General features: G+C 38.8%; 1 protein-coding gene across 1 annotated transcript; it reads left to right on the top strand.

The window, feature by feature from the left end:
* Nucleotides 1-1552: 1552 nt before the first annotated feature.
* On the top strand, nt 1553-28018 carry LOC124615516 (ciliogenesis and planar polarity effector 2-like). Its single transcript, XM_047143476.1, has 4 exons — nt 1553-1805; nt 15672-15937; nt 25786-25922; nt 26040-28018. Exons 1-4 carry the CDS (start codon nt 1694-1696, stop codon nt 26245-26247), a joined length of 723 nt encoding a protein of 240 aa, XP_046999432.1. The 5' UTR covers nt 1553-1693; the 3' UTR covers nt 26248-28018.
* Nucleotides 28019-60948: the final 32930 nt, after the last annotated feature.

The following is a 60948-nucleotide window of genomic DNA, read 5'->3' as shown; positions in this document are numbered from 1 at the left end:
AGAAACTCTAATAATTGGTACAGTGGGACACACCCTCAGACAAGCACCTCACGTTAGTTTGCGGAGTATAGATGTAGATGATGATCCTTAACAGTGTTTCATCAATTAACACCAGTAGGATATAATTAAGTTTATTTTCATTAAACTTACTTTCATTATTTGATCTTCATAATAATTACAACTAACTTACAATGTTACTGGAGGTAGTGAGCACTTATTTAGTGGGTGGTGGTGCGGGCATCATCACTTATACACAATGATAATTTGTAAATTTGCATCTAATTTATTATTAACAGAAATTAAATAAATTAACCCTTTCGTGGTTGATGGGTCATATAAGTCCCACTAACTTTGAGCGCCAGTTCGAGTGTCGGGATATATGTTACCCAACTCTGCATGGTGCTGCCATCTAGGGACAACTGTACTGAACCTGAGAAAAAATCGGGACTGCACTGCAAAGGCAGGAGTGCTAGTTCTGCAAGCTTCACAGAAGAGCTTCTGTAAAGTTTGGATGGTAGGAGACGGGATACTGGCAGAAGTAACGCTGTGGGGATGGGGCGTGAGTCGTGCTTGGGTAGCTCAGTTGGTAGAGGACTTGCCCGCGAAAGGCAAAGGTCCTGAGTTCGAGTCTCGGTCCAGCACACAGTTTTAATCTGCCAGGAAGTTTCATATCAGCGCACACTCCGCTGCAGAGTGAAAATCTCATTCTGAGAACAAAAGTTGTTTGCACTGCTTGTGTTGTATCACTTTTTGCCACACCATGTTTTTCCAAGTTTCATGGAATGTAAAGTTTTGTAAGTATTTCTCATGTATCACGAAAACTGAAATGTAATGAATATTTTTTACACTGGCTCTACATGCGTGTATAATTTGTAGTTATTTTATTCTCCACAAAATCCAGTTTCTGGCTAAAAAAAATAATATTACAAAATCAGTCAGTCAGCAGAAAAGGTATCTCGCGTTGGTTCTTGGGACATATGTGTCCCACTTCCTGTTGTGAAAAAATGGAGAACTTAAAAAATATTTTGGTGGTGAAAATATAATAATGGGACTGAAAAGAAAACGTTTTCACCATAATATTTTTAAAATCTGTAAAAAATGAATTTTGTCCATGAAAGGGTTAAAATTACTTATTTTCATTTGTTTACCCTGAAGTTACAGCGAGTCTTCCTTCAAGTGGAACAAATAATTTCGTGTTCGTATTTCTTGTGAGTTAATGAAGGTACAAAGCGAAGTAGTTCATCGAAACTTTCAACGTTCATTCTAAAATATTGAAAAAAATATCTTTCGACTTTGTTGAAGTTGTAAAACTTTTTACTCATGATTTTGTCACACCAAAGGGCGTGACCTCAGTATTCTTTCTTAAGACATTTTCTTTTACGTTCCCTCAGTTCCCAAATATCGACCCTCTTTCCACAAGCCTGGACGACAAATGACCCTCGCCGTTATTTATGTGACAAAAAAGTATCGACTATCGCAGTAAATGTAGATACTAGATTACGACTTTACGAGCTACATTGAAATATTGGTGTCCTCACTGTGCTCACTGCTCACTCGACACAGTCAGTGTTGTGTTTACGAGTGCGTCAGTGGCTCAGTGCGCGACTGAAGAAGCGTTGTGTGCTGTATGCTCGAGTAGCTGTTGCGCATGTGTCAAGTGGTTTGCTAAACGAAAAATTTTTACTTTTAAGAAATGAATCTCAGCGTTGGAAATATTATATCACTAGACTGGCACAGCTCGGCAGAAGGAGAGACAATGCTTCAACATTTTTACAACCCGCAAACCACGGGCAGGAAAACATTTGGTAATAATTTTCGTTACCGCACCTGTCTAGTGAATGAATCATACACGTATTCTTATTACAATGCTGTTTCCGAAGAGCTCGTCTGTAACTCTTAATTTAGAGTAATAGCTTGCGAATTGCGTTCTTGCTTGTAAATTATACGAAATCTTATTTTGTAAGTAGCGGTCAGGACTCGTATAACGGAGTGTTTTTTTAATCAAGATAATGGTATGCTCATGAATAAAAGAGGTAAAATGATTCTCAGTAAATTAATTAAAAATGAAATCAGACAAAAGTTTACACAAAGTGTCGTAAATAATTGCGTTGCCTTGGAATGGTAAAACCCATCCAAACACGATCTGCCACACAAACAGCCACTGTAGGCAAGCCAGGAAACTTGTAAAGCTTGCTAGACAGCCTGTAACCCCGAAACCAGCTGTAGAAACTTGACACTAATATCATACAGAGGAATTTTCACAGCCTTAAGAACAAACCATCCAGTAGAGTGACACCTGCAGCCAGTGTTTACCAATCCAAACTTACATTCAAATTAATTCAACAGAACTTTCAAAGTGTCGGAAATAAGCCCACTGAATTGGATATAACTGCAGGGATTGATAATCCTGATGGTTTTTGTTGTAAATGAACATTCATACTCAGATTAACTTATTAGTGTATGTCAGCCACTCTTCGTGATCTTCTGCTCCGCCTTCAGCAGAAAACTGAAATGTGGTGGTGGTGTAACTAACCTTTTAGTTACAAATAGTAACTAAACATAACAGATGTATGTACTTCCAGCATGGAGGGTATAATAGAGCAACAAGCAATTGACTATAAGTGGCTGAAAAGAGAACTTCATTATTACAGGATTTTACGTGCCTTGCTGTGGTAGCCTAGATATTTTCTTTGTTTTTCTTAATGACCTGCTTTTTGACACACATGAACACTGCAATAAAAATGGCTGTATTAACATAATACAAACTTAAGATATAAACATTGACTTGCTGTCTAATGACACTGGGTCGAAATAAGTAGTGATAATACTAGATCAATTTAACCTTATCCACTACAGGTGGTCTTGCATTGACAATGTGTATCATTTTGTGTGCAGTGCATCAGTTGTGGGGCTTGCCATTTCTGATCGTGATGCTGTACAGGTACTGATAGAAGCTGAAAATCTCCATCCCAGTAACAAAAACAGACAATACGTGACAAAAAGAACCATTCATGGTGACAGTCTTAAAAGATCTCGACAGTATGCTACAAAGTTTACTATGGTGTGAAAAGAACTGCATTACTTTCAGTGAATTTGCATCAGCTTTATATTATTGCTTCTATGTCTCATGTCAAGAAATGACCTTGCCAGTAAATAATAGCAAAAAATAATCAAAATAATGATTGCGTAAGTCGTGGAGTGTAAACGGAAAGAAAAGAAATCAGACGTTTCCAATGTGCAATGCTAGAGAATAGCAATAATAATAGTCTAAAGGTGGAATGTAAGAACTATCATGAGTATTACAAAGATCTGCCATTAGAATGAAACAGTAAATATGTACCCACATTGTTAGGGAACTCTACTAACACAAGCTTAACTGTTTGGAGAGTAATAAATAACTTTGTGAACTATAGGAACAAATTGACTTTTGATCTTACCATAAACAACAGAGTATTGTCAAAAGCCAATATTGGGTTGCATGTTGTTAATGAGTACTTTTCTTCTGTTGGAAAATCCATCAGTGAACATTTCAACAATCTCCTATATAGATACAAGGGCATCCTAGTCAAACAAAGGTTATATTTGGCAGCAACTACTAGCAAGGAATTAAAAAACATAGGTAAATAAAAAATCAGCAGGCTATGATGAATTGTTTATCGACACATTAAAAAGGTGCACATGTTATATATCTGATGCTGTGGCCACAGCAGCAAATTTGGTGTAACTGCATCACTACCTGGGTAGACTAAAGATAGCACAATTACCCCAATTAACAAGAAAGGTGATAAATTTAGAATTGAAAACTACAGCCCCATCTCAGTCTCATCTGCATTTTCTAAGGTAGTTTGAAAAGTTATGTTTACTAGAATTGTGAGAAGTGTTTTATTCATCTCATGGCGTACGTTTGCAATCCATTTGGTTTGCTTACAGGAGACATGTCGAAAATTTATCATACAGTTACAATGATTTTCACATTAACTGCCAATTTGTTTTTTTTAAATTTCCTGAGAAATTCTGTTTATTTGTGTAACAGATTTGAACCTGACATAACACTTTTATCTACATAATACATTTTTCAAAAGTGTAGCAGCTTTTTTTCCCCTTCCAGAAAGCCCCAAATGGGAATCATGGCAGATGACATGGGAAAAAAAAGGAATAATTGGAAACAAATTTTATTTGTGATAATATTTTACAGTTCTGTTTATTTGTAATTATTTGAACATAAATAAAAGTAACATTTAATATGAACTCATTTTTTACATTTGTGTAAGTAAAAAACTTATTGATGCCACTGATCCATACACCCCTGTGGGCCTGGGGGCTAGAATAGGCCTGAGATATTCCTGCCTGTCGTAAGAGGCAACTAAAAGGAGTCTCACACACGTTTTGTCCTTTATGTGATGGTCCCATGTAGGGTTTGACCTCCATTTTTCAAAATTTTCCTGAAGAGCGAGCCAGTTGGAGAAGGGCGCCTTACATGGTGCATCATGTTCATCGTGCATTGAGATCTTTAGCCCACTTTCTCGTCAAGGCATTGCAGTCCCGCTCATCTTCCATCTCTTGGGCGAGGACACCTTCCTGGGTGTGTTTTCCTCGACCCACTATGCAGTGTCATTTTCTGTGCTGACGATGACCATGGAATTCTTTGCACCTCATATCCAGCCCGGTAGCCAGTCCTTTGTGGTAGGGCCGCCATGTACCCTGTTGGTTGTAGCCCCCTGACTACACAGGGATCACTCTGTGGATGCCTGCACTATTAACTCCCCATGTATGCCAAGGAGTAGGTGCCTGTCAGCCTGGGGCACCGGAACTCCTGGCAATGGCCATCATGCTAGGTGGCCTTTGCTGTGGCTGGATGGCACCTGCGGGGAGGTCCCTTGGTTGAAGGGGGTGGCATCAGGGCGGATGACACGCCATGAAGCATAGTACATCATCTCTTGCTGGTGGTCTGCTGCCAGCAGTCTCTAAGTGGGCAAAGTCTAACTTCAGTGCTAAGAAATATGACCCCAAATTGTTTCCCTCCCTGGTCACACAATGGGAGGAAAGCCAGGCTAAGGATGGCAGTGAAGCTTATTTGCCCCAGTACCTCATAGGTACGAGAGTTGGGGAATCTTTCATGTCCATGAGGCCTTAGTTTTTTGTGGAGCATTTGGAGAACAAGTTTGGGGAAGTGGAGGGCTTGTCCAAAATGTGCTCTGGGTCAGTTTTGATAAAAACAGCATCCTCTGCCCAGTCATGGGCATTGCTCGCTTGTGACAACTGGGGGGATGTTTCTGTTACCATCACACCCCATAAGAGCTTAAATATGGTCCAGGGTATTATATTGCACAGGGACCTCCTTTTACAGCTTGAGGACGAGCTGCGCGCCAATTTAGAGCAGCGAGGTGTTCATTTCGTCCGGCGTGTCCATCGGGGTCCAAGGGATAATGAGGTTGTCACTGGTGCCTTCATCTTGGCCTTCGAGGATGACACATTGCCCAAGAAGGTCAAAGTGATAGTCTACGGCTGTGACATCAAGCCATATATACCTCCCCCAATGCAGTGCTTTAAGTGCTGGATCTTCAGCCATATGTCTTCCTGCTGTACTTCCAGCGTCACATGTCGAGATTGTGGACGTCCATCACATCCCAGTACTCCATGTGCCCTGCCTCCCATCTGCGTCAACTGCGGAGAGCATCATTCACCTTGCTCGCCAGAGTGTGGGGTTTTACAGAAAGAGAGGAAAGTCATGGCATATAAGACACTGGACCGACTGACCTACACTGAGGCTAAGGGGAAATTTGAGTGCCTACATTCTGTGGCTATTTGCTCCTCTTTTGTAATTCCAGGCAATGAAATTGCTGACAGGTTGGCCAGACTGACTATGCGGAAACCGCTTATGGAGATCCGATTCTCTGCAACTGACCTACGTTCAGTACTACACCGCAAGGTTTTGTGGCTTTGGGAGACAAAATGGCATAACATCAGCATGCACAACAAACTGCGTGCCATTAAGGAGATGACGAATGTGTGGCAGACCTCCATGCGGGCCTCTTGCAGGGACACTATGGTTCTCTGCCAGCTCCACATTGGCCATGCTTGGGTGACACACGGCTACCTCCTGTGTCATGATGACCCACCTCAGTGTCGGTGCGGCACCCGGCTGACAGTGGCCCACATCGTGGTGAGCTCTCCTCCTTTGGCTGTCCTGCAACGGACTCTTCAGTTACCGGACTCGTTGCCATTAATTGTAGTTGACAATGCCCCATTGGCTAATTTAGTTTTACGTTTATATGTGATAGAGGGTTTTATTGTTCTATATAAGTTTTAGCGCATGTCCTTTGTTCCTTTGTGTTCTCCACTCTAATGCTTTTAGGGTGGATGTTTTGGTGTGTTGCAGAGTGGCTGGCTTTTCCTTTTTATTCTCGTTTTCAGCCACCCGCGGTCATCTGTTCTCTTGTTTTTATCCCATTTACCTGTTTCTTGTTTCTCTCTGTGGTTTTCTTTTCATGGTTTGTCCATAGTAGTATTGGTTGTCCTTTTGTTGTTCTTCTGGTTCTTCCTTTCTCCTGTTAATGTGCTGTACGTCTCCCTCCCCCCCCCCCCCCCCCCCCTTGTGCAATTATTTCACTGGCACTCTAAAAAGGATATATTGCTGTTAGCATGACAGTATAATACATAGGCATTCACAACTGCAGTATCAATTATGTTTGTGAATATGGGAAAATACCATTTCCTTCCACATATTTTATTCTATATTTATTTATATACCAGTCAAGTTTATCCATTCCACACATGAATTTATTGTAGAGATGTGTGCAGAGAGGCTGGGGTATTTTGATATCTTTTTTCTCCAATCTGGACCATCTATTTACTTTCTTCTGTGGATATATTCCTTGATGGTTTGACAAGACTCGGTCACATTTATTATCTTTCCAGACAGCACAGAATATTTTGTTTTTGACATCAAATCTGTAATCCATAGCTCCACAAGGTTCCTCTCTGAATTTATTATATGACTTGAGAGGGCATTTATTTATCCGGCTTGATCGAACTGTTCCTGTTGCTGCTACATTTTGGTCTGTTAAGGTTTTCATTGTTTCTGAAGAAGAGAAATTTGTTGACATCAAGTACTGATTTAAGTGTTAGGAAGTCATTTCTGAAAGTATTTGTATGGAGTGTAGCCATGAATGGAAGTGAAACATGGACGATAAATAGTTTAGACAAGAAGAGAATAGAAGCTTTCAAAATGTGGTGCTACAGAAGAATGCAGAAGATTAGATGGGTAGATCACATAACTAATGAGGAGGTATTAAATAGAATTGGGGAGGAGTTTGTGGCACAACTTGACTAGAAGAAGGGATCAGTTGGTAGGACATGTCATGAGGCATCAAGGGATCACCAATTTAGTACTGGAGGGCAGCATGGAGGGTAAAAATCATAGAGGGAGACCAAGATATGAGTACATTAAGCAGATTCAGAAGGATGTAGGCTGCAGTAGGTACTGGGAGATGAAGAAGCTTGCACAGGATAGAGTAGCATGGAGAGCTGCATCAAACCAGTCTCAGGACTGAAGACCACAACAACAACAACGTTTTCATTAGATCAGAACTAGTGAAAAATTATCTAAAAAGAAAATGTGGTTAGAGTGATTGTTCACCATAGATATTTTGCTTATTATAACTGATGCACCCAAACCTTGCATCTCATTGGCATCATTCCTTTTCCCAGTGTACAAATCTGTATGAAAGTAGTATCCTGTTTCTGCACCTGTTTGAACCCAAACCGTATGGGTTTATCGTGAACAAATTTTTTGAAATGATGATGCCTGTAATATCTGACCATCTGCTGATCAATGATTATATTTTTTGAAAAAACACCAAATTTCATATAATTTTTATCCATTTTGTCAATGAGGGGGCGTATCTTGAAATCTGCAATTGCCAAATTATTATCTGTCAGTTTAGAATTGTCACTGAAGCGCAAATTTTTCTTTATTTCTAAATGCCTGCTTCTGGAGAAACGTTTTCTGAAACTTCTGATGTTGAGTCTTCATCTTCGCACCAATACATTTGCTCCTGAGGCAAAGAATGGTAACCTGTAAGACGTAAAAAGCCTACAAATTTTCAAAGACAGTCTACTGAAAAAGTAAAAGTTTGATTGCTGATTTTCCTTTGAGAGAAGTTACGTGTTCCATAGCTCCGTTTATATTGTTGTTATGCCCAAATGTATTTTTGTAATCAGGCTGAACTTTTTACCAATCGGAAATTATTTTAACCATTTCAAAGTCGCACTTCTTTGACCGTGTGGGCCATGAAGTACTAGGGTCTTATTTGGCCAGAGGTTCTGTATAGGTATCGGCAACTGCAATTACACTTGAATGAATTTACAGCCTACGAGGAACATCGTTAGGATACGTGTCTTCCAAAATGTCGTCATCAAATTCTTCAGCATTGGAAACACGATCCACATTGTCAGGGGGAAGTCCTACTACAATATCGTATCACACCGTCATAATTATCTTCGGTGAGAAAATTAGGATCATTTATCATACCTTCTACTTCAGCTAGTGTGAGGAACTTTCTGTTTCCTGTATGTAAAAAAAAAAAAAAATAAGATACCATGATTGTGATTGTATGAAAGTACTTCGTATTGGCCATGATCCCCAAATGGGTATCGCTTTAAAACATGTAATAAAACAATATTTACTAATAACAAATGAACAAAGAAACATTTGTGAGCTACTGTAACCTACAAATTTACAATATGATCACATCATTTGATGGAACAATAAAAATAATATAAAAATAACACAATTGAAAATCTATTATATTCATATTACATGACTTACCACATCCGATTTATGGTTTAGTCAACTTTACAAGAGGAAACCAAATGCAATATTTTGATTCTGCTCTGTCACTCACTTCAGTTAGACTGTTGTCAAATATTATAAGCTAATCAACATTAAAACAAAGACACTGCTGCCAACTGATGGGACAAAAACTATGGGGATCATGGCGGTTAATGGGCTAATAAGTAATAGCACTACAATATGTAATAACACTATAAGGATACTTCTTGGAATGTGTAACACATTGTATCCAGCTCAAATTTCCAGTTTGTCCTGCATGACTAGACTAAAGAGTAATGACGTTCTTGAGTCAACACAATCCAATATTTTAAAATCAGAATATAACTGCAATAGAGGACAAGGAGTGTGTTACTGGAGTGTTTTGTGACGTACAAAAACCATTTGATTGTGTTAATATCACAGTTTTACTTGATAAGTAGTAGAACCTGGGTATTAGAAGATTTGGCTGTGAGTTAATAAAAACATATATGAGCAACAGAAAATAAGTTGTTTTGCTTAAAACAAACAGTGGATCTTTCAAATCCAAAATTACTGATACCATATATAGTGCGCCTAAAGGTCCCATCTTGGGACCGCTTCTTTTCATGATTTACGTTAATGATACACGGTGCTGTTTTGCTAACTCTAAAAGAATATTGTATGCAGACTGTATATCAATTGTATGCAAACATAAAGCTATTGACAGTCTGGAGGTGCTGCGCAACAGTGTAACCAATAAAATAACCAAGTATTTCAATGAAAGGCATCTAAATGTAAGTACTTCGGAAACTCAAATAATGAATTTTAACATAGAGACAAATAAAATTTTATATGAATTTGAAATTATCCATGAGAAATGACATTGTGAAAAATGGACAAAATCCTTAGCAATCACATTTAGGACAATCTCAATTGGGACATGCATATAGATTCTTTAACCTGTAAACTGTCTGGAAACATTTTTGCCACAAATGTGGTTAGCAAATATTGGGCAAAAGCTAGGCATTGCCCTACCAAAAAGTCTCTCAGCCTTCCCTGCTAACAAATTAAAAGACCAGCTAAAAAGAATTTTAATGAAAATTAATTTTATTTCGTAGATGATTTCTTCATGAAAAGTGCTTTGTATATGTGTCAAACAAATAGTTTGACTTAATGCACAAGTGATGTAATAACAATACAAATATTTGTAACTCTGTTATTTCCATATTAACAAATGTAAAATTTATTATTACACACAGATCTTTAGTCTGTAATTTGTAAACTTGTGTACACAGAAGAATAATTTGTACAAGGTCCTGAAACTATTATTTCTAGGGATTGTACTTGATTGTACTATGTTGAATAAACATTGTTTGTTAGAACTGAAAGCAGTTGTAAGACCACCCTCATATCTATTCACTACTATTCTATTGTCAATATATTGTGATTCCTTAGCTCAATAAAATGCATTACTAATGTAACCTATAATGTGTAGTGAGGAAAATGATTTACTTAGTATTATTCCAACAGACCATTACACCACTTCAGTTCACCAACCATCAAATCTTATTGTGCCGTGTCCAGTTACATAATACACCTTTTGTACACCCCATGCATGTTTTGTACAAGAATGACTAGAGGACCAATAAATAAAAAGAAGAAAAACTGACCTTTTGTGACTTCCGTGCAGTAGAATGGAAGAGCTTGAGATAGTGCTGCAGCTAAACTTCATTCAGCAATATGAGTAAATTTGTCATCCTCCGCAAAGATAAGCACAAATGGCCACAGGTTTGTTCGACCTCTGGATGACTGTCACAGAGATGCTGAGAAACCCAAACTGAGAGATACCTGAAGACAACTACTGTCCCATGACACCCACTTACACAGTTTAAAGGACCTGTTTTAAGTAAGGAATGAGAAGATTGACTAATTAAATTGCTTACAGAGACATTAAGACAATCATTCTTCCCATGCTTCACATGTGAATAGACTAGGAAGAAGCCCTAAAAATGGTACAGTTGACCACACCATCTACCATGAACTTCACGGTGCTTAGCAGAATGTAGGTGTAGGTCTACCAGTCAGTTTTCTTGACAGTACAAAAACATTCATGTCAGCAACACACAGTTCCTATATACTCTACATAAAACCATCGACAATGTTTGAACTGCACTACTGGCCCAATGTATTACTCACAAAAATTGAGGCCTCACAAATGGTGGAATAAAAGGATGGCATCCTGTCAGCTTTTGTGATGATAATGACTGGTGGTTTGCAGAGTATGAATGTAGATTGGTCTTGGTCATTGGGGTATTGCTATAGGCCTATAACATTTTATTGAAAAGTTATTATAATCTTGTGAAGGTTTAATTAATTATAGTTTTATACTGGTAACTCTCAGGCATGATGATAGGTGCTATTGTGGAAACTGTACCTTTCTTCCCCTATGATGCAGCTTTTAGCAGTCTTCAGATGCTGGTATGACTAGAAAGAATTTCTATGACTAATCAATTTTTGATAGTAACTTGCTACAAGTGCAATATGGAAGAAATTGGCATCTAGACACATGGTAAAGAAAAATAAGGACCCAGCTGTGCAAGGCAGTAAATTCACCTACCTACAGGTACAGATACAGATAAGTGAAATGGGGCAAGTTGTTTGTGTCTGATTTGGCTGTCTTGGCTTTGGCTACCCATTGGTACATTTGTAACAAATTCCTTCTGTAGGTAGCGGTGTGTTAGCATACGAGTGCTGGTTCACATATTTTATGGAGCTGATAGCCTTATCTGTCCTGTGAAATTTGTTACCTGTATGTTTTCCAAGTGGCTTTATTAATGGTGAAGTCACAGTAGGCCAAGACAACTGAGAAAATCTCCGATTTCTTTGTACTCTCTGCCACGTCCTGTATCTAGATGGAGGACCACAATAATGGTTTTCTCACTGACCTAATCTTGTTGTTCACTTCACCTATCTTTAATTGTGAAACACATCTGACCAATGGAAGATTTCTAACACCAACAAAGAATCTTGTATATTCCTTGTTTCCTTATGCCAAGATCATATTTTATTGGAGCCAGCAATTATTATACTCATTCCATGAAACAACAGACATTTGATTCATTGCTTCTTGAGGAGGCTGACAATTCTGGAAAAAGACTGCCACAGTAACTACAAGAACACCATTGTTAGCTTTATCAGCTCATTTGGCAGTTCACTTTGTTTAACGTGTGTTAGTTGAAATCCAAAACAGACTTGCTTCAAAGCATTCTGAACAAAGACAAAGTTGAGGTGGCTAAATTCTTCCGACAAGCTCTCAGATTCTCAAATAGTTCACACACTATGAACAAGTGTCCATAATACTGCGACTCATTCAGATTGGTAGTCATAGCTTGTAGCCCTTAATTATGGGGGTATATTTGTTGGTGTGTAACACATTCCATGATCCAGCAACAGAAGCAGATTGTTAAACAAAAGAGCTGTCTGCCAGACAGAATAGCTAAGTTCACTCATATGCCAGAAGGCAGACAAGCTTTTCGGATGATTTCCATCTGATTTGTACTGTGCTCTTGGGTTAACACAAAAACTACAGAATATTATAACGTAAAATAATGTTGGCTGGACTAATGTGCATGCTACCGTTTTCAGAATTCCAATTACCCATGATGTGAATGGAAACCTTAGAGGAAACCCCAGTTCCTCAATCATACTATAATCATTGGTGGAGACTTTAATCAACAAACAATTAATTGGGAAAATTACAGTTTTGTTAGTGTTTGGTGTAAGACATCCTGTGAAACTTTACTAAATGCCTTCTCTGAAAACTATGTAGAACAGATAGTTAGATACACCACTCATGATGGAAATATATTATATCTAATGACAACAAATAGACGTGATCACTTTGAGGACCTCCACATTGAAACTGGTATCATTGACCATTATGCGGTTGTGGCAGCAATGATTACCAAAATACAAAGGACAATTAAAACAAACAGGAATATATATATATATATATATATATATATATATATATATATATATATATATATATAATGGAAGGAAACATTCCACGTGGGAAAAATTATATAAAAAAAAAAAAAAAAAAAAAAAAAAAAAACCAAAGATGAGGTGACTTACCGAACAAAAGCGCTGGCAGGTCGATAGACACACAAACATACACACAAAATTCAAGCTTTCGCAACAAACTGTTGCCTCATCAGGAAAGAGGGAAGGAGAGGGGAAGACGAAAGGAAGTGGGTTTTAAGGGAGAGGGTAAGGAGTCATTCCATTCCCGGGAGCGGAAAGACTTACCTTAGGGGGAAAAAAGGACAGGTATACACTCGCACACACGCACATATGTGTGGATGGATATGTGCGTGTGTGCGAGTGTATACCTGTCCTTTTTTCCCCCTAAGGTAAGTCTTTCCGCTCCCGGGAATGGAATGACTCCTTACCCTCTCCCTTAAAACCCACTTCCTTTCGTCTTCCCCTCTCCTTCCCTCTTTCCTGATGAGGCAACAGTTTGTTGCGAAAGCTTGAATTTTGTGTGTATGTTTGTGTTTGTTTGTGTGTCTATCGATCTGCCAGCGCTTTTGTTCGGTAAGTCACCTCATCTTTGTTTTTTTTTTATATATATATATATATATATATATATATTTATTTTATTTTTTTTTTTTTTTCAGTAAACTAGATAATAAATCAGTAGTGTCACATCTCGGTGAGGAACTTGAAACTTTCAGCACAAGGCAGGAGCATGTAGAGAAACTCAGGCTCAAGTTTAAAAGAATAGATAACCACACATTGGATAAATATGTACCTAGTAAAATGCTTCATAATGGGAGGGAATCTCCATGATTTACAGTCACTGTAAAGAAACTTATAAAGAAATATATATTCATTATTTAAAACATGAATGACACAGTTGCAGGCTTTCCCAAAACATCTAATATAACGAATGAAATTAAGAAAGAGAGGTTACTGCATAGCACGTGTAAAACAAAGTGTAGGGCCACAGGTAGAGAGATGCTGAATGAAATGCATTTGGCTGTCAAGAGAGCAATGCATGATGCCTTCAGTGACTACTGTAGCAGAGTATTGTCAAGTGATCTCTTTCACAGAATCCAAAGAAAATCTGGTTCTATGTAAAGACCATTAGTGGCAAAGTTAGTGTCCCGTCCCTCGTGAATGAGACAGGAGCTGAAACTGAGGTAGCAAAATGAAAGCTGAGATGCGTAACTCCATTTTCAAATGTTACTTTACAAATGAAACCCAAGGAGAATTATCCCAATGTACTCCCCGTACCACTGAAAAGGTGGCTGAAGTAAGTATTAGTGTCAGAGGTGTTAAGAACCAGCTGAAATCATTAAAATTGACCAAAGTTCTAGAGGCCGATGGAATCTGTCAGATTCTGCACTGAATTTGTGGCTGAGTTAGCTCCTCTTCTAACTATTATCCATCAAACAAAAAACTGTGCCCAGTTCTTGGAAAAAGGCGCAGGTCACGCCTGTTTACAAGAAAGGTACAAGAAGTGGTCCACAAAACTACCGCCCAGTATCCTTGACATCAGTTTGTTGTAGAATCTTAGAGCATATTCTGAGCTTAAGCATAACGAAGTATCTTGAACAGAATGACCTCCTCAGTGCCAACCAGTATTTATTTCGAAAACATCGATCATATGAACTTTTCTCAATGACATACTAAAAGCTTTGGATCAAGGCAGTGAGGTAGTTGCTGTAATTCTTGATGTCTGAAAAGCATTTGACACAGTGCCACTCCTACGCTTATTGTCAAATGTTCGATCACATGAGGAGTCAAGTGAAATTTGTGACTGGATTGGGGACTTTTTGTTGGGGTGGACACATCATGTTATCTTGGATGGAGAGTCATCATCAGAGGTAGAAGTAACTTCTGGTGTGCCCCAGAGAAGTGTGTTGTATATTAATGACCTTGCTGACAATATTAATAGCAAAATCAGGCTTTTTGCAGGTGATGCAGTTACCTATCTGAAAGAAGGTGCTAAACAGTCAGTCAGATCTTGATAAGATTTCACATTGAAGAAGAGATTGGCAGCTTGCCTTAAATGTTCAGAAATGTAAAGTTTTTCACTTCATAAAATGAAAAAAACGTAGTATGCTATGACTATAATATCAGTGAGTCACTGTTGGAATCATCCAACTTGTACAAATACTTGTGTGTAATTTTGTAGGGATATGAAATGGAATGATCACACAAGTCCAGTTATGGGTAAAACAGGTGGTAGACTTCGGTTTAAGTCAATCTACAAAGGAGACTGCTTACAAATCAATTGTGTGACCGGTTATAGAATATTGCCCAAGTCTGTGGAACTAGTACCAGATAGAAATAATGGGGGTATTGAATGTATACAGAGAAGGGCAGCACGAATGGTCGTCCGTGGGAGAGAGTCACAGAGGTACCGAAGGAACTGAACTGGAAAACTCTTGAAGGTAGACATAAACTATCCTGAGAAAGTTTGTTAACAAAGTTTCAAGAGTTGGCTTTGTATGATTTCCCTAAGAATATACTGAAACCCTCTATGTATCACTCACATGGGGATCTTGAAGATAAGATTAGAATTATTACTGCATGCACAGAGGCATTCAAATAATCATTCTTCCCATTCTCCATTCATGAATGGAACAGGGATACCCTAATAACTGGTACAATGGGACGTACCGTCTGCCATGCACCTCATGGTAGTTTGCAGAGTATAGATGTCGATGTAGATATACCCATAACTGCTTTTTAATAATTAGATAATTCTCATGCGGAAATAAATGTTTGGTTACTTTCCCCTTTAACTCATATATGTTTCTGGCTTACAATATTTTCTCATTTTCAGGAATTCTTGAACGTCCAAGCATAGCATCAAATGTTGAGGAGGTGTCATACAAACTATTTGTAACTGGCAAAAGTGGAATTGGGAAAACTGCAACAGTTGCTCGTTTGGCAGGAAGCAGATGTCGCGTACCTCATACCGAAACTCATGGCATACAGAAATCAAATATATTCTGGCCTGTTAAAATATGGGACAAAATCATATTGTTTAAACTACAAATTTGGGATGCAGGTGAAAATGCTATTAAGAAGTACGCACATATTTTTCCGGTATGTTGTTTATTGACTTTTTTATTATTGGAACTAAGATTTCAATGAACTGAATATTTAAGATTCATGTGTCAGTTGAAACTGCAGGAGAGTTTATGCCTGCTGAGCAGCAGACTTCTCTCTCTCTCTCTCTCTCTCTCTCTCTCTCTCTCTCTCTCTCTCTCTCTCTCACACACACACACACACACACACACACACACACACACACACACACACACCCTCCCCGCCCCCCTTCTGCCCTCGGGTTAGATACCTTTATTCCTTCCATTATATGAAAGCAGAACATCACATTTTATTGTGGCCACAGTCTTGCCCACATAGCTAAGAATGAGAAAAATTATGGATTTGGAGAACAAATTGTTGCGACATCCACCTCCCCCTACAACAAAAAAAATTTGTGAGTCAAAAAGTTCTGAGTCCAGTGAAGAATTTATGGAAGTTGTATGTGGGCATTCTGCAGACTTCCAGAATTTCATTTCATGCATGGAAGATCGTGCTTGTATGGAGATAATGGAAAAAACTACGTACTGGATTGAATTTGACATAGGACTGATTGTGATGGATCAATCAGTAGAAATGAATATTAAATGTTCAGATGCTACCATTGCTATATATCGTGGATAAGTAATGTTAAGATCCCATGGTAATGGATATCTGTACCTCATCCAATAATATGAATATAGAAGCTGTAAAGCAGACTAAGGAACAACCTGTTGAAAAACTGACAGTAAAATACTATCCTGGATAAAGCACAAGTGTTTTAGAGCACACAGTTCATCGGGTGTTGCTGCAAATAGTGTTCCACAACCATATACATGGTCTAGTTGGCTGTACACTTATGTTAGTTTCATCTATTTTGGACATACGAATCTCATAACTGAACACACACGAATCTCATAACTGAACACTGGAGGACTGGAAATTATTTACCTTCTCAGATGAATCACAGTTCCTCTAACACTGCTTTGCTGATTGTTTCAGAATATGCCCTCTTCCAGGACTACACATGTTTAATGTACATGCCACAGACTAGACTGTCGAGTACAGACGACATGATATGGAAGCATTCACCCCTACTTTCCTGGGACTTGTAATGGGTTGAGAATGCTCTGTGAAAGCTGTTGGCATTTGACATGTGGGCGAGGCAGAACTGGTTGCTGGACTGAGACCAAGAGCAGCATTGTTATTGCCTCATACTTGATGTCTCCACATGAAATGTGACGTTCCCAGGAGGGTCATTGGTTTACACAGAAAGACCAATATATGAGGGGCGTTCAATAAGCAATGCAGTGCATTTGTTCCCCTAAAGGAGGTTTGTTGTATTTCCGATTCCAATACACCGTATTACTCCCCACTCTTTTAGTTGCAAAGCCCAAGTTTTCATCATAATTTCTGCTCATTGTGATGACCTTATGCCACATTTCTGGGAGGACCTGTATGCCCTAATCGATGTCAGAGCCAACATCATGCTGCATCAATAGCCTCCTCAACATCCACTTACTGCTTCGTTGGGCCAAACAGATGGAAGTCCAAACAGATGGAAGTCAGAAGGTGTGAGATCTGGCCTGTTGGGTAGATGAGGAAGTTTTGTGAGGTGCTCGCAGGTGTGCAGATTTGTGTGAAGTCTTGCATTGTGGAGGAGTAGTTCTTTTTCATTTTTGTGGCAATGAAAACAGTGAATTTTCATCAATTTGCTGAGGGTAACACAATACTTCAGAGTTGATCGTTGAACCATGAGGGAAGATGTCAAACAGAATAACCCCTTCAGAATCCCAGAAGAATGTTCCTATGACTTCCAGCTGAGGGTGCAGCTTTCAACTTTTTCCTTGGAGGAGAGGTGGTGTGGTGTCACTCCATGGATTGCTGTTTAATTTCTGGTGTGAACTGATGAATCCATGTTTCATTGCCTATGTTGATGTTCGAAAAAAATTGTCACCATCAGCCTCATAATGTACAAGCAGTTCCGCACAGATGGTCCTTCGTTGCTCTTTATAGTCTTCTATTCAGCATTGTAGAACCCACTGGGTGCACATATTTTGAGGACTCCAACTGGTGGATGAGTGTGTCAGCTTTACCCACAGACATATCTAGTGGAGCAGCAAGGTGTTTTATTGTGAACCATTGATCAGCTCGAATGAGCATACCTGCATGTTCCAACATTGTAGGTGTCACAGCCGGCCAGTGCTATGGAGATCGGGGTTTGTGCAATGTTGTTGCTATGATGCAATGTTGTTGCTATGATGACAGATGCCTCGCCCAATGATTCATCATGCTTTTGTTCACTGCCAGGTCTCTGTAGACATTCTGGAAATGCCTGTGAATATCCCTGCTTGTGAAGCCCCTCCATTACAGATGTCAGTTTGAAGGGTACGTATAGCACCACCACGTATCGGAACTTCATGAAACTATAAGGGTTGAAGTGGGAATATTCAATGCTGTCCCACAGCAAATTATTTATTCCTTCAACCAAAATTGGGCGAGAAAAAAAGTGTTGCATTACTCATTGCACACCCTCACAGTATATAGAAATAGCAACACATCTCCTAGTCCCCCATGTACCAGCTGTAATTTATACCAAATACATTTGACAACTCAGTAAGTTCCCAAAGCAAAGCGTCCCAAGATGGAAATTGACCCATATGCAAATTCATATCTTGAGGCACATGTTATCCATTTTGTAGGCTATGTAAGGTATAAATATTCCCTGAATGCTGCTAGTTGGCGACCACATACAGGAGCTCAGGCGGGAATGGATAGTAGTGGATAGGTACAAATTTGTCTAATACAAATTCCCAAACTTAGGGCTGGCAGCAGTTCTAATCACTGCTAGGCACAATGGTGGAACATTGTTCATTCCAGAGAGAACAGCTTTTATGTTAGCTATGTGGCTCAAGTAGATGGCAGAAAACATTCCTGTGAATTCTTTGTTAAAAAGTGTTTGTATAGACAAAAAAGTTGTTAGTCACTTCTGGGGCTGGGGTACTGCAGTAGTATGAGACTTGGACACATAGCTCCTCAAAGACAGACTGAATCATACACTAATTTTGTATGGAGCATTCAAATGTAGAATATTTATCATTATTGACTATAATGTTGACACACAAATAGCTCAGGCTATCAGGGAAGCTTCAGTGTCAGAAATAGAAACACTCAAAAAGATCACCTTAGCACAAGTCAATGGGAACAAGATTGGCTACAGTTGAAAATTGACAGGTTGCACATCCGAGCAATGCTGTTACCCCTTCCAGTGAAAAAGCAGAGGTGTGAAAATTTTGCTGCTCTTATGGATATGATATATCTTAAATACACATTCAGTCCTTCTATAGCAGGAGCATCCACCGTGTGTGGAAGTTTATATGTGCAGAGTTTTGTACATCAGATGTATATTTTTTGGAACAGAAAGGTGAAACTATTTTGTCAGTTATTCTCTTATCATGCCTAATATTGTGATAAAGGCAGTACAAGTTTAAAATTTTGCCTTGGGTCTAAATTCTCATATCTTTTCAAGGTGGCTGACTCATTCTTTTTGGTCAGTGGCCAGTTGTTCAGGAGTTTCATTATTTTATCTTAATAATATATTTCACTACTATTTCAGTGCTGCCAGTTTTAAGTATTGTATGCTAATCAGTGAGTATAATAAAGTAACCATAGGAGAGAGGGAATCACATATACCTTCATGGAGTATATGTATTGGCATGTGTAAGAGTCCCTATGTCTGTGAAGAAGATTCTACAAGATCTTTGGTAATCAACTTAATGCGATATCCGTAATATTTGCTTTCACAGAATTAAATGATTTTTTTGAGCTTAAACAATGGAAAATCCATGATGGAATGTAACAATATTATGAAAAGGATAGTTGCTACCCACCATATAGTGGAGATGCTGAGCCACAGGTGGACACAACAAAAAGACTGCCAGAAAGTGAGCTTATGGCCAACAAGGCCTTTATCAAAAATATACAACACACACACTCATGCAAATGCAACTCGCACTCACATGGCCACAGTTGTGGTGGTGTGCGCACGCGACTCTCTCTCTCTCTCTCTCTCTCTCTCTCTCTCTCTCTCTCTCTCTGTGTGTGTGTGTGTGTGTGTGTGTGTGTGTGTGTGTGTGTGTGTGTGTTTTTTCGTCTCATTTTGTTGGCCGAAATCTCATTTTTTGTGCCATCTGCGACTCAGCTTCTCTGCTGTATGGTGAGTAGCAACTATCCTGGTGAGTAGCAACTATCCTTTTCATATTATTGTTTTTTTTTATTTTAGTTATCTTACCATAGAAGATTACTTCATAGGGCAGTACTGAGTGAAAGTATGCTACCAATCCACCTACAGGTAACACAATAATAGTTTTCTAAATGCAAAGTGGGCAGAACTAAGCTTTTTGGCTAACTGGCGAATTTGCTAATGCTACCTCAGTTTGTTATCCATCTGGATGCATAGGGAGCCTCATCATGTGTGTACCAGTTGATCTCTAGTTCCTGTACCTGTGTGTCTGTATGTGAGTCATATTTGTTTTTAAGATTAAAGACAGAGCTGTTTGCTTTGTTCTGGTTGTTAGCTGTTTCTCTATTATCCTGTCTGTCTGATATTAATGCATTTGGGTCCTTTATCGGCATACTAGTTATAACTGCCAAACATCACAGGTATATCATTTATGTAGAAAAAGCTCTCCGTCTTCAGGCCACAAGTGGCCCATCGGGACCATCCGACTGCCGTGTCATCCTCACTGAGGATGCGGACAGGAGGGGCGTGTGGTCAGCACACCGCACTCCCGGTCGTTATGGTGGTTTTCTTTGACCGGAGCCGCTACTATTCGGTCGAGTAGCTCCTCAGTTGGCCTCACGAGGCTGAGTGCACCCCAAAAAATGGCAACAGTGCATGGCGGCCTGGAGGGTCATCCATCCGAGTGCCAGCCACGCCCGACAGTGCTTAACTTCGGTGATCTGATGGGAACTGGGGGTACGGCAAGGCCATTGCCATCATTTATGTAGGCCATGTACTTAATCATGTATTTTTAACAGTGTTATTCCTGTGTAACCTTTTTTTTTTTTAATATTCTGCTTTTCTTCTAGTGTTAGCGTATGATTCCATACATGCAAAACCAGACCCATTTAACACCATATTATTCCATAGGCTCTGTGTTATAATTGTATGGTTCACACATTTGGAAGCCTTGGTGAGATCACAGAAAATGGTCATTTTTTGTTTTTATTTGGCTTCTCAAAAAGGGAATTCAATATTCTGTTCTATGCTGCCGCCTCAAAAAACGTTGACACCAGGAGAAGTGGAGAGATGGATGTATAATTAGATGTTTTAATCACTATTAAACTCCATAATTGCAAAACATAACATACCAAGCAATCAGTTACATACCTGGCCATTTTGATTAAGTTTTCTGCTGTTTCCCTAAATCACTTTATGTAAATTCATGGGTGTTTTCCCCAAACAGGCCATGGCCGATTTCTTTCCTGGTTATCACCAATTTGAAGGCATCACTGTAGTCATAATTATCTAAAATTTTATAAGATTTTAGACTTTTAACTTTTCTTTTTACTTAGCTGTCACTGACCCCAACAGGAATAAGAAACTGGTGGTATGTAATGAGCCAAGGAATACACTACTAAAGAGAAATTTTTTTTTGACACACTGCTTCTGTATGTTGTTCTAATTTCAAACTACAGAAGAAGCCTGATACAAAGCGGTTGTCTGAGGGTGTGCTTTACTCCCATGTTACAGCGTTAACTGCTGTTTATATAGAGTGACCCGTGTAATGACGAACTACAAATGGATAGTTAGGAAGAATACATAACGCAATATTATATATATATTGAACTATACTGTATTTAAATTTGAAGAACATTGGAAGTAAAACATTTCAGAAGCTTACAAAATAGGGCACAGTAATTAAACTTCACTTAAAAGTCATCCAATTACATGAGTTTCAATATGGCAAATTAAGTACACTGTCAAGTACAGCATGATACTTTACAACACTGCCTGCAAGCTACAGTACATCCTTGTTTTACAGCTTTAAAGCAGTCAGTTAGCTTTATTTGATGGGTCATTTCACACAGTGTCTTTAGTATGTATTGTTTAATGCTCATCAGATGCAAGAACTCAGTTTGGTTTGGTTCACTTTCTTGATGCATCCACATAATCGTTTTATTTATATTGTCCAGTATTTCACTGTACTGGAAACATCATTTATACTTTCTTCTTCAGCTTCACTACTCTTCATTTCGAACAGCATCAATAATGCCCTTGTCATGCTTTCCAAAATCAGTTTTTCATTATTGATGGCTACCCAGTGATACAAGTCCTCAAGATCAATATTACACTGTAAAACATCACATGCAGACTGGTGGTCACTGCTGTTGAAATTGTGTCACTACAGCATTCATCAGCTGTATTTTCTTCATTGGAACATCTGTTCCAGCTATTCCTAATTATGGCCGGACCATGCTTTGCCATGTGAGGCCCACTGCATACGCAACACTCTATAAAGATTTATAGATTTCGAGAAGAGTTTCATTTCCTCAGCTGAATTTATTATTGAAGTGAGCAGTTCGCTGTGATAATGACCCTTAAATGCTCATATGATGCCCTGGTCCAGCAGCTGAATTAATGCCGCCCTGTTTTTTTGGCAAAAACAAAGTTTTTATTCTTCCATCTTCTGATTGCAGCACATCAGGAGGTGGATGCACTGGACAGTGATCAAGGATTAGTAGTGCTTCTTATCTCTGTTTAAGTGACTATAGGTGCTTTCTCACTGATGGAAAAACTCTTCTTGGAATGACTTGGTGAAAATGTCATGTCATCCAATCATTCTTTGAATGCCTGTAAGTGAATTGTAATGATGGAATGTTTAAATGCTTCAAATATCTCAGTATTTTACTTTTACCTGTACAACAAGGCTTCAGCTTATGACAGCCTGATTTATTTGAGGCAAAGCAGAGATTTATTCTGTCTGTATTCATTTTAAAACCCATCTTATTTCCTGATTTTTTTCAATAGTTCCGGTTGGATGCAGTCAATAATAAAGTGCTATTTCTTGACAATTTTACACTTAATGATCATTTAAATTTTTATCTACCAATACTTTTTGCAGATTTCAGGAAACTATGAAGCATTGTCACAAGACCTTGCTTCTTCTTCAAGGGCAAATTGGCGAATTCCTTGGCAACATTTCCATCTTGAAAACCGTCAACAAGAAGCTATAAAATCTTCGTTGCCACATAAATCAGTGAAATTTGTCAGCTTGAGCTGCTTTAATAATTGGCCCAGAAAGTGGCACCCTCTCACTTCTTTTTATTAAAAACCACCTATAGAGGCATTCGACAAGTTCTCTGTCTTTCCCTAGGTTAGTCCTTTTTCTGCCCAGTCCCACATCACTTTCAACTACATTTAGAGAATTTCTAAGTTTATTCTCATCTTTCACCACATCCCTTGAATGTTCCTTCAGATACACCACACTTGCGTGATAGACTTGCTTTAGTTTCACCATACTTACACAGTCAATAATTTTTATTGTATTGCTCACAAAATATACTTTCTATTTTGTGATATTGTAACAAGCATACAGAAATCCAGGCAATGAATGAATAATTTATCCTCTTGATGTTTGTGCTCATTTTGATTATTTCCAAGCACTGTTGCATAGTCACTTTAATGTTAACCGTGAGATGTTTATTCAAAGTTTTTGTCCAGCGACAATCCTGATATGTTGATAAGACAAACCAAAGGTTGAACTTAATTAGTTCCATCTATTTTGGTTATTGTTTGGAGAGCTTGAAGTTGCAGCATAAATTATACTGCAGAAAGGTTACACGCTGTAATAATTCTTTTTTAGATTTATGAAATATACTTAGAGTGCAAAAATAATTTATAAGTGATATTTTATTTTGCAGGACATACTTGACATTGTGTGTATTAAAATCCACTGTGTGTTGGGTTTCAGCTGTACCAGTTATGATACACTGATCTGATAAGAAAGTGTTATGTGTACTCTGTTTTTAATAGTTCACCACAAATGAATTCCATATTCAACATATAGAAAAGTTGCAGCTTTATCCAGTTACAATATTCAGCTGTTGTTTACCTACCCTTGTGTACTTTACATGTATTGTAATAAGGCAATGGATATTGTTCGAGAGAAATGGGGCCCAAATCCCTCTGTGGCCACTCTGCTTTATGTTTTCCAAAGCCTGATTAAAATTGTTAGGGTGAATATGAAGATGAGTGCTTTGAAAAGGACCATGCCACTTTCCTTTTCTAGCCTTGGCCAATTTGAGCTTGCTTGTCATCTCTAATCCCCTAGTTGCCAACATTAAAGCCCTATCTTCCTTTCTTACTGCTTGACTGTTCACTGTAAAATTAATGGCTTTTTATACATGTAATTACCCAGTTCTTAAAATGAATACACATTGGGAAAGTGTAATGTGGCAGTACATGGTGGTCAGAACCATCTTCTCACCTGCAGTCCAATAGAAACAATAACATTAATGTTTCCAATTTCCAGAGGGATACATAGGCACTCCAGGGCAATTGTAATCATCATTCCTTCTTCTCTCATAAAATGCCTTCCACATAAGTATTGTGATGATGAAACTTCCTGGCAGATTAAAACTGTGTGCTGGACCGAGACTCGAACTCTGGACCTTTGCCTTTCGCGGGCAGGTGCTCTACCAGATGAGCTACCCAAGCACGGCTCACGCCCCGTCCTCACAGCTTTACTTCTGCCAGTACCTCATCTCCTACTTTCCAAACTTTACAGAAGCTCTCCTGCGAAACTGCAGAACTAGCACTCCTGAAAGAAAGGATATTGCAGAGACATAGCTTAGCCACAGCCTGGGGGATGTTTCCAGAATGAAATTTTCACTCTGCAGGTTAGTGTGTTCTGATATGAAACTTCCAGGCAGATTAAAACTGTGTGCCGGACCAAGACTCGACCTCGAACTCCGCAATATCCTTTCTTTCAGGAGTGCTAGTTCTGTAGGTTCGCAGGAGAGCTTCTGTAAAGTTTGGAAAGTAGGAGACGAGGTACTGGCAGAAGTAAAGCTGTGAGGACGGGGTGAGTCGTGTTGGGTAGCTCAGCTGGTAGAGCACTTGCCCACGAAAGGCAAAGGTCCCGAGTTCGAGTCTCGGTCCGGCACACGGTTTTAATCTGCCAGGAAGTTTCATATCAGTGCACACTCCGCTGCAGAGTGAAAATCTCATTCTATTGTGATGATGATATGTTTGCTTAGAAGTGTTTAGGTTCACACACTATGCAATTCTAGCCACTATTGTGGCGTTTCACACAAATGATATAAATAGAAATATAGTTTCTATTTTTTTAGTACACTGCTCATATTTGTACAATTATTACTTGGGATTCCACAGCCATATGCAGTCTCTCACAATCATCTTTTCTTAATTCATTGTGGATAACACACCCACTACTGGAGGTGAAAATATGTCAGAGTAGTTAATTGTGATACAAACATTCTCTCAGTATTCAGGTTACTTCCTATTACCTTTCAATCAGCCATTTCAGTTGCATTTTCAGTTTCTCTTCTTATTTAGCTCTTCATTTCTCTTAGCTGCCAGAAAATATATCTTCAGGTATGTCTGTGAAACCCAAGCATGCCTAGTTTGAAGCTCATTGCTTGCAAAAGGCAAGTGTTTACATTCGTCCTAAATGGGATTGTTGTTCAGGGAAAAGTTTGTAAGATGGAATAATTAAATGGCAGGTCTGCCTTTTAACATGAAGTAACCATGTTGTGTCATTGTGCAAAAGTGTAACATTGATGCTAGTATGCTCTGTCTAGTTGGTGAACTGTTACACCGGATTTGGCACTTGGAATTTCAGGCATGTAGGGATAAAGCAGATGCCATTATATACATTTTTTCCTTTACGGATCCAAACAGTTTGGCTGAGCTTCCACAGCAGATGGCCAGAACTGCTTCGCAGGAGGAAAATCCTGCATGTATTGCAATTGGTACAAGGTTAGTGAACTAATTTTATTGTACACATAAGCAAATTGCACTTTTTGCTGTATTGTTTATAGACCAAGAATTGTATGAAAAGTTGTACAGTAACAGCATTTGTGGGTTGTGTTGTAGGTACAGTGTACAAGAAAGAGGTGAAACGTTAAGTACTGAAATAAAAGACTTTGAACAGAAGTGGCAAGTACCTGTACTTCGAATTGATAACAGATGGGCAGGTGATCGAGGTGAGGTTCATGAGGTTGCACCCATATTGAACATAATCTGTGAGAGGCTATGGGTCAGAGATCAAGAATATTTATTGAAACAGGGTCTTTCTAAATAGCAAAGATTTTTTTAGAAATAAGCGTGGCTAGTGCATAAAAAAGTGAGAACAAAACTGTGCAGCTATTTTCTTCAAATCGCATATCATCAGTGAAGATAGTATCGTCAGTGGGTGTTGTGCCTTCAGAAAGCGTAAACTGAGTGGATTTCTGTTCACTGGAAGGTGCATGTTTGAACTTCTTCAGACTGCCAGGATAACTTCAACAAGTCTTTCAGCCTAGTTGTGCCATAATGCTCTTTCCTTTTTGATTTGATAATTAGTAATCTGATGTATCTGTCTATAATCTTCAACATTCTTCTGTAATGTGACGTTTCAAAAATTTGCATTCTCTTCTTGTCTGTATAGTTTATTGTGCATGTTTCACTTTCATATAAGCTGTGATTTATAAAAATACTTCCAGAAAAATATTTCTCTTCTTCATAGATGTCCTCTCTCTCTCTCCTTCTTTTTCTTTTTAAAAAAGCTAATTTCTTCACCTGAGCCACATTCCCTTACCATTGTTTTACTTTTTTTTTATGTTCATCTTATAAACTGGTTGTAAGACTCCCTCCATTCCCTTCAACTGATCTTTCAAGATGTTTGCCATCTCTGATAGAAATCCTAGTCAAAGCAAATCATAAAGCTTTGATTTCTTCTCTATGAAATTTAATTCCTTTTTCAGTTTTCATTTTGGTTTCCTTTACTGGTTGCTGTATGCACAGATTGAACTAAATGAGGGATAAGCTACAACATTGTTTCCTTCTCTTCTCAACTACTGCTGCCCTAAAATACCAATCTGCTTTTGTAACTGTAGTCTGATTTTTATGCAAGTTGTAGATAACCATTCACTTCCTGTATTGTATCCCTATAACTGCCAATTTTTACAGAATTTGCTCAACATTGTCAAAAGACTTTTCTAGATCTAAAATTACAGTATATAGAAATAGATTTTGTCTTTCTTCACCCTGTCTTCTAAGATAACTCTTTCATATTCCTGCATTTCTCCAGAACCTAAACTGATGTTCTTCATTTAACTATGACATACCACATTCATAGCTCAGTAATACTCACAACTGTCATTGCCTACCTTCTTTGACATTGAAATTATTATGTTCTTTATGTCCAATCTCATACGTCGTTCTCTCCAGGGTGAGAAGTTTTGGTTCTCCCAAGTCTTTTAATAATTCTGAAGGAATGTAGTTTACTTTGGGGCCTTGTTTAGCCTTAAGTGTGTCAGTACTCTTGTAAGATACTTCATGCAGTAATGCATCTTCAGTCACGTCCTCTTCCCTTTCCATGATACTGTCTTCTAGTTTCTTTCTTTTTTTATAACTCTTCTATTTATCCCTCTGTCTTGCAGCTTCCTCTCCTTTGCATAATTCTGGCTTGATATGCATACAGCTGCTTTATTCTCCAGAGGTTTCTTTAATTTCCCTGTATGCAGCAACTATCTTTCATTCAGTCACACATGCTTCTAAAACTTTACATCTCTGCTCTAGCCATTCCTCCTTCATTGCTTTGATCATCCTGTCAATCTCAATGTCAGGTAATTTCTTCTGGGTCGAGCCCCACAACCTCAGTAAATTTGAAGGAGGACATTATTCCACCAGGCTATGTTTTAAATTGTTTCATTTGCTATACTAGTATTGGGCACTGACCATTCTTGACTGCATGTGTAGTAACTGAAGCGGATTCATCATCCTCATTTCCTCAAAAAATCAGTGCTATGCATACTTGTGCACAGCACAGTCATCATCTTGTTACGTGTACTATAAATGACACTGTATACTCTTGTTCACGTAACTGACACATGTTAATGACTGCAGTAATCAATGAAATTTAATATCACTTATTTTATCCCAGGATGTGTCCTTTCTTATCTTGTTTCATAGTTTTGCCTCTCACACTTTCAATATTTCATTTCTCAAAACTTCCCATTCATCAGCAGTTGTTCTCCCTTTCTGTGCTCTCTTTTAAACACTCATCAATCTCTTGTTGTTCCCACTTATACAGATCACAACTCCTTAATAGCCTATCTGTTTGCAATTTCCTCATCTTCACTCTGCAAGTGATAATTGGTAATTATGAGCAGATTTTATGCCTGCTTCTGAAAAGTTTTGCAGTCTAATACTTTGTTCCTAAATCTCTCTCTTACCATTATATAATCGACATGAAACCTACCATTGTCTCCATGACTCTTCCGCTTATGTAACATTCGTTGATGAATCTTAACCAAGGTTTTGCCATAAAGTTAAGTAACAAAAATTAAACTTTTTTTAACTAACAACTATGGAATTTAATTTTGGGGCTGTGCTGCAGACACATATGTAAACCGAATATTGCTGTCACAGAAAAGAGCAAATGGCATGTACATGGCATAGACCATGGAGTATCTTGTCATTAAATGTCTGTGCAGCTTAAATACTTGTCAATATAGTTTTGTAGCTAGTTAAAGTGTTTTTGTGATTTAATGAAAGGAAGCAAATATGTACAAGATCATAATACCCAAAAAAAATGTAACTACTTTTAAGAAAGAACAACATTATAAAATAACATATCAAAGCCCTTGTAAAAATGGTTATATGTGATTAATGAACTCCCTAACTCGCTAATAAGGGGAATGATTTCAACACCAAATTAACACTTCTTTTATGAACTATTTTAAATAAGATGCTGTAGTAAATTTACATATAATGTAATAAATATGTAAAATAGTTACAACATTCATCAGTTGTTTCATGTAATACATATTTTAAGTGTAAAATCTTAGAACTTGGTTCTTCATTTGTCCCACGGCTGTAAAAACCGAATGGGGAAATTAAGATTTAAACTGTTCCCACCAAGTGGTTTCAGTTGTTTCTTTTATGATATTCTTGTACCAAGTAATTATTTAAAAGGCTTGTTTAGCCTTGAAATAAAAAAATATACTGAATAAAGCTGTTCTGCAATTTGCTTGTCTTGTATCTATGAATCTACAACCCTACCAAAAGGCAGTTAAAAATCTGAGTCTAGTTATAATTGTTTTGAGATTGACCACTTCATTTGAAACCCCTGTTTCTAAGACTGAAAAGAATAAATTTTATATTTTCTCAAAAATGTTGCAAAATCATTCAAATTTTAGAATGGAAACTATTCAAAAATCCCATGTTATGGTTTTTTATCTCTCTATCCAAAAGTGTGTGCTTTAGATTTTTAAAAAATCTGTTAGTTTTTTTCTGTAATGTAAACAACAAGTTGGAGTCTTCAGGTGCGTATCTCTTGAAACTTTCTATTTAAATTATGTAACGCTTACTTTCAGTTGTTGAAATAATGCTTGTTGACTTTATTGCATTAAATAAAGCATGCAGTATTTTACTTTCATCACACAAAATCACGTACTTTTTTGTGAGCTGTTGAAGAACTGAGTTGAACATTCTGAAAAATCATAGTATCTTCTTAGCAAGTAAATTTTCACATAAAACTAAATTCCAGGCTTAAAGTTCCACATAAAAATTGCCCTTGGTAGGTACAAAAGTCTGCAAAATTGCATTCATTGCTGGGATCTACATTTTTCTTTATGACTATTCAGACCACATTTTATTTTAACTAACACTTTAATTATTTAATTGGAGAAACAGAAAAGTCCCAATCACAGTTGTCCTGAACTTCTTCCTCTGAATGATTCTCTGCTAGCAGAACTGCGATCACTGCTATTGTAAAATTGTTGTCGCCTCCCCCCCTCATATCAGACATCTTTCTCCATCCACTGGCTAACTATTTCATGAAACTTACGATCATTGAAACTGACACTTTCCTGCGAACACATCTTGACGAAAACAGGTACACAGTTCACGAGGCATGGTGTCAGGAGCCCCAAGATGGGTCAGTAACCCATGTTAATAATAAACATAGAAGGTGATAATGCAACAAATGACAAAACATAGTAGAGTTGGCGATTGAGGGAGGACTGGGGAGGGGATTCTGCCAGAACTAATCTCGGTTGGGAAGTGAGCTCAAAAATTTTCGCATTTTCTGAGAGATCACACTTTTTGAGTTAAGGATTAAAGAATATACTGCAATTGGTGAGTCAAAATAACTTTGTGATCTAATTTGCAAAAGTAGTGCTTGCAATTCCTTTCTTTTATATTGTTATTGAAGGTGTACTTGCTCTGTGTTTTAACATTTAATAAAAACCTTCCTATGCAAATTTTTAAGTAGGCCCCATGAACAATGCCATTCTTGGCAAAGCTTCTTTGAGAAATGTTCCTGAAGTCAGTCAGTCAGTGTTACATGAGTGAAGTTCCTTGTCATCAGTAGCTTGTATTGAAACAAATTGTCACTCATGTATTTAAATTAAACTCATTGACACCTTTATTGATCTCTGTTCCACTATCAGGGTGTATACGTGGACAAGGAAAAAAAATTCCCGGATTTCTCCCGGATTTTCCGGTTAAAAATACATTTTCTCCCGGGTGGAAACATAGTTTTTCCCTGTTAATTGACAGTATATTTTCTCTCAGAACTGTATAACTTATCAACCCTTTGAATGGTTATGGTTTTATACATGGACGTAGAATTTCCCGGAGCTTTAGAAAACAAAACACCTTTTGGAAAGGTGTTTGATGTGCAGTAACATGTACGCTGCATATTTTCGTATTACGAAAGTATAAATTCAAATTCCACCAAACACCGCATGTTACTTTCCGAAGCATTGAAATGAAGATTGCGTTGCATATTTGTAAGCCAGTCATAGCTCATGTCACGTGATCTCGCCAGCCAGTGACACTGGATATTCAGAGCTTCGGACACGTGGTGTAGTCAGTCAATAGCAACATCACTGTTAAGTAGCGCGAACACACGAACAGGAAATGTTAATAGTTTAAATTAATATATATAATGTTACTACAAGAAAAACAAAGCTTTCACATATAATATTGGTCTCTAAGGCCAATATGCTTCAAGAGGAGCTAAGCTTTCACATATAATGTTGGTCTTTAATGCACATATTACATTTTAAGATATATCACACAAATATGCCAGTAAATTTTTTTAATAACGACATAAAAGTGTGATCTTCTGGGCTATAAATGCTTCGAAGTGGCTCGTCATCAAAGAGCTGATTTTTAAATGAGTCCCAGATTCCCAGTGAAGTAGGGATCGACCTGATATTAAGCTTTTCAATGTGGTTTCGGGATGTAAATTTCCTTGGGTACTAGGTACTTTGTTATCTCATGTCCGGTTCTTTGTTATTGCATAATGCCTTACGTGCTAGAAGATGAAAACGTACACTTGAAATGCACCAAATAGTTGAAACTAGCCAATAGTTTGAAATTAAACCCTTTGTTTCAAATATATTGACTGCCTCAGCGGAAGAGATTACTAAAAGAAAATTTCTTCAGCAGTCCGATAAACATAACTTAATTGTTCTGCATAGCAATTAATGCTTGACTGTCAGAAAGGTGGAAATGAAATAAAATAAAATCTGAAACTAATAACGTATTTTAGCCTTCCGTAATTATGTGAATGTGTTTTAATTCGCATGATAGCTCCCGGCCAAAGAAATCAATTTTGTTTTCATTTGACGCGAGTGCAGTAGACAAAGTGGAAACAGCAAAATCACTAAATGTAAACACGGGTCACATGGAGACTACCCGCTTCCCTATTATAACTCAGACTGCTCTGCACATCAGACCCGTATTTCCGAACCGGGGCAATAGTAGATAGTGGCGTCCCTCGAGCGTTTGAGATAGTGCGTCAAAATAAAAAAAATAAAAAAAATCGAATTTTCAAAAATACATTCATTTTGTAGCGCACATCTTTCTGAAGACTCTGATACATAAAACACACGTGTCCGAGGAATTGTAAGACATGTTATCTGATCTTAAGTGTGCCAAAGTGCAGTGCCACACCTCTTCACACAGCATTCTTCTATCGCACGTCATTGTATTTCGGTCTGTGGAATTGAAACGTGTATATTTTGTACTGGATGCCATTAAACTATATTCAGGACAGCAGAAATTAAAATGTCCTATGGTACCTCTCCTGCTTCCAGTCGGCCGGTTTGACATCCTGCCCCTCTTTTTTTTAAAAAAACTCTTCAGAAAATTTGCACTCTTCATTCCCTATTAGCTAACAACTTGTTGCTTTGTGTGACATAAGATTAAGTATAGGATACATAAAGTCAGTAAAGAGAAAAGACAAGCAAGACAGTTCACATTTCTTCAATCCTTAGCTCCTACAATTTTTTTCTCTCTAATCTTGCTACAGCTTTACATGGCGTGTTTTCCTTTCTGCGAAAGTATCTGTTACCTCATCAAAGTCCGTCAGACGTTTTGCTACTTGAAAAATTGAAATGTCGTTGTCTGATACTAAAAAAAGCTGTAATCACAAATAGGCCCAAGACTGGTGTGGTTTCTCGACCTGATTACCTATATTTTGCCACTGTCTTCGAGATAAAACAAAATAGGCCTTTATAATACTGCAGCAATTGTAACACATGCCAAATAAACGAGACTGTTTTGGCAGAAATTATCATTTTTATAACACGGCAGAATATAATTTACGAAGTACAAATATCAAATGGCTATTAGGCCTACTACAAGCAAAAAGCTTTACGTTAGGAAATGGTTTTACACTTCATTCATACACTTCGGTTTCTCAAGCATGAGATCGAAAAGTAGTAGTGTGAAATTTTTATAGAAATTTGGAATCGTCTTATTCTTCCATAATTTGTGTGATGTCCCCGTTTCTTCTCCTTCCTCGTTCTAACAAACAATGTTACAAACAATGTTGTCATCACTAATTCTGTATCTATTCCTACCAATGTCAAAGGTTATTCGCCGGTTAACTTCACTAACTCTGCCAGAATCACCAGTTTAGTTATCCCGCGATTATTCTCAGGTTAGGCACTGTTACGTGTTCGTACAACGCATTTTTCACGCTACTTCCAGAATAGACCTTAAAGCGGCTGCTAGCCAGAGACTGTACAATTGGCCCTTGCTAGTATAGCGATCTGGCCAAAAATTTTCTGTCAAAATTTCATTTTCTTGGATACACCGAGAAGATAATACGTAATCTTTCTTACCTGTTATTCCTGCTAGTCGTTTATTCGCACTCTGGTAGTATGAATCTATGGATTTCGCTGGTAATCGTAACATCGCTCATCATTCGCAAACCCTATGAACCACATAATCAGACAGTGGTTGGCTTTCTTTCGTTCGGCTGTACTCTGTTCAGCTCGTATAGCCCCTTTTGTCTGCAGGAAAGTTTATTTCTAGATGTGACGAGGATTCCACTGACAGAGACTTCACGTACACTATGCACGCATTCACAAATCAACTTATGATTCATTCAGAAATCAACTTAGAATGTGTTCAACAATGTTCAAAAACCGACAGGGGCACGTTTCAAAGTCATACGAATAATCGTTAGACCAATGTGCGCAGGATGCTAGGCGCTTTGTGAAACAAGTTTTATGCCCCCCCTCCCCCGCACTCCTAGATCCAGGGCTGCTGCCCAATCTGGCAGCTTGAGCGCGCAGTAACATTTTTCCTGGTAGCACCTAGCTGCTATTTTTTTTTAATACTGCTTACACATCCAACAGCCAGAAGCGAAAGAAGATACTACTCAACTGCGCATGCGCATGATCCCACTCGTAACTGCTAAAACAAATCTAATGTTAACAGTTGTGACGTCAGCTCATCGAGGGCAATTTGTTGTTACGAAGCATTGCATAGTCTTCCTAAAGCATTTGACACATTGTGCAGTTGGCAGACGCTTGTATGAGCACTGTGTTTTGTTGCTGTATATGGCGCATTTCCTTTGCAATTTGAGTTTTATTTTAGTTTTTTTCCCTCGTTCACGTTTTATGGCTGCAGTGTTATTCTGCAGTAGCAGGATACAGTAATATCCTTTGTTAGAGTATTGGTTCTTACCTGTCAGTCACAAAAATTTAACTGAGAACAAAAACAATGAAAAATTCCCGAAATTCAAAAAAATTCCCGAGTTTTTCCCGCTTTTCTCCCGGACGAAAAAATTCCCGAGTTTTTCCCGGATCTCCCGGGTCGTAGACACCCTTACTATATAAAAACTTCTTATCCACAACCTGATCACCAAGAAAGTATTTAACATTGGAAGTGTCATTGTGGTTACTTGAAACTAAGTTCCTCAACCACTGTCACTATTTTATCAAGTTTTACACGTTATGTCAAAATTCCCTGCAAAGGCCCCTTCCATTTCTGTAGGAAGAAGTGTACAGTTACACAACAAGGAACAAGATCTTTGTTTCGTATTTCAGCAGCTATAAAAATTATAAATTTCTTGCATGTGACAGAAAATTCCCTACATTGACCACTGTAAGTGAAAACTGCAGTCCTTTCCAGATGTATTTGAGGTGGCATGTCTCGGTTGATAGGTGTACTTTACAAGCCACTGTACCACATTTAATGTTACTTTTATTTTTTTAAAAATATTATGTAATATTATATTTATTGTTTTTACTGGTGGCAAGCTTATAAAATGATATAACGCTGCATAGAAAATTTTTACTTGTGGCTGATGAAATTATATATTCTGCCAACCAGCATCAGGTTCCCATCAGACCATCGAGAACATTGACCGACCGTAATGTTTAGAGGCCAGTGACCGATCAAAAAATTACGCAGTTTGAGTAATTACATTGCCCGGATACTGATAGAGAAGACCGGTAAAAGAAATCTCAGGGATGCTGAAATAAAAGTTTTATAAAGTAATAGCTGATTGAACACTAGTAGTGTTTGGCTGTGGCCACCAAACAATTCGTTGGCAACTCTCCTCTGCTGCAGGCTGAAAAATTTCTAAAATGTAGTATAATAATTTGATATGTGGAATTAATGAAAAAAAGGAAAGTACAGTCTTAATTAAAACACAGCTTTTGAAATTAAATTAGCGTAATTATTTGCTAGAGCACTCACAGTTCCTGCTTTTATATAATCCAAAAACAAATTATAGCGACTGCCTTCAACTTACTTTCGATACATAAACATTTCTCTCGATCTTTCTATACCAGAACAGCAAAAAAATACATTCCATACATTAAGTCGTGACCTTTTCACCTTTCTTTGCAGATTTATTTACAGGGAGAACATTTATTCTTAAATTATTTTAGGCTTAATTAAAAGATTGGGGCATATTCTATTAATTATTCCAAAAAAGCAACATCTCACATACATGGAAAAGGGTATTTTGTACCCACATAAGCAGTTCCTTATCCTATTCAGTGTGCAAATGGAGCAAGGGAGAAATGAATGATTTTATACCAGTGTATATGCCTTAATATCAATCCCTAAGTGAGATGTACAAGTGAGGCAATAATATAGTTTAACATTCCACTTCAAATACTTATTCCGTAAATTTACACAGCAGGGTTTCACGTGAACAACATTGTCTTTCTTCCAAAGATCTTTATTTCAGTTCCCTCATAATTTCTATTACACTTTCATGTGGGTTATAGTGAAGTATAGTAGCATATGTCTGGATTCCTTTATTTTTGCTATCACTGTACTTTATGAAGACTGGATCTGTTCTGTAAAATGTCAAACTGCAGTCATAGATGGATTCCTCTACAGATGCACCACACTTTCCCAAAATTCCCCCAAGAAATCTGAGTCAGCTGGTGAACTGTTGGTTCGGACACATGGCAGCAAGGTCTTTAGTGCCAGTACTAAAAAAATTTTGAGGCATCTGTGGATAAAAATTGCAAAGTAGTGAAACTCTAATAAAAATTAAAAAGTGTGGGCACGCGCGCACACACACACACACACACACACACACACACACACACACACACACACACACACACACACACACAGAGAGAGAGAGAGAGAGAGAGAGAGAGAGAGAGAGAGAGAGAGAGAGAGAGGGGGGGGGGGGGGGGGAACACGAAAATCATATTTAAAAAATTGAAACTCCATGTTGGAATATCAACAGTATAAGGAAAAAGGTAAATTGCTACTTGTCATAAAGATGACACATTAAGTTGCAAACAGACACAACGGAAAGACACTTACACATTAGCTTTCAGCCAAAGCCTCTGTCAAAAAAGGAAACACAAAACCATTTCTTCACACAAGCAAGCACACATGACCGCCATCTCGGACTGAATGTGTGTGCGCTTCCTTTTCTGATGAAGGCTTTGGCCGAAAGCTAATGTGTAGGTGACTTTTCATTGTGCCTGTCTGCAACTTAATGTGCCATCTTTACGATAAGCAGCAATCTATCTTTTCGTTATACTGTTAAAAATCATATTTAATCAGTTTTAACCTACGATAAAAAGCATAAATACAGCTAACACAATTGACTGTCATGATGCCAGCAGGGGTCACAGCAGACAGCTCTGCTGCGGCCACTGCCACATGACAGTCAACATGTTAAGCGACCGAGTACAGCAGATAGCTGTGACTGGTTGTATACTGGAATAAAAGGAATTAATTGGCCCACTACAATCTCCACCCGAAAAGCTTGGGCTGGAGTGAAGACATTACACAATTTTGTATAAACTCAGCTAGACTTGCCTCATTCGCTAACACAGAGGGCAGATCCCCACTGCAGTTTACTGTTCCTCATTGCCTGGCACTCCTCCTCCCATAGTTGCACAACTTTTTGACTCAACAGAGAGCTGACAGCTTGCAGAGGAATGGTGCAGTAGCCACAACAAGTTCCCTGTAGTCCTTGGCTGCTATATCTGCTAGCTCATTTTTCTTAATTCTTACATGCTGTAGTACCTTGCGCAATGATACCTACTTCCCTTGCTGTTGAAGGAGAAACAGTTTTTCCTATATTAATTTGGCCAATTTCTCTGCTGGGTACATTCGTTTGATATTTTTGCATGACACTAAAGGCATCTGAGCAGATGAGAAACTTATTGCTTTAAAGACACCTCACCTGTTCAGAGCCTAAAAAAATGCATGTAACTCAGTACTAAAAATTAGACTAATTGGGAAATCAGTACCTGAAGACAGATGGGAATACTACTGAAACCAGAGAAGCCAGGGGTATTACCTTGTTCTAAATAATCTGTATATAATTCAGTAAAAATTGTGTTGCTTGTCTAAAATATTACAAAATCAGACTTAAAATTAAAACTGGAGTGCATTCATCATTCACCCCTGAGCGTGGTCAACTCTTTAGAAGCCAAGGGTTCCTCCTCTCCCCCCGCCCCGCCCCCGCCCATATTTAAAAGGAAATTTCTGTATGTATCGAAAAAGGTCTCATCACAGTGGGTGTTAAAGAGTAGTTCGAAAGAAAGGCAAGTAACATGGTGGTATGTGAGAGACAGGGGATAGGAGCACATTTTGTAAGCCTGTTGCACCATGAAGAAACCCACCTAATGTCAAGTGGCACATGACCAGCCCCTGCATAGTCTGGGAATGGCACAGCACAGGTCTTAAACGCCCCAGTAGCATTGGTGAAAAGCATTCCACATCTTTACATACAGTTTTGTGGCTGACCCATACAACTATACACCCTTATTTGAGGAGGGATCATACAAAGATTTGATAAAACTGGAGCAGACAAGTTCTGTTTGCTCCCCAAACCATGCAGCTAACACATTAAAAATATATAGTGCTTTGTAAGCACATGTCTTCAACTCCTTCAGGTGTTTAATCGTATCAGAGAAAAATTTAATTGACAGGACTGATGAATTATGATACAGTATTTCTGGCCAGTTGTGCTCTTCAGGATGCAAAATCTATAGTACTGCTGTACACCATGTAAATGATGCAAACTTGCCTGCCAACACACCTTGCATCCTGACACAGGTCTGGATGTAACCTCACTTGAAGGAACTATTCATTCCAAAACTAGAAAGTGTGTCTCATGTGTCTCTTTCACATGTTTATGGATTTATAGTCTCTCTCTCTCTCTCTCTCTCTCTCTCTCTCTCTCTCTCTCTGGCCAGTTCTAATCTTCAGGATGCAAAATCTATAGTACTGCTGTAGGCCATGTAAATGATGCAAACTTGCTTGCCAGCACACTTTGCATCCTGACACACAAGAAATTGTGTCTCATAATTCATTTAATCATCCAGGTGTGGCAGCCAAATTAAATTTTCACCATAAGTGAGGCCTACAACCAATACAGATAATTTAAAATGGTGTTCCTCATACTCAACCAGTGCATGTTATAAGAGAGCATGAATGGTTAGTAAGTACATAATAGATTTCTCAGTTGAAAATCTAAAACTGGTTTTATCTGCCCATTCAGCCAGTAGCTGGCACATTCTACTTGCAATGCTGGAAGATGAGATAAAAATAGAGAAGTCATCCAATCTTATCATGAACATAATATTGATAATGGCAATTGCAGACATTGTCACACTAAAAGTACTACCTTGAGTGACATTGTTCTCTTATTTGAAACACTGGGGCATAATAGCTGACTGTAGTTAAAATAAGAAGGGGGAGGGAGGCAGGAACCTAGGAATATAGGTAAAAATCCCCAGTTACGCCATTTGTGAAGTTGTGAAGGATATCATGCATTAAAGCTACAGAAAATATATATTTGGTGGTGCCTTGGCAAGAGAGTCTGCTGTAGAGCTGCCTCCAACAGAATCAGGGTATCAATGGTGATTACAAACTGCCTGGATTCTAAAATCCAAATAAGCTACCAGTTGACTATGTGCTCCAAGGTCGTTGCCACACATCTAGTGAGGGAAACTTTTGTATAACTATACAGCCATGTATTGTCCTTCCCATTACTTGCTATAATGGACCATATTATTGTCCGTTTACTTGACTCTGCTTGTCACCATGCTGGAAGCCGTAGAATGCTGGCAATTCTGATTGTCTGTACGGAACTGCAACTTTTGAAATAATAACACTTTTGCAATTGCATGTGTTTGTGTTTAGCACTATTTATGTGTGTGTGTTTGAAGAGATATAGAGGCAGCTTTTCACATTAGTTTTTCAAGAGCTAGAGCAAACGAAGTAGCTAAGTAGGAGACTCCATAGCTTTGTAGACCCTTATTGCTTCACCATACGTAATCTGCTTTGTAGGTTTCACCTCCTGTATATTTGTTTCTTCTGGGTATTCAGTGCAGCCTCTGCTCCAGTCATGGTGGGCCCCAGAGCACAATTCTTTCAGGGGCACTGGTTATCGATATTAACCACTTATTTTAAGGTGCCCGGTAGCTGAATCGGGCAGCAGTTCTTGTTGAGTCACACAGTTAGTTGAGGAGAGTTTTCACTAGATGGCAGAGCATTGGATATCAAACATTTCACTTTCCTATTGTTGGTGCATTACAGTTAGTTTGTTGGCTTGCAGTAGTCTTGCATGATTTAGTTTGTTTACATTTGAAGATCAAATTTGACACATATAAGCTAGTTTTATTTTGAAGTAAATTTAGTTTCCGCTAATGAACTTCAGTGCAATACTTGTGTGAAACAAGTTTATTTATTTCATATTTTTGTTACTTTAATATAGGTTAGCACTGCCAATTATCACATATCTGGGATACAGCTTTCATTCACTATGGCTAGGAGGTATTTTCTTTTTGAGGACCTTCCATCAGAGTCAGATAGTGAAATAAATTGGTTTCAGGACTCTGATGGTGACGCTACATTCAAACCCGACTGTGATATTACCATGTTCAGAAGAAAATAGCAAATGATTCCAGTGATAATTTAGTGAAGCACAGTCATCACTTGTGCAGTAATAAACAACATTCCACGGCTAACTCCATCAACAGACATTTCTTTAGCCTCTGAGTCAATTACTCTGTCCTTGCCTGTAAGTTCAGTACCACCACTGGCTACAGCAACAGCTTTCTATGGGAATTAGTTCTTCAGACTACAACCAAACATATCAAATCATTCTGGTATCTCTGTTGGAACTGCAAGTGTACCTTTTGTTCAGAATGAACCTCCACAATGGAACCAGAAATACAGAGTTGAAGCACTGCCTAATGTTTTGGAAAGAAGCGGCTCTACAGCTATTTTTACAGATGTCAAATCCATCACCACAAAAGTATTTTGTGAATTTTTTAGTGATGAAATGGTAAAACTTGTAACATTTCACACCAACTGTACATCACAGAGAAGGAAAACCTTTGATACCAACTACTGAAGATGAGATCAGAGTTTTCTTATCTATCAGTTTATCTACAAGTGTATTTCCAAGTTATCAAAATTATTGTTCATCATCTCCAGATTTAAATGAATCATGTATGAGAGTTGATGACTGTAAAAGAATTAAGTTTCTTCCTGAGTCATATCCATTCAAATGATAACTCGAAGATGCCTAAAAGAGGACAAGCCAGTTTTGACAAGCTTTATAGAATAAGGCCACTTGTTGACAAGTTGAATAAAAGGATTGCAGTATGCTATCAGTCCTATCAAAAAGCTGCAATTGATGATTCAGTGGTGAAATTTAAATGTAGAAGCTCAACGAAGCAGTACCCAAGGGACAAGCCTGTGAAAAGAGGCTATAAAATATGGATGCTGTGTGGTGAATTTGCATATGGTTTAAAGTTCCTAATTTATACTGGAAAATTAGCTAACGAGAAGCCAGAAACTGCGTAGGTAGTGACATATTTATGTGATGAGCTTTATGGTATAAGGATTGCAGCATGCTATCAGTCCTATCAGAAATCTCTTTGTCCTACTAAAAGCCCATAAAAAATTAGCAGTTGGAACACTGAACCCCACATGTGAATTCCTCCCAAAACTAAGGGAAGATAAAAGGGATGAAATTAGGGGACTTTGACAGCAGATTCTGCAAACATGGTGTAGCATTTTACAAGTAGATGGACAAATGAGCTGTGGACCTGATCTGGTCTGTGCATGATCTAAGTGAAATCACAAATGAAAATAGGAAGGAATTAGATCAACTACTATAGTGGCACGCCCCTGTGTACTGTGTGATTAAAGAGGAGCATGAATTTTGTTGGCAATTTTGACTATGGCTGTGATAAAAACTAAAAAATGGTGTCATACGCTTTTTCACTTTATTGATGTACGTGAAGTGAATGCTTTTATCCTACACAAAGAAACTGAAATGGAGCAGTTCACGAATACAGGTTCCTGAAGGAAAGTGTACGAAGTACTGCTCACCAGAGACTGTGGTGGAGAAAGTAACATGTGGACAAACAATTCAGATTCGAAGGTAGTGCATATCAGATGAAACAGGCCACATCTAGATGTGCTCGGCATGTAATGTGCCTCTTTGTCTAAGAAAAGACAAAACTTGCTTTCAGACATTTCGTTCTCAATAATAATGTACTTGTGAACTGATTGTGTAAATAATTCCATAAGAAATATGTTTCATTTTACCTCTCATAATTCGTCAACAAATAAATAACTAGTGAGTATTATGGGCAGTGGTTAACCGAGGTAACCACAATTAATTGGCTGTAATTAAAAAAGTAAGTAAAGTACTGTAAAATTGGACTAAAATAAACTGTTTTGTTTGTTAATAAGTTTTATAATTTTGACAGAATCATGTATTTTCCTTTAAAAATGTTCTTGATCCTCAAAGAGTTAATACACCTCAAAGAAGATGAATGATGACTTGTGTGCAGCCTTCCCAATTTGTCGCAAATGGCTTCTCCCTTACATCCTAAGAGTGGTGAGTCAAATGTGCGTGCAATTAAAACATTTGAATTGCATATATAAGGACTCACTTTTAAAGATGCGCTCGAAAGTGTTGTGCTATTAAATTCAGTACAAAAGCATCTGTTTTTACTAGTTTTACATGAAAAAAAAATAATGAATATAGTAGATAGCAATCGCTCCTGGAGCCCACTTATCTTTGTGTTTTTGTTTCAGAATGTCTGTAATAACTCTGCATGACAACTTCTTAGCTATAGTTCTATATGTTTAGCAGCTGTGTTTTTATAACTCATTCCCTAGGCACATAGCTGCCTGAAATTTTTTTGCCTGTTGGGAATGTGATATTTCAACCAACAGTGTCTCATTTCTCAACTGCTCTAAGGTGCCTTGTCCAATTTGCAACCATTCCTTGGGGCTGCAACAGGATACCGCAATGCAACAAGGATTGTATGGACACACATGCGCAGTTTGAGTTTGGGCTGTAATGAGTAGCCTGTGCAGCTGTGACCACAGTACTGCATCAGTGACCAGTTCTGCAACATAAATAGTGTGATGACGTCATCTACGTAGTATTGCTGCAAGATGTCTAGCCAAGGGAAACTGGAAGGACCATCAGCGAGCCATCAACAGGAACTTATACTCTGTGAGTTAGTCTCACAACATCACTGCTTCTGTGATTTAAAGCATCATATGTACAAGAACACTTTGTTCCAGCACCATCAAAGTTGGGAATCTGCCATTTGGTTGAAAATTTCTTTGCTCGTTCTGTAAGGTGTTTTTCTTTTTAAGAAGTGGCAAATAAATAGTAAAATGTCTGTAGAAAAATGTGCACAATACGACTACAATTCAACTGATACATCCTGTACAGATTTGGAAGGAAGATAGTACAGATCGGTAACAATCTCTTGTAGCAGAGGACCAGAAACAAATATAACTAAATTGATGTCCTTTTTTTTTTTTTTTTTTTTAAAAAAAAAAGGCTATACTTAATAGAATTTTGAGGCAAATATGCAAGAATAGATAGAGGAACATTAGAGATTTGTATAGTTTTTGCCTTTGAGAAAAATAAATTTGGTCTATTATTGACACATTTAAAGAAGTACAACAAGAAATATTTTGTTGCAGATCTGTCTTCAATGTTTTACTCTCTGTCAGAAGAAAAGATTGACAGTATTGCTTCAGATCAGAAGTTGAATTTATATCACTTAACCTGAAAGTGTCTGATATGAGAGATGGGCAAGTTCGATCAAATGTTTCTGATGAACATACAGCTTCCATATAGACAAAGGAAGATTCTTATCCCAGCGTGAAAAATTTACTTAAGAGGAAGATGATGAGTGGTGAGGATAAGATGTATCTCCGGCTCGAAAAATGGAGAAAGCAGCCATAGAATTCAAAATACAATACCTAGAGGCAACTAGGAAGGAAGAGGATGTATGAGGGTGGTGGTGGTTGTTGGGATGTTTAAGGGGGACTAAACAGCGAAGGTCATCAGTCCCCCATGTATGAGGGTAAGTCAATTATTATCCATAAAGTAGTTATAAAATTGTACTGTAAACGAATAGGAAACTTGCAAGAACATCATTTTTCGACATAGTCTCTTTGCGTTTCAACGCACTTGGTCCATGGTTGTACAAGTTCCTGATGCCTTCATAAAAGAAGGTTCTCGGTTGAGCTGCGAGCCAGGAATGCACCACTTCTTTCATTGCTTCATCCGAGGCAAATCGACGCACCCTTAATGCCTGTTTGAGTGGACCAAACAAGTGATAGTCAGAAGGGGCAACATCGGGACTATATGGAGAATGATCCAGTACTTCAAATTTGAGTTTCTGGAGTGTTAAAGCAGTGTTGGCTGCAGTATGCGGACGGGCATTGTCATGCAACAACACAATACCTTTTGACAGCAATCCTCGGCATTTGCTTCAAATTGCAGGCTTTAGCTTGGCAGTAAGCATCTCACTGTAATGCACACAGTTTATTGTTGTGCCTCTTTCCCCATAATGTCCCAGTACTGGACCTTGGGCGTTCCAAAAAACCATAAGCATCAGTTTTCCTGTGGATGGTTGGGTCTTGAACTTTTTCTTGCAGGTGAATTTGGATGTTTCCATTCTATACTCTGCCATTTACTCTCCGGCTGGTGATCATGAATTCATGTTTCATCACCAGTAATGATCCTGTCTAAGAAGTTGTCCCCTTCATTACCATAGCGATCCAAACGTTTTTGCAGGTGTCCAAGTGCGTTTGTTTATGCAACTGTGTGAGTTGTTTTGGGACCCATTTTGCACAAACTTTATGAAACCCAAGTTTGTTGTGGATGATTTCTTGGCAGAACCGTGACTAATTTGCAGACGGTGTGCCACTTCGTCAATAGTTAATTGTCTGTCTAAGAGAATCATTTCACGTGAATACTCAATGGTTTCTTCATTTGTGGCAGAAAACAGTTGTCTGGCTCCTTCATCATGCAGTGCGAACATTTCAGAATTTTTCAATCCATTCGTAGACACTCTGTTGTATGGCAAAACACTGTTCTCGTACTGTACCGAAAGTCTTCGATGAATTTCAGCCCCTGATACGCCTTCTGACCACTGAAAACAGATCACTGAATGTTGCTCTTCTTTGGTGCAAATAGACAGATGAACAGCCGTGATTAACAGCACGGCAGTGATAATAAAACTAACCTAGCAGTTTGAAAATTGCAAAGATATAACAACAAATAAACAAAGCACGCGTCACCCACGTAAAATGACAGTACTACCAAAATAAACAAAAATATAGTTAAATTGTGGATAATAATTGACTTACCCTCGTAAATCTATTTCTACCAAGCATGGGTACAGCTATGAGGACATCCCACCTCACTACTTTAGTAAAAAGAAAGAAAAATAAAGATCATGTGGAATTTAATGATGACTATACAACTCAAAAATGGCAAACACTGTCAGAACAAATTGCTATTATTTGAGACTGGTGGTCTTAGGAGCATCATTTACACCTTTTTAATACAAAATTAAAGTGTGTAATTTTTTACTACATTTAGTAAGTTTCTTAAAAGCAGCTGGTCATTTTAATGAATACTGATTATATTATACTCTTCCTTCATTGCTGTGAACCTATTGATGGTGGGAGAGTAAATGACAACATTTACTCTGTGAATCAATACTATGCAGAAGTTAATGCTTAAATAATATGGAAAGGCAGTCCAGGCAAATGCTCACTTTGGCATGCTGCATGATGTTGTTGTTGTTGTTGTTGTGGTCTTCAGTCCAGAGACTGGTTTGATGTAGCTCTCCATGCTACTCGATCCTGTGCAAGCTTCTTCATCTCCCAGTACCTACTGCAACCTACATCCTTCTGAATCTGTTTAGCGTATTCATCTCTTGGTCTTCCTCTACGATTTTAACCCTCCACGCTGCCCTCCAATACTTTGGTGATCCCTTGATGCCTCAGAATATGTCCTACTAACTGATCCCTTCTTCTAGTCAAGTTGTGCCACAAATTTCTCTTCTCCCAAATTCTATTCAGTACCTCCTCATTAGTTATGTGATCTACCCATCTAATCTTCAGCATTCTTCTGTAGCACCACATTTCGAAAGTTTCTATTCTGTTCTTGTCTACGCTATTTATCGTCCGCGTTTCACTTCCATACATGGCTACATTCCATACAAATACTTTGAGAAACGACTTCCTGACACTTAAATCTATACTCGATGTTAACAAATTTCTCTTCTTCAGAAACGCTTTCCTTGCTATTGCGTCTACATTTTATGTCCCCTCTACTTCGACCAACATCAGCTATTTTTCTCCCCAAATAGCAAAACTCATTTACTACTTTAAGCATCTCATTTCCTAATCTAATTCCCTCAGCATCACCCGATTCAATTCCACTACATTCAATTATCCTCATTTTGCTTTTGTTGATGTTCATCTTATACCCTCCTTTCAAGACACTGTCCATTCTGTTCAGCTGCTCTTTCAGGTCCTTTGCTGTCTCTGACAGAATTACAATGTCATCGGCGAACCTCAAAGTTTTTATTTCTTCTCCATGGATTTTAATTCCTACTCCGAATTTATCTTTTGTTTCCTTTACTGCTCCTTTACAGATTGAATAACATCGGGGATAAGCTACAACCCTGTCTCACTCCCTTTGCAACCACTGCTTCCCTTTCATGCCCCTCGACTCTTATAACTGCCATCTGGTTTCTGTACAGATTGTAAATAGCCTTTCGCTCCCTGTATTTTACCCCTGCCACCTTCAGAATGTGAAAGAGAGTATTCCAGTCAACATTGTCAAAAGCTTTCTCCAAGTCTACAAATTCTTGAAATGTAGGTTTGCCTTTCCTTAATCTATTTTCTAAGATAAGTCGTAGGGTCAGTATTGCCTCAGGTGTGCCAATATTTCTACGGAATCTAAACTGATCTTCCCCGAGGTCAGCTTCTACCAGTTTTTCCATTAGTCTGTAAAGAATTCGTATTAGTATTTTGCAGCCATGACTTATTAAACTGATAGTTCGGTAATTTTCACATCTGTCAACACCTGCTTTCTTTGGGATTGGAATTATTATATTCTTCTTGAAGTCTGGAGGTATTTCGCCTGTCTCATACATCTTTCTCACCAGATGGTAAAGTTTTGTCAGGGCTGTCTCGCCCACGGCTATCAGTAGTTCTAATGAAATGTTGTTTACTCCTGGTCCCTTGTTTCGACCTAAGGTCATCGTAACTGCCATTTGCTTCACATCTGCTGTGCAGTGAGCTACATTAATTTAAGTATTAACTGTATTTTTCTTACTTGTCACTTCTTCTTCTGTGTGTTTTTGCTTTTAGGAAGCTTTAATTTTCGAGTAAATCTACGGAATAATATTCCGTAGATTTCGTGTCTGTTTTGAATACAGTCAGAGAGAGTCCCTTTAGTCAGCTGTAGCGCCAGTAGTGCTATTGTTTGTTTTGAATACAGTCCAGAGACAGGTAGTGCTTATTTTCATTGTTTTCAACAAGAAGTGTCCAGTAACCACAGTTTAGTCAGCTATCAGCCGCCTTTAGTGAATTAGCAGTCTAGTTAAAAGTTGATTAACTCTCTACAGTAAATTGTTGATTTCTGAGGATGGATAGGATGTGTGACTGCTGTGTACAGATGCAGGAGGAACTGGCCACTGTTCGTGAACAGCTGAACATGTTGATGGGCACGGTCAGCCCTCTTCAGGCTGCTGCCTTGGAGAGTAGCGGCAGTGGGGAGTCTGCTGCGTCGCATGGTACACTGCAGGTGACATGCTTCATCCATGGTCCCTGCTGTGGAGACATCTTCACAGGTACCGGGCGCGGTTGGGCCACCCTCACCCCAAAGGGAGTGGCGGGTTCAGCGGCGTTCCCGGTGCACGAGGCAGAGGGTCAATGTGGAAGCTGGCCATGTGGCATCGCCCGCTCTGCCTGTGAGTGGACATGTGGCCGCTCCTTCAGCAAGGTCCGAGCAGGCACACGGGGGGACGGATTTATTAGTGATTGGCGGGTGATGGAGCCTCTTAGGGAAATAGCGGAAAGATCAGGGAAGAAGGCCAGTGTTCACTCGGTCTACTTGCCGGGGGGTTTCATCCGAGATGTGGAGGAGGCCCTGCCGGCGGTGATAGAGGGCACTGGGTGCACCCAACTGCAAACTGTTGCTCATGTTGGCACCAATGACTCCTGCTGTTTGGGTACAGAGGTCATCCTTAGTTCATACAGGTGGTTGGCAGAGATGGTGAAGGTGGAAAGTCTTACTTGCGGGGTGGAATCTGAGCTAACTATTTTTAGTATCGTTCCCAGAACCGATCGCGGTCCTCTGGTTTGGAGCCGAGTGGAAGGCTCACACGATTCTGAGGTCCAAATTTCTTGACCTCCACTATCGAGTGGAGAAATGTAGGGTCCCCCTGAATAGGTCAGGCGTGCACTACATGAAAGAAGTGGCTACAAGGGTAGCGGAGTACGTGTGGAGTGCACAAGTGGGTTGTTTAGGTTAGAGAATTCCCTCCCTAGACCTGACAAGACGCCTCCTGAGACGCAACAATGTATTAGTAGGCAAAATGCAACAGGGAATAACAATATTAATGTGCTAATAGTAAACTGCAGGAGCGTCTGTAGAAAAGTCCCAGAACTGCTCTCATTAATAAACCGTCACAATGCCCACTAGGGACAGAAAGTTGGCTGAAACCATATGTAAACAGTAATGAAATTCTAAACTCAGATTGGAATGTATACCGCAGAGACAGGCTGGACAGTGAAGGGGGAGGCGTGTTTATAGCGATAAAAAGGGCAATAGTATCGAAGGAAATTGGTGAGATCCGAAATGTGAAATAATTTGGGTGAAGGTCACGGTTAAAGCAGGCTCAAACATTGTAATTGGATGTCTCTATAGACCCCCTGGCTCAGCAGCTGTTGTGGCAGAGCACCTGAAGGAAAATTTGGAAAATATTTTGAATAGATTTCCCAGCCATGTTATAGTTCTGGGTGGAGACTTTAATGTGCCAGATATAGACTCGGAGACTCAAACATTTATAACGGGTGGCAGGGACAAAGAATCCAGTGAAATTTTTTTAAGTGCATTATCTGAAAACTACCTTGAGCAGTGAAACAGAGAACCGACTCGTGGCGATAACATATTAGACCTTCTGGTGACAAACAGACACGAACTATTTGAAACAGTTAACGCAGAACAGGGAATCAGCGATCATTACGCGGTAACTGCATCGATGATTTCAGCCTTAAATAGAAATATTAAAAAAGGTAGGAAAATTTTTCTGTGACAAAAGCAGATTTCAGAGTACTTGACAGCTCAACACAAAAGTTTTGTCTCAAGTACAGATAGTGTTAAGGATCAGTGGGCAAAGTTCAGAACTATCGTACAATATGCATTAGATATGTGCCATGCAAGATCGTAATAGATGGTAAAGAGCCACTGTGGTACAACAAGTGAGTTAGAAAACTGCTGTGGAAGCAAAGGGAACTTCACAGCAAACATAAACACAGCCAAAGCCTAGCAGACAAACAAAAATTTACACGAAGCGAAATGTAGTGTGAGGAGGGCTATGCGAGAGGCGTTCAATGAATTCGAAAGTAAAGTTCTATGTACTGACTTGGCAGAAAATCCTAAGAAATTTTGGTCTTATGTCAAAGCGGTAGGTGGGTCAAAACAAAATATCCAAACACTCTGTGACCAAAATGATACTGAAACCGAGGATGACAGACTAAAGGCCGAAATACTAAATGTCTTTTTCCAAAGCTGTTTCACAGAGGAGACTGCACTGTAGTTCTTTCTCTAGACTGTCGCACAGATGACAAAATGGTAGATATCGAAACAGATGACAGAGGAATAGAAAAACAACAATTAAAATCGCTCAAAAGAGGAAAGGCTGCTGGTCCTGATGGGATACCAGTTCGATTTTACACAGAGTACGCGAAGGAACTTGCCCCCCTTCTTGCAGCAGTGTACCGTAGGTCTCTAGCATTCCAAAGGATTGGAGAAGGGCACAGGTCATCCCCATTTTCAAGAAGGGACGTCGAACAGATGTGCAGAACTATAGACCTATATCTCTAACGTCGATCAGTTGTAGAATTTTGGAACACTTATTATGTTCGAGTATAATGACTTTTCTGGAGACTAGAAATCTACTCTGTAGGAATCAGCATGGGTTTCAAAAAAGATGATCTTGTGAAACCCAGCTTACACTATTTGTCTGCGAGACTCAAGAGGGTCATAGACACGGGTTGCCAGGTAGATGCTGTGTTTCTTGACTCCTGCAAGGTTTTCGAAGTTTCCCACACTCGTTTAATGAACAAAGTAAGAGCATATGGACTATCAGACCAATTGTGTGATTGGATTGAAGAGTTCCTAGATAACAGAATGCAGCATGTCATTCTCAATGGAGAGAAGTCTTCCGAAGTAAGAGTGATTTCAGGTGTGCCACAGGGGAGTGTCGTAGGACCATTTCTATTCACAATATACATAAATGACCTAGTGGATAACATCGGAAGTTCACTGAGGCTTTTTGCAGATGATGCTGTAGTACATCAAGAGGTTGTAACAATGGAAAATTGTACTGACATGCAGGAGGATCTGCAACAAATTGACACATGGTGCAGGGAATGGCAATTGAATCTCAATGTAGACAAGTGTAATGTGCTGTGAATACATAGAAAGAATAATTCCCGTTATATCTAACTTTAACGTATCCATTTCCCTTTTTAAATTTTCTAACCTACCTATCCGATTAAGAGATCTGCCATTCCACGCTCCAACTTGTAGAACGCCAGTTTTCTTTCTCCTGATGACAAGGTCCTCCTGAGTAGTCCCCGCCCGGAGATCCGAATGGGGACTACTTCCTCTTGCTCACAGCCGTTCACATTACCAGCACAGCAAGGCTGTTTTGGTTGAAGTTACAAAGCCAGATCAGTCAATCATCCAGACTGTTGCCCCTGCAACTACTGAAATGGCTGCTGCCCTCTTCAGGAACCACACCTTTGTCTGGCCTCTGTTGCACCTACGGTACAGCTATCTGTATCGCTGAGGCGCACAAACCTCCCCATAAACGGCAAGGTCCATGGTTCATGGGAAGGGGGGCTCTGCTGCTGATTTGATTATTTTCCAGAACTATTTTCTTTATGTCTTCCAAGTTGTCATCAGTAATTGATATGCTAGGGCGCCCAGTTCAGTTGTCGTCTTCAGCGTCTTCTCGAGCCCGTTTGAAATGTTTATATCAGTTGTAAATTGTTGTTTTACCCATAATAGATTTGCCAAAAGCCCTAGTCACCATTTTGAGTGTGGTGCTGCACTTATTCAACTTTTCAAGCAAAATTTAATGCAAATTCTTTGATATATCTTTTTTGCAAGTAAAAATTTGCTGAGCAGTCAAAAACATGTATAACCTTTCAACATGCTGCATACCGGCACACAAAGTATTACCCATCCGAAAAATACAGCCTTACGGTATATTGAATTTTATTGTCACTTAATACTGTTTCGTTTTTCACTGTTTAAGTACTCCATCTCATTTAGTTAGTACATAATAGTTTTCGTTACATATATATCTGTATACTTTCTTGTTTTGTTTATTCTTTTGTCAAGAACAGTGCACAAATAAATAACTGAAGAGCCATTAGCTACTGGACTTGTATCTTCTGCCTCCACAATGTTTTCAGATCATAAGAAGGGACAGACGATTCATCGTGAGGGTAGTGTATAAGGAAGTGAGGAATATTATAAAATCGTGTGATCTAGAAGCGAGGCAGAAAAGTAAAATGAGGTTATGTACTTGCTGCCTGTTAGGTAGACGTATCTCCATGATCTGTTACAAAAAGTCGAAAAGGCATAATTTCCACAGGTATCACCCCTTTGCGCTCCCGGTAAGTAGAAAATGTCCAAGATATGAAGTACGTAAGTTTCACTATCATTATTTGGATACGGATGTAAAGAGAGGCAATTTATGTACATGTGGACATCACATTTCCACTGCAAGCTGGAAACAGTCTAGAAGCCATCAAAAATAGCGATATTTTAATCGGCTCATCGTGACACGAAAAAAGCATTTCAGTGGTTGCATACACACTGTCAGTGTTAATAAACTAATTACACAGCAGGCTACACAAACGAACTAGTAGTCGGTTGTTGTTGTTGTTGTGGTCTTCAGTCCTGAGACTGGTTTGATGCAGCTCTCCATGCTACTCTATCCTGTGCAAGCTTTTTCATCTCCCAGTACCTACTGCAACCTACATCCTTCTGAATCTGCTTAGTGTATTCATCTCTTGGTCTCCCTCTACGATTTTTACCCTCCACGCTGCCCTCCAATACTAAATTGGTGATCCCTTGATGCCTCAGAACATGTCCTACCAACCGATCCCTTCTTCTGGTCAAGTTGTGCCACAAACTTCTCTTCTCCCCAATCCTATTCAATACTTCCTCATTAGTTATGTGATCTACCCATCTAATCTTCAGCATTCTTCTGTAGCACCACATTTCGAAAGCCTCTATTCTCTTCTTATCCAAACTATTTATCGTCCATGTTTCACTTCCATACATGGCTACACTCCATACGAATACTTTCAGAAATGACTTCCTGACACTTAAATCAATACTGGATGTTAACAAATTTCTCTTCTTCAGAAACGCTTTCCTTGCCATTGCCAGCCTACCTTTTATATCCTCTCTACTTCGACCATCATCAGTTATTTTGCTCCCCAAATAGCAAAACTCCTTTACTACTTTAAGTGCCTCATTCCCTAATCTAATTCCCTCAGCATCACCCGACTTAATTAGACTACATTCCATTATCCTTGTTTTGCTTTTGTTGATGTTCATCTTATATCCTCCTTTCAAGACACTGTCCAGTCCATTCAACTGCTCTTCCAAGTCCTTTGCTGTCTCTGACAGAATTACAATGTCATCGGCGAACCTCAAAGTTTTTATTTCTTCTCCATGGATTTTAATACCTACTCCGAATTTTTCTTTTGTTTCCATTACTGCTTGCTCAATATACAGATTGAACAACATCGGGGAGAGGCTACAACCCTGTCTTACTCCCTTCCCAACCACTGCTTCCCTTTCATGTCCCTCGACTCTTATAACTGCCATCTGGTTTCTGTACAAATTGTAAATAGCCTTTCGCTCCCTGTATTTTACCCCTGCCACCTTTAGAATTTGAAAGAGAGTATTCCAGTCAACATTGTCAAAAGCTTTCTCTAAGTCTACAAATGCTAGAAACGTAGGTTTGCCTTTCCTTAATCTTTCTTCTAAGATAAGTCGTAAGGTCAGTATTGCCTCACGTGTTCCAGTGTTTCTACGGAATCCAAACTGATCTTCCCCAAGGTTGGCTTCTACTAGTTTTTCCATTCGTCTGTAAAGAATTCGTGTTAGTATTTTGCAGCTGTGACTTATTAAGCTGATAGTTCGGTAATTTTCACATCTGTCAACACCTGCTTTCTTTGGGATTGGAATTATTATATTCTTCTTGAAGTCTGAGGGTATTTCGCTTGTCTCATACATCTTCCTCACCAGATGGTAGAGTTTTGTCAGGACTGGCTCTCCCACGGCCGTCAGTAGTTCCAATGGAATATTGTCTACTCCGGGGGCTTTGTTTCGACTCAGGTCTTTCAGTGCTCTGTCAAACTCTTCACGCAGTATCATATCTCCCATTTCATCTTCATCTACATCCTCTTCCATTTCCATAATATTGTCCTCAAGTACATCGCCCTTGTATAGACCCTCTATATACTCCTTCCACCTTTCTGCTTTCCCTTCTTTGCTTAGAACTGGGTTTCCATCTGAGCTCTTGATATTCATACAAGTCGTTCTCTTATCTCCAAAGGTCTCTCTAATTTTCCTGTAGGCGGTATCTATCTTACCCCTAGTGAGATAGGCCTCTACATCCTTACATTTGTCCTCTAGCCATCCCTGCTTAGCCATTTTGCACTTTCTGTCGATCTCATTTTTGAGACGTTTGTATTCCTTTTTGCCTGTTTCACTTACTGCATTTTTATATTTTCTCCTTTCATCAATTAAATTCAATATTTCTTCTGTTACCCAAGGATTTCTACCAGCCCTCGTCTTTTTACCTACTTGATCCTCTGCTGCCTTCACTACTTCATCCCTCAAAGCTACCCATTCTTCTTCTACTGTATTTATTTCCCCCATTCCTGTCAATTGCTCCCTTATGCTCTCCCTGAATCTCTGTACAACCTCTGGTTCTTTTAGTTTATCCAGGTCCCATCTCCTTAAATTCCCACCTTTTTGCAGTTTCTTCAGTTTTAATCTACAGGTCATAACCAATAGATTGTGGTCAGAGTCCACATCTGCCCCTGGAAATGTCTTACAATTTAAAACCTGGTTCCTAAATCTCTGTCTTACCATTATATAATCTATCTGATACCTTTTAGTATCTCCAGGGTTCTTCCATGTATACAACCTTCTTTCATGATTCTTAAACCAAGTGTTAGTTATGATTATGTTGTGCTCTGTGCAAAATTCGACCAGGCGGCTTCCTCTTTCATTTCTGTCCCCCAATCCATATTCACCTACTATGTTTCCTTCTCTCCCTTTTCCTACTCTCGAATTCCAGTCACCCATGACTATTAAATTTTCGTCTCCCTTCACAATCTGAATAATTTCTTTTATTTCATCATACATTTCTTCAATTTCTTCGTCATCTGCAGAGCTAGTTGGCATATAAACTTGTACTACTGTAGTAGGCATGGGCTTCGTATCTATCTTCGCCACAATAATGCGTTCACTATGCTGTTTGTAGTAGCTTACCCGCATTCCTATTTTCCTATTCATTATTAAACCTACTCCTACATTACCCCTATTTGATTTTGTGTTTATAACCCTGTAGTCACCTGACCAGAAGTCTTGTTCCTCCTGCCACCGAACTTCACTAATTCCCACTATATCTAACTTCAACCTATCCATTTCCCTTTTTAAATTTTCTAACCTACCTGCCCGATTAAGGGATCTGACATTCCACGCTCCGATCCGTAGAACGCCAGTTTTCTTTCTCCTGATAACGACATCCTCTTGAGTAGTCCCCGCCCGGAGATCCGAATGGGGGACTATTTTACCTCCGGAATATTTTACCCAAGAGGACGCCATCATCATGTAATCATACAGTAAAGCTGCATGCCCTCGGGAAAAATTACGGCTGTAGTTTCCCCTTGCTTTCAGCCGTTCGCAGTACCAGCACAGCAAGGCCGTTTTGGTTATTGTTACAAGGCCAGATCAGTCAATCATCCAGACTGTTGCCCTTGCAACTACTGAAAAGGCTGCTGCCCCTCTTCAGGAACCACACGTTTGTCTGGCCTCTCAACAGATACCCCTCCGTTGTGGTTGCACCTATGGTACGGCTATCTGTATCGCTGAGGCACGCAAGCCTCCCCACCAACGGCAAGGTCCATGGTTCATGGGGGGGGTCGGTATTATTCCGAAACTATAACTATCCTGAAAGAGTGTGGTGATTTGATGTATTTAATTTTTTGAAATGTATTGCTGGTGATTCACTGACCATTATGTTGTGCCATGTGTCAATTGTTTACTTTTCTCAATATCAACTATTTTATTCGCCAATCACACATTGTCAGTTTGGCAAGCTGTAGGTGAATAACCAGCGTCTGACATGTTCATGTCATTCCGCCTGAAGGGTACGCTTGTCATTACTTTAATACTGCTCAGATGAAGAAAAGGAATAAAATCCTATGGTAAGTTTCCATTCCAGTCGTTCAGTGTTAAAAATATGATGGGTTATGAGATTCATCCAAAATTGCAACACAATTGGCGATTTATTTTTGTGTGAATATTAACCTTTTCTCATTTGGAGAAGCATCAGCATTTACGTAACAGCCACATTTGTCTTGTTGACAGGTTTAATTGTACTTGTTTCGCCAAAACACAGTATAATTTGCACAAACTCATTTTTGCAGCAGCTATTGTGAGAGAATTCTGAAACAGTGTCTCATTAAACAAGTAATTGGCGACCAGAGAGCTCAATAGCTCACAAAATACCTCATTGTGTCTGTTTGTGGTAACAATAGAGAAGAAATTTCATGTTTATTTTCATACCAGGAAACTCTCGTTTCACTAGCTGTCAATAACTCTTAAAGAATTGCAGTCACTGGAATGAAAAAAATGGAATAGAAAGTACAACTTCTGTTATATTGCGATAGATAAAGTTCAGTGTGTTTACGAAGTGGAAAAAGATTCTTCTTCGGTGCCAGCATTTGCCAAAATATCTTTTTGATGTCGCGAGCGGTTTAGGAGATATGAGGGATGTCGTGAATATTTCATTCCCGCAGGCGTGGGAGTGAATACGCTACATAGGATCCATTTTCTCGAGATCTGAGACAGAGAATTCCTCCCAAGTCTAAACAAAAATTCAATATGTTAGCTAAATTTCATACGCAGTAGTATGGTGTAATCATAGCGACCTCTATTTTTCAAATTTTGTGTCGTGTCTTACTAAAATAAATTATATGTATATAATCACAATAAGTATGACCATTAGCGAGGTGATGGGCATTTCACCACGACGATAACATATAATGCTACACGTAAGGCAAAAATCAAATATTTTCACTGAATAGTTTCTGTAAAATCATTTGAGAAAGATTTCAGGGTGCAGGTGCTTCGGTTCTGTCAATCGGCGTGTGCGAAGTACGTGTACACGTCGCAGTGTGCACAGGATCGCGTCACACTGCAGTGTCGCGTCACGTGCTATACCACGTCTCAATTAGTGCTTACCCTTATAACAACCTCCACTGTCATATGCCGCCGCTATATTAATATTCTTCCTCTTATTGAAGAGCCACAATAAAATTATTGTTTGGTAAAATATCTACGTAGTTCAAAGAAAAATCCAATTTGGTCATGCTTCTCTCCATGCTGCTGCCAAATGCCCACTGCAGCTGCAGTGACGCCTTGGGAACCAACAGCAGCTACAGCAGAGTAGCCATATTTCTGAGCAACACAAGCGGGCAGGCTCAGCCAAGACTGCAGGCAACAGTTGTACCTTGGGCAACACACCTTTATAGAGCCCCAGTTGCCTCAATAAGCCTTATACAACTACGATGCAGCAGAACGAATGATTAGTTCTGAAAGCCAGGATAGTGTATGTTGTTTCAGGTGTGAATTGGCAGCACTGACATTATTGGAGATAAGTAGTGGGGAGCCATTCTGTCTCGTATATCAAAGAAGATATGAAGAGAAACAAATTTCTCTCTCTCTCTCTCTCTCACACACACACACACACACACACACACACACACACACACACACACACACAAATCATCTGACATTCAACATTCGCTGCTGGATAAAGGCATGCTCCAGAGTTCTCCATATATTACAGCTGAAGAGATCCAACAAATATGTGAAGTATGTACACAGGGTGTATACACCCCAGGACATCCACGGGAGGGAAAAATAATAATAATCAGGGATTTTTCAATGTTGTAAGTTCCTAGTTAAATTTTTGTAATTTTGTCTGGTAAGATCCAATAATGTAACAAAAAAAATTTACTTTGGACTGCTACTGGAGAAAAATACTGCGGGAAGAAAACAAATGAGAGACTAACATATAAGTAAAATTTTAGTTGTGAAGAAAATGTGCCTTTTACAAGAAAACAAACTGCACAAACACATGTCTGCTGACAGTGAAGTGTGTCAAAGGCTTCAGGATGAAGACTGTGGAATACTTCATAGCAAACTGCTTTTGACAAGTGTGATGTCACAACTGTTTACATTTATAACAGGTTGCAGAAAATATAGCAAGTGGTCATTTGAGAAGCATTATTTTCAAAGTTAATTTTGTTTTACACAAGATGAATTATGTTGTGTGTGTGTACGTGTGATCAATTTCTTAAATCGTGGAGCATTTGACTCTTCTTCAAACTTACCACTTTGAGGACCAGACCCTTACAAAAATTTTGAGCACAGAAGACCAGCCATTTATGCAGTTATTTAATACATACTGGCATATTTATGTTGGATTTATCCTAAAGGGTAATACACTAAGAAAGACCAAGCTTCAAGGTTAGTTTTTTACATTTATTTTAGCTCTTTCATAGATTACTAATTATGCAAAAAACAATATCAAATGAACAATTTCACATGTAATTGACTTTTGTATGGAAAGTCGAATTGCTAAAGAACATTTATTCTGCCTGACAACCCACAAAATGTTCAGTGCACAGCAGTTAAATTTGAATTGTACTTGTCAGAAATATTCAGCTGCTGCAATTTAGCTGTGCTCTTGGGGTCTTGCCTAACCATACCCCCGGAAAAACAGCAAAAAAACGTTTGACGACCCGTATTATAGATGAAAGCTTGGCTTACCATGTAACAACACTGAATTTATATCAATTTAAACCATTAACTTTTCCTATTCGCGTGTTTGCGCTAATTGATGTTACTATTGGGTGACTACATTACAAGTCATATGCTCTTAACATCTGCTGTCATTGGCTGATGAATCACATAACATGAACTGTGATTGGCTGACAAAAGCGCATTGCAATCTCGATTCCAGTGCTTTGAAAGATATCATACTACAATTGGTGGAATTCTTATTTATACTTTCACAACACAAAAATATGCAAACTGCTGCACATGAAAGATCTTTCCAAAATGCACTTTTTTTTTTGTTTTTTGTTTGTTTTTTTTTTTTTTTTTTTTTTTTTGCTGTGTTTCATTTCCTGAAGGACCGGGAAAAGTATGTATTTTTACCCAGCACATTTGGAAAAATCCAGGAACTTTGTTGCCTGTCCACACTCTTGTACAGTAAAACCATCGTTTTACACTTTTCGGCAGACTGACCCAAAAAAGTGTGAAATGCATGAAAGTATAAAGTACAGGGAAGCATGTAACAAGCTGTAGATTTCATGCCTGTTGTTCTCTGTTTACGAAGACTGTCAACTTTAGCATTTTAATCAATATTGGGTTACAAGTTTTGTGTGCGTGATTTTATAATGATATTAATAAGTCTCACATTAGACTGCACACATCTTCATGATTATCACAAAACCAGTAGCTGAGTGCTGACACACAAAAGTGCAAGGATTCCCCTATTTGTTCTGATCATGTCCAATGGTATAAATAAAACATGGAAGCAAAAGTCTTTTGTGAAACCACATTAAAAAGATATTAATGTTCCAATGTGAGACTTCTTACAGATAATCATTACAAAATATTAGTACATAAAACTTAACACAACATTGGTTAAAACATTAAAGCTGGCACTCTTCATAAACAGAGAACAATAGGCATGAAATCTGCAGTTGGGGGTGACAAGGTTCAGTGACAACCTGGGTGAGAAACAGGGTGGAAACTGTCATGTAATGGAGCGTCTTGAGAAGAAATGTTTACACCTGACATTAGGTCGCAGCAACCTACAACTGCATGCCTAGTATGGATTAATGTATTTCACACTGAAGTAAAGAGGATTCGTAAAAGCCCATTACAGAGATGGCTGTCTTCAAAAGTGGTGCTTATTTGCATAAAGCACTATGAAATTAAATTAAAGCTGTTGTAATACAACGCAACAAGCAGAAGGAATATAATTGGAAGGAGAATCAGCATTGGTCGTATTTTTTTGTTTTATTATCCACAAAATCGATTTTCGGTCACTTAGTGACCATCCTCAGTGCTGTAATATACAATTAAAATTGGTAGGCACTGGTATCAACAAGCTTAGAACGATCACATATCGCTCTAAGCTTGTTGATACCAGTGCCTACCACTAGTTACATTATAAAAATAAATAAATTAGTTTCCAATTTTTCTGTATTGCATTTCATGCTGACAATTTTAAAAAACTGGTTTGTTTTTCTGCACTGTGTGACTGCATAAAATGAAAATGGTGTAAATTCAGACCAAAATGAGAGTTATAAATTATTATATTAACTAAAATGCCTGTAAAAGCACACAGCTCTAAATGTGTGATTACCTATTACCATATATACAATTTCTGACATGGTTAAGGAACCTGTTAAAAATGCAGACTGTATTTGACAACTGCTGAACTATGAATGTCTTTTTCGGCTGAAGTAGGTCTTTACCACACTTTCACTGCGGCTGACGCTTATAAGCGTCACAACAAGCCGTGAGCCAGTGCGGTTGATGCTTATAAGCGTCCGTGCTCGCTGTCTGATTACTCAGTTTAGTTACAGCGACTAAGCTAGCATCAAAGCGTGTAAACTTTTCTTCTGTGTGGTCAGTTACCGAACGTATATTGTTCGTAATGGCGGCTAATGAACTGACACCTAGGCCTTCCAATGTGAAAAGGAGCAGGAAAAGTGTTAAATTGATAGAGGAACAGTTACTTAGTGTACTGGACAACAGTGATTTTCTGTGTAGTGAGGACGAGGCATATCATGGAGGTTGTCATTTAGAGGCTGCTGAAGAATTGCGTGGAAGCAGGCTTTCGAATCTGTTTCATGACAGTTCTGAATCTGACGATACGGATCACGATTGTGTGGAAATCTATGACGAAAAAGAACCTGACCTGTCACACGGAAATAATCCAGGTGATTCCTGGCATAAAAAACCACATAATATGCAGTATCACCCACTTACGAAGGGAGAAGTTTTGCAAATTCATCCTGCTGGCAATTCTCCTATGGATTTCTTCAGATTATTGGTAACAGATGAATTGTTGCAACTTGTAGTTGTCGAAACGAATGATAACGCAGTCAAATTATTGCTGAGGGAAAATACAAAAGAGGGATCTAGGATCTGTAAATGGAAACCTCTAAGTATAGGAAAATCACTAGTTTTTGTGGGTGTTTCGTTACATATGGGTAACGTTAAATATGCACGATTACAAGACTACCGGAAGAAAGAACCGCTGTTTGAGAATAGAGGAATAGCGATAAGTAAAGCAGAGACCGGTATTTCATCATATTAAGCTATCTGCATTTTGCAAAAAATCCACTTCCAGGAAACCCGAAACCAGACGATCGTTTATATAAAATATGACCTGTACTGGGTTATTTGACACGAGACTGACTGAAGTGTATCACCCGGGAACAGATTTATCAATAGATGAATCAGTGAGTCTTTGGAGGGGAAGACTGTCATTTATACAATACATAAAAAGCAAACGTAATAAATATGGCATTAAGATGTGCATGCTCAACAATCCAGACAGTTTCATAAATAAGTGCGCTGTATACACGGGAAGTAGTGGAGATATGCGGGGAAAGGTCACGCTGAAAAGGTCGTTTTGCATTTGATGGCAGAAAAGCTGCATGTTGGTCATCACATTTACTTGGACAATTATTATAACATTTTTCATTTAGCTACAACTCTGTTGAACCTAAAAACACTTCCCACAGGTACTTTGAAATTAAATAGGAAATATACCCCCGAAGACATTGTATCGGCAAAACTTGGGAGGGTAGAGACTATTGTGCAGTATTCTAATGGAGTTACGATTGGAAAATGGAAGGATCGACGAGGTTTCCAACATTTCCACAGAACATCAAATGTTATGGAGCAAGTGACGAATGCACGCCAGCAAATAGTCATGAAACCTTTGCCTATTATTAGGTACAATGCGTGTATGTCTGGGACTGATAAACAAGATCAGATGTTTTCGTATTATTTGTGTGAACAAAAAACTATTCTTTCATGTCATTGACATGCTAGTTTTCA

This window comes from Schistocerca americana, chromosome 5 (genome assembly GCF_021461395.2).
Source record: "Schistocerca americana isolate TAMUIC-IGC-003095 chromosome 5, iqSchAmer2.1, whole genome shotgun sequence".
Classification (NCBI taxonomy): domain Eukaryota; kingdom Metazoa; phylum Arthropoda; class Insecta; order Orthoptera; family Acrididae; genus Schistocerca; species Schistocerca americana.
This window is presented reverse-complemented; position numbering and strand designations above follow the sequence as displayed.

Coding starts and splice junctions, on each gene's coding strand:
- LOC124615516 (XM_047143476.1), top strand. CDS start 1,694: ATGAATCTCAGCGTTGGAAATATTATATCACTAGACTGGCACAGCTCG. Junction 1,806..15,671: donor CACGGGCAGGAAAACATTTG/GTAATAATTTTC, acceptor TCTCATTTTCAG/GAATTCTTGAACGTCCAAGC. Junction 15,938..25,785: donor AGTACGCACATATTTTTCCG/GTATGTTGTTTA, acceptor TTGGAATTTCAG/GCATGTAGGGATAAAGCAGA.